At 28.3% G+C, this 72,089-nt stretch overlaps 7 protein-coding genes across 9 annotated transcripts; 4 read left to right on the top strand and 3 right to left on the bottom strand.

Moving 5' to 3' along the window:
- The first annotated feature begins 8,395 nt into the window (after positions 1-8,395).
- LOC101497980 (uncharacterized) lies at positions 8,396-12,124 on the top strand. The gene is made up of 9 exons (XM_004485914.4): positions 8,396-8,619; positions 8,708-8,788; positions 8,921-8,970; positions 9,683-9,760; positions 10,459-10,516; positions 10,599-10,648; positions 10,889-10,997; positions 11,089-11,150; positions 11,720-12,124. Exons 1-9 carry the CDS (start codon positions 8,536-8,538, stop codon positions 11,760-11,762), a joined length of 615 nt encoding a protein of 204 aa, XP_004485971.1. The 5' UTR covers positions 8,396-8,535; the 3' UTR covers positions 11,763-12,124.
- Positions 12,125-15,493: 3,369 nt separating this feature from the next.
- LOC101497644 (serine hydroxymethyltransferase 3, chloroplastic) lies at positions 15,494-19,017 on the top strand. Its single transcript, XM_004485912.4, has 11 exons — positions 15,494-15,818; positions 16,159-16,354; positions 16,456-16,630; positions 16,727-16,844; positions 16,945-17,057; positions 17,170-17,292; positions 17,454-17,558; positions 17,703-17,789; positions 17,877-17,984; positions 18,218-18,290; positions 18,654-19,017. Exons 1-11 carry the CDS (start codon positions 15,629-15,631, stop codon positions 18,926-18,928), a joined length of 1,563 nt encoding a protein of 520 aa, XP_004485969.1. The 5' UTR covers positions 15,494-15,628; the 3' UTR covers positions 18,929-19,017.
- A 1,866-nt stretch (positions 19,018-20,883) lies between these two features.
- On the top strand, positions 20,884-22,842 carry LOC101497323 (eukaryotic translation initiation factor 4E-1-like). Its single transcript, XM_004485911.4, has 5 exons — positions 20,884-21,254; positions 21,368-21,533; positions 21,641-21,766; positions 22,446-22,511; positions 22,603-22,842. The coding sequence occupies exons 1-5, from the start codon at positions 20,962-20,964 to the stop codon at positions 22,651-22,653; spliced, it is 702 nt and encodes a 233-aa protein (XP_004485968.1). The 5' UTR covers positions 20,884-20,961; the 3' UTR covers positions 22,654-22,842.
- A 1,350-nt stretch (positions 22,843-24,192) lies between these two features.
- LOC101496566 (transcription factor GTE12-like) lies at positions 24,193-28,360 on the bottom strand. Of its 3 annotated transcripts, XM_004485909.4 has the most exons (11): positions 28,221-28,356; positions 27,714-27,785; positions 26,723-27,572; positions 26,467-26,527; positions 26,082-26,134; positions 25,933-25,990; positions 25,760-25,843; positions 25,535-25,656; positions 25,360-25,426; positions 24,808-24,929; positions 24,193-24,726 (listed from the first exon to the last, which is right to left on the bottom strand). In XM_004485909.4, the coding sequence occupies exons 3-11, from the start codon at positions 27,443-27,445 to the stop codon at positions 24,475-24,477; spliced, it is 1,542 nt and encodes a 513-aa protein (XP_004485966.1). In that variant the 5' UTR covers positions 27,446-27,572; positions 27,714-27,785; positions 28,221-28,356; the 3' UTR covers positions 24,193-24,474. The 3 variants fall into 3 exon arrangements, with proteins under 3 accessions (XP_004485966.1, XP_004485965.1, XP_004485967.1); XM_004485908.4 differs by lacking the exon at positions 27,714-27,785 and having other exon boundaries at positions 28,221-28,360; XM_004485910.4 differs by lacking the exon at positions 27,714-27,785 and having other exon boundaries at positions 26,467-26,503; positions 28,221-28,360.
- Positions 28,361-42,430: 14,070 nt separating this feature from the next.
- LOC101496240 (protein S40-2-like) lies at positions 42,431-43,195 on the bottom strand. Its single transcript, XM_004485907.4, has one exon. The coding sequence runs from the start codon at positions 43,017-43,019 to the stop codon at positions 42,624-42,626; it is 396 nt and encodes a 131-aa protein (XP_004485964.1). The 5' UTR covers positions 43,020-43,195; the 3' UTR covers positions 42,431-42,623.
- Positions 43,196-54,300: 11,105 nt separating this feature from the next.
- Positions 54,301-61,370, bottom strand: LOC101490419 (subtilisin-like protease SBT5.6). The gene is made up of 9 exons (XM_004486226.4): positions 61,215-61,370; positions 60,925-61,120; positions 60,529-60,723; positions 59,802-59,913; positions 56,900-57,461; positions 56,504-56,601; positions 56,026-56,383; positions 55,242-55,458; positions 54,301-54,906 (listed from the first exon to the last, which is right to left on the bottom strand). Exons 1-9 carry the CDS (start codon positions 61,293-61,295, stop codon positions 54,365-54,367), a joined length of 2,361 nt encoding a protein of 786 aa, XP_004486283.1. The 5' UTR covers positions 61,296-61,370; the 3' UTR covers positions 54,301-54,364.
- Positions 61,371-66,604: 5,234 nt separating this feature from the next.
- LOC101495581 (uncharacterized) lies at positions 66,605-68,867 on the top strand. The gene is made up of 2 exons (XM_004485905.4): positions 66,605-67,208; positions 68,304-68,867. Exons 1-2 carry the CDS (start codon positions 66,738-66,740, stop codon positions 68,469-68,471), a joined length of 639 nt encoding a protein of 212 aa, XP_004485962.1. The 5' UTR covers positions 66,605-66,737; the 3' UTR covers positions 68,472-68,867.
- Positions 68,868-72,089: the final 3,222 nt, after the last annotated feature.

Genomic DNA, 72,089 nt, shown 5'->3' with positions numbered 1-72,089 from the left:
TGATCCTTTAAATTATTTGTATTTAACATGTTAGTTTTTTAATTATTTTTTAACAAATTAGTTCTTTAAGTCTATAAATGTTGATGTGATTAACTTTTTAATCATATTTTGTTAGAGAAAAACTTCTATGTAATCTCAATCATCTCAACTACAAACAAAAATGTTTGTTGTATCAAATACGTTAGAATATCTAAATCATCAATACTGTCAAAAATGCTAAATTGACTAATAAAATAGTATATTTAAACATGTTTATTTAAAATTTCAATAATGTTTGAGTTTTTTTTTTTTTTTATCAATCATAGAATAATTACATAAATGATTCATTTTGAATGTTTTGTTTTGGACCCATGAACAACACATCAACTTTTATTTTTGAGTTTCTATTTTTTTTGTTGTTGTGTGTGATCAATTATAGAATAATTATATAAATGATTCATTTTGAATGTTTTGTTTTGGATCTATAAACAGCACATCAACTTTTATGTAATGAAATGTGTTTAAAAGATTAACTGTGTGAACATTTGAACTATTTTCAATGATTGTGCAACAAAGAGTTCAACAGAGTGACATGAAAAACAAAGATTATTGATGATTGAAATAAAAAAAAAATTATTCACATCTTGCAAAGAAAGTATATTATTATAATGTTTTTATAAGAAAATAAAATAAAAGCTAAGGAATAATCAAGAGATGCAAATGCAATAAACATCTAATTTTAGTTTTAACATGGAGTTTCTGTTATTTGTTTTTAATAAACAACATCAAGACCACCAGTTAAATCAAACCCCATAATTATAAGCCTTGTAACAGTACCAGAGAAGAGAGAGGAAAAATATGGTATAGAGAGTGTACCATAACTTTTCGTGGAGTTTATTTTTTTTTTTTATATATATAATTTATTTAAGAGTTAAAAAAAGTATTGTATGGTGCAAGACTTATCCAATTGATGCACCATAGAAGGAGCATCGGTTGCAAAGTTTAGATTATTATCTATAATTTTTTGAAGACTTAAGAGAAAATATGCTTCTTTCATAGTAAAAAAATTAGATTAAAGTTGATGATGTGATTAAGATGGATGAATTAGAATTTTTTTTATTTTATTAATTTAAAATTAAAATAAACAATTGGTTGATTCATGAGAAATTAATGGTGTTTAAGTGGAGCATAAAAAGGAATGTAAAAGCACTTTTGAAAAAAGTAACTATAGACTTGTCTTGTTGAATGTAACTCTTAAATTTACTATGTTATTATTATAACCACATTTTTACTAATTTTAGACAATATAATTAGTGCAGCCACTAGACAAGATAATAAATTCAGCTACTAAAAATTGATTTTTGTTTATTGTGGTCTCTCTCCCACTTGTAGTCAGCCCAAACAATTATTTCTTATATATAAAGGGTGAATTGCATAATAAAAGATAAATGAATTTTGGCTGAATATATATAAACACATTGTGCTTCATTGAATTCACCTTCTAACGAATCAAATATCACATTAATTGAACATCTAGAGCTTTAGATAAAACAAAAACAAGATATATATGTTATCATTTACGAAAATAATATTTAAAATGAAAATTAATTTGGTTATTTTTATTCAATTAATTGAAGAAAATCTTATTGTAAACGACAAACATCTTAGGATCTCGTCACCTAACCTGTGTGGCTCAGATGATCCGTCATGATCCTAGTACTTGGAGTAACAACTTGTAGCCTAAACATGTATCCCTTTCGAGGTGACTCAAATTCTTCATATCTCACTCATTACATCAACCTAGAGAGACTAAAAGGTTTTGGGTCCTACTAAACAGAGCATTTTTACTATCCAAAATACTTACCACTATATCAAATCTTGGAAAGAAGTGGTCTTAACTCGAGTTTCTTCCAATTCTATGGACATGCTGACTTGGAATAAACTGTAGCATCTTATTTTTGTTCTGAAAAATGTTAGCATACTCTGAAAGTAGGGATGGGAATAGGTTAGGTCGTCCGTCAGGGGCCTATGGTCTGACCTGGCCTGGTCTATTTAATAAAAAGGTTAGACTCAAGCTATTTTTAAAGTCTATTTCTTTAAATAGGTCAGGCTAAGACTTATAAAAAAGTCTATTATGTCTGATAGGTCGACCTATATATTTTATTATTTATTAATGTTATTTTTATTATTATATTAATAATAATATTTCCTATTTTAAATTCTATCAATTAGACAATCACTCAGTAGACATCCCATATTCGATAGTCGTTCTATATTTGATAGTTGTTTCATATTCGGTAGTTATTCAATTAGTCAATCACTCAATAGTCGTTCCATATTTGTTTGAGAGGTAATAATGGTTGAGTTTGTTTCAGAAAAAAAAAAATCTATTCTTTGAAATCAAAAATTATTTTTTAGGGTTTAAAGAATGTTTGTTTCAGATTTTTTAAAATTTATTTTGTTAGAAAAATTATTTTTTGTTTAATATATATATAGATGTGTGCATTGATATTGGTATGTGGAGAGCATCATATGGTATGAGTAGAACATTTAAATGTTTTAATGTGAGTAAGATTTTTAAATAGGCTTCCAGGCCATGTAGTGCTTTTAAAAAGGTCAGGTCAAGCCGAAAAAAAAGTCTATGATAGACCGTAGGCCTAAAAAATTAATCGTAGGCTAGACTCAGACCTTTCAAAGCCTGACCTAGCCTTTTCTCACCCATATCTAAAAGATCCTTTAAAATATTTTAGTAGTAAAAAAATAACCTCCTTGAGATGGATGCCTTCATTAATTATATTTTCCCTATATGCAATTTAGAGGAAGAAGACATTGACCATGTGTTCTGTATATGTTCTTTTCCGCAGCAGATTGGGTTACATCCCTATTTGGGAGTGAGATTTGATTATTCTTTTCCCATTTTATTGATTAGATTAAATCCTGCATAAAATTTTTCCCCTCTCATATTACCGAACTAATCATTTTATTATTTATGAGATATGAATTTCTAGAAGTAAATTTTGCTTTGAAAGGAATAATACTCAGATTGTGGAACTATTCACAAAGCTTGGAAGATTATAAGTCATGTTGAGCAGCCACACCAAATGAGACAATAACATTCACGATGAATTACTTATCACGTGATCTCCTCCAATGAAAAAGGTTTACAAGATTAATGTAGATGTTGCAGGACTTTTTTTTTTTTTGAGACTCTATCATACTCAATCAATTGCTTACATACCAGCAAAGAATCATAGGACAAACCCTGTAACACCCCGTTTTTCAAAGCGAGAGTATATTTTTTTTTTCAAAAGAAATTAAAATAAAACAAAGTAAAACAAATGAGGAAATGCTTTTGGATAAATAATTGAGTCATTATAATTTACGCAGCGGAAAAGTTTCTCCAATTATAAATCCAAAACATTTACATAACATCAAATGGTACATGGAACCCATCCAAAGATGATATCCAACTGATAATATTTGTATAAGTACAGTTTTCCAAACTAAAAATACTCCAAACCAAAAAGAAGGACCCCTAGTCCCTATACATCATCCTAATCTGATCATCCTACCAAAAAGCTATACACCCTGAGTAATCTCCACGCGCCCCGTGAGTTCCCATCTCCATTCCTGTCCGTAGGGTACGAACCGGTAGGGCCGTCCTGACTCTCATCTGAGGGCAAAGCCCAGATTTCCACAATAGTGTAAAGGGTCACCAACCAGAAAATAACAGTTAACACATAGCAATTAAGTTTTTGAATGCTCAAAGCAACTTTTCAACTAAGCATGCACCTTAACAGGATTTTCAATATGCGAAAAGTTCATACAGTACATTGCCAATGAAAATGAAGGTAAAATGCAGTTCTCGATCTCCTAATTAACACATAATAAAACAAGACATGGATAGATTCATGAGCAATTAATCATACAACTAAAACTGAGGATTTTCACTGAGCCAATCGATTGGGCAATCGATTGGGGTGAAGATTTTTAATGAAAATAGAATCCTGGGCTGAATCAATCGATTTGGCAATCGATTGACAGGATAACGGAGCCCCTGACTTAATACCAATCGATTTCCAAATCGATTTCCTGAAGCACAACTTAACACTTAGCAATTCCTACGCGATTACTACGACACACGAAGGTTCGATAACCATCATACTCACACACAATACACAACACATAGCACTTAACACCTTCATCTCAGTTATCACGATAAATCAAAATTCGAATCACTCAATCATAAACTCAAATCAAACATGACTCGCGTGCCAGGCACCCTAATGCAATGCGTATATGCCAAAATGCATGGACTCGGAATTCCAAACCAAAACCCTCCTCGAAGGGCCGTAAATCATAATTGTACCGCCTATCGCAGGCCAAAGTACCAATTACCGAGGTGCCACCTATCACGGGTCAGCACGATTTACTAAAATGCGTAAATCATAAACGTACCACCTATCACGGGTCAGTACAGTTACCATGGTGTCACCTATCACGGGTCAACTCGATTTTCTAAATAGTAACTCGTAAACGTACCACCTATCACGGGTCAGTACAGTTTACCGAGGTGTCACCTATCACGGGTCAACACGATTTACTAAAAGAAAAAGCGGGAATCGTAAACGTACCGCCTATCACAGACCAGTACTGTTTACCTAGGTGCCACCTATCACGGGTCAGCACAATTCACCAAAAATGTAAATCGTAAATGTACCACCTATCACGGGTCAGTACAGTTACCATGGTGTCACCTATCACGGGTCAACACGATTTACTAAAAGAAAAAGCGGGAATCGTAAACGTACCGCCTATCACAGACCAGTACTGTTTACCTAGGTGCCACCTATCACGGGTCAGCACAATTCACCAAAAATGTAAATCGTAAATGTACCACCTATCACGGGTCAGTACAGTTACCATGGTGTCACCTATCACGGGTCAACACGATTTACTAAAATGTAAATCGCAAACGTACAACCTATCACGGGTCCGTACAGTTTACCAAGGTGTCACCTATCACGGGTCGACACAATTTACCAAATGAAATGCATGAGCATACACAGACTCCATTCACAACAATCGTTAAGCAAATGCAGATATTAAAAGATTCCCCATTTTTAATACCCATTTAACTTAAACGACTTTCAAACAACATTAATTAAATAAGTCATTAAGAGATTCCCCGTTCTTAATACCGATTTAACTTAATGATTTTCAAAACAAAACGTTAAGCAAACAGTCATATTAAGAGATTCCCCATTCTTAATACTCATTTACCGAAACGATTTTCAAAAACGATAGTTAAGTAACCGAGACATTAAGAGATTCCCCATTCTCAACGCCCAGTTAACTTAAACATTTTCCTCAAATACACATTAAGTAAACCGAGGTATTAAAAGATTCCCCATTTTTAATACTCGTTTAACTCTAATGGTTTTCAAATTCCACAGAAACAAATTCAAACATACTTTCACATTCAAACCATAATTCACAACAACCACACCAATTAACAAACATCAAGTACGAACACACCAAATACAACGAACACAAATCACGCAACATAACACCCAGATACATCAAATTTCATTTACCCATAATCATACACAATGACATTCAAATTCATTTACCACGAAACATTCATCACTATAAACAAAACCTAACTCTAAGGTTTTTACCCATAACGCACTAGTTTCGTTTTTCCCCAAATCGATACATTTAACCCTAACAAATTCCTTCCCACACAACTACAGATAAGTCCCTAATGCAAGCTAGAAGTTTGGAAGGAGCCCTTACCTCAACGTTAGCTTTAACGTGCGTTTCCGGTACCGCGAGTAATTCCGGTAAAATCTCCGCTCGCAACGCCGCTTCCAAATTAGTTCACTAGCACCGTAGCGTGGTGGTGAGCAACTTTCCCTTCTATCTCTTCGAGAAATGAGGTTTGGATCTAGAAGAAACGGAGGGGTTTGTGTTTGGATCTCAAAACCGTTTTTCTTCGTTTTCGAATCACAGAGGAAGAGTGGAGTTGCAAAAACCTTGATCTAACTCTCACCCAACCTTGGGTCACTAGCTTTGAAGAAAAGGAAGCAACGAAAACGAAAAATGGAGAAAGGATGGATTTTTGGTTTTCTTGCGTGAACCTGAGGAAGGAGATGGAAATTGGAAATTTCCTTCCTTTCTTTTTCTTTCCTTTGTTTTTCCTTTCTTCCTTTTTCCTTACTTCCTTTATATACTATTTTCTTTTCCTTTTCCTTCCTTCTAGTTTTCCTTTCTTTTTCCCTCCAAACAAACATATATAAATATAATAAATATAACTTAACAAATATCTCAAAATCTAGATATTTATTAAATCACCGTTTCACCCGAAACGCCTTAAATAACCGTAAAGTATTTACCGCAGTTAATTTCGATTTATTTATCGACGAGAAATTCTAATTGGCATCGAAATATCTTTTTGATTATAAAACCCCAAAATATTATTAACTTTGGCTTAAAAGCCCCCGAGCCAAAATCCAAAATACACCAAAAATACATAAATGGTACTTTAAAATTATGGGTCTTACAAACCCAGTCTTTTAAACTTCTAATTTTTACAGATCGCTTTTCTAAGATGACACATTTCATTCCTTGTCATAAAGTTGATGATGCAAGTCATATTACAAACTTGTTTTTCAAAGAGGTTGTAAAATTTCATGGTATACCTAAATCCATTGTTTCAGATAGGGATACTAAATTCTTGAATCACTTTTGGAAAACCTTGTGGGCTAAACTAGGTACCAAGTTGTTATTTTCCACTACTTCTCATCTTCAAATGGATGGATAAACCGAAGTGGTCAATAGAACTCGTGGCACCATGCTTAGAACATTTTTGCATGCAAATCCAAAGGCTTGGGAAGAGTGTTTGCCATTTATTGAATTTGCATATAATAGAGTTCCACATGGGACCACATCATTTTCTCCATTTGAGGTTGCATATGGTTTTAACCCACTAGCTCCACTTGATTTGCTTACTTTACCTCTTAGTGATGATGTTTTGCATAGGGATGCCGAAGAAAGACTCAAGTATGTCAATGACCTACATGCTAAAGTAAAGACCAATATTGAGACGAAAATGGAACACTGTGCAAAGAATGCCAACAAGACTCGAAAGATAATGATCTATGAACCCAGTGATTGGGTTTGGGTTCACTTAAGGAATTAGAGGTTTCCGTCCTTAAGGAAATCCAATCTTCAACCAAGGGGTGATGGCCCCTTCAAGGTGTTGGAGCGGATACATGATAATGCATACAAGATAGACATTTCCGGTGAGTATGAAGTTAGTGCTACATTTAATGTTAGTGACTTGTCTCCTTGTGGTGTAAGTGAAACAACTGATGAGGAGCTAAATTTGAGGACAAATTCTCTTCAAGAGGGAGGGAATGATGTGAACCAACCCTACATGAAGGCTAATGAGCGTCAAGAACTAGGAGCGGAAGGACCATTGACTGGAGGGAAGACTAGTAAGCTAAAAGAACAATCAGAGAAACAAGTTGTTAATTTTCTTAGTCTTAAGACCTATGAAAAGATTGATCCATATTATATTAATCTTTTGGTCATAGAAATATCTTAAGACTTAATTTTAATTTTGGGATGTAATAATCATACCTTATAATTAGGAGTTATGTTGACTTGTGTGTGCCTAAATATTTGGTAGCTTAGACACGATGTCATTAGTTGTGTGTAGCTTAGGTATCATGTTATTTTGTGTTAGGCTATATATGCCTTTTTATTGTAACACATAGGGAGACTTTTCTGAAAGAAGAAAACACTTAGTGTGAGATTAGAGAAATGCTCTATAGGGTTCTCATTTGAACCAAATTTGAATCTTATCAAGAGCTTCCTACTCTTGTGGTGATTCTACCTTGATCTTATCATTCTTTGTTGTGGAGTGTGGTGATTTCTACCATTTGATTCCTTCTCCATATTTTCTTCTTTGTGTTCTCCATTTTATTTAGTATTTTGTTTGAAAATATCACTTGGTTAGATCCTTCAAATCATATAGAAACACTCAAATTTATATCATTACCTAAGTTTGTTTTATACTCGTCTAAATCTATGTGGATCTAAGAATACAATTTTATATTTTGTTATCTATTTCAGCAAATTTAATTCCTAATACTTACTTCTATTTTGAATTCCAAATATTAAAATTAAAATTTATTTACTACATATTATAAAGAAAATAATATAATATTCAATAATTTAAAAATTATTTGTCAGAAATTCTATTAAAAAATCAGAAATTAATTTGTGTTTATCTATTCGAATCAATCCGTTATTAAATTTAATTTCATAAGAATTAACCAAAAGAGTCTCTAGTTACTTTGTCATTTGAAATCATTTCTAGATGATTCTAATACTATAATTTATTTTTATGAACAAGCGTAACTTGATTATTTATTTTAGAAAAACTATAACAAACGAATTCTTAAAAAGAAAAAAAACTGGCAAGGGAAAAGCATAGAAGAAAGAAAAGAATCGAGAAATTGAGTATTGGGTTGAGAAGTGAAGAAGATGGCGTGTTTGCATGACCACAGTTGTGAAGACCATGATTGTTCCTCTGATTGGTCTCTCTACAAACACATCGATCTCTCCAAGGTTCAATTCAATCAAAACCCCCTCTTTCATTATCAAACCATTTTTCTTTAATTTTATATTTTTATTGAAACAAAAAATTATGTTTCAGATATCTGCTTTGAATGAGGCAACTCCTGGCAGTGTTAAATCAGTTTTCAAAGCTTGGGAACACCGTTTGAATTCTTCTGGGGTACTATAATATATTAATACATTCACCACTTCATTCTTCTTCTTTTTTATTAATTTATTTTTAATCTTACTTTTATTACTATATGAATATTTCAGTTTCCTGTAATAATGTATCATGTTTTTGCTTCAACAGGAGCACTTGGAAAGCAATGAGGGTGATCCTGAGTTACTTGTATTCATTCCGTAAGTTGTTTTATTTCAAGTTTGTAATATTTTCAACATAACCTATCTATGTTGCTTTAATTTCACCCTGCCACTTAGTTATCATTATTTTCATCTTCTAATTACTGTCTCATTGCATCACAATTGTTACCCATTTCTTATGATGAAGTTGCCAAATCTTGTTGTAGGATTAAATTGCATAGTTTTAAAACACATGTATAAAATAGTTTTTCATCATACTTACATCAACGTTATCAAATCTAGATTGTGGAAAATATCAGTTTGTTCAAATTCTGTTAGGCTACAGCACTATAGCCGCTATTTGACAACACTTTGTACTAAATCATGTATTGCTGAAAAATAGTGTTTTGATCAAATTCCACTATTCTATAGCGATATAGCTGTTATTTGACAACATTGAGTAAAACAGTTAGTGTACCTCTAGTGTATATATTAAGTTAATTTTCACGTGAGACAGTTCAATGGATGTATATGTTTATTTAATTTAATAGGAAGAAATAAATGTGTGTGAGTGACTTTGTTTTTTAATACAGGTATCGAATACTTCTTCTTTTCGTTTTAAAGCTTTTTATTTATTCTGCCAAACTTGATATTTGTTTAGTTGGCATTCTGCTAAACACAGTGATCCCAATGATTGTCACATTTTCCATTTTTATTTAAAACATTGGTCTTACAAATTCTTATATGACTTTTATGCTTCTTTGTGGGATAGATTTACTTCAGATGTCAAGATTAAGAGCATATCAATAGTTGGTGGACCTGATGGAACAAGTCCTTCCAAGATGAGAGCGTAAGTTGTTATGGTTTTGAAGCAGCTTTATTGTATTTGGTGATCTTTTTCACGAGCTAATTTGGTACTAATTCCTGAATATAGTTCTGTTTTAAGTTCAGAGAAAGTACCAGCTTCTTCATAGTTTTTGGTTTATGCTTGGCTTTGACATCAACCAAGTTTAAAATGGATGTTGTTGCTTTATCAGTTCACTGTTTTGAATATCCCTTCTATGACATTTATCATTGATGATTGGCTCAAAACAGTGATCTATATTTTTTCCTAGAGTGCTGCCTGTGGAATTAATTTGAATTATTCATGTGACACAATTTCTTTTTAGATAACCACCTTCTTTGTTATCCTGTCCCACCATCTGCTGTTTAATGCTCATGGAAATTATATTGTATAATTGAGTTCTTAAATTCTTGGTTGGATACAGTGTTCTTAAATAGCGTAGCGGAATATGAACAAATTTTTTTGCTGTGCATTTTTTTACAAGTAAACCTTTGTTTTTCTGTTATTTTATAAATATCAAGAGTTAAGGTAATGCATTTAGTGCTTGGACCGACCAAGGCTTATTTAATCTATTTTCCTAGTATCTCCTATAGGCCTATACAGTCAGTAGATGCAAATGCAGTACTTGAATATTCGATTACAATAATTTATATTTATTTCAAATATTCTCTACACAAAAGGCTGATAACTTCGACATGAATTAGGTTCATCAATCGAGATGGCATCGACTTTTCAGATGCACAAAGCATGCAAGCCATTCAGGTATATTTTCTTTCCAATTTTTCAAGAATTAATTGACAAATCAACACCACAGCTTGTATAATACTGACTTTTATTTTTAAAGGAATGGGATTTGGCTGAGAATATGCAAGGAGTATTGGAATACCAGACAAGGTAATTCACTATCATTTACCAATTTCTCATTTTAGTTGTTCCATCTCGTTGGCCTTGTCTACTGACACCCTTCCGGAAAATATTGTGAAATATTCATTAAGGCAATATTTAACGTACGAAATTCAACTCCTGTGATATTAAGTTTGTACATTCACATACTATCACTAATAAGACTCTAAGAGGCACTAGTGCTTTGTGTCTGCCATCACATTTTTTTAATGCATCGACCCTTTTGATTAGATATTCTAAATTTCAAAGTGTGGGAAATATTACATTGCACTTTCCTGATAATTTTGGAGGTGACATTACAAAAATACACTACATTGGCCTTAAAGGCGAAGCTACTCAGGTACTTTATTTACTGCAACATTCAGTGTTGCTGGTTGCTTATGGTTTAGTCAGACTATTAACTTTATATTATTTATCACTTTATTGTATAGTTAAAAAGGGATGTTGTTGCCACTATTGTTTATGAGCTTATGCCAAATCCTTCTGATCACAAGTAAGTACTGAACTCTTGACTCCATCATAACGTCACTTTATTTTTAGATCCTTCCATGACATTCATCTATGCTTACACCACTGTTGAGTTCTCTAGGCATTTTTAATCTCACTCTTTCTTTTTTGTGATATGTCTTGTTCTATTAACAAATCATAAATAACTGTCCTCTAGAAATGTCTTCCATTGGCTCATTGATCTTAGTTTATATGTATAGCTTCTGCAATTAGTTTTTTAAGTCTTCTAAAAAATTCCAAATCCAATTGCTATGACCTGTAAAAGATTGTACATGGCTCATTTGGTCAGTTTAGAGATGCACCAATTTGATATTGAAATCCATTTCTTGGTTGCAAATTTGCAATGCTCATTGATAAATGTTGCACACATGATGCTTTCAATGTCCATATGAAGCATAGTTTTCTTGTGTTTGTGCATTGCACCAAGTCTTATTTTCTTCCCCTTTTTTTCCGTCTCTCTATAAGTTCCATGTTTTTTTACATTGCAATGGTTTCATGAGCTTCACTTTGTCATAATTGTTCTTCTTTCCTTACCCCTAACACATTCTTTTGTAGGACACGTGCCGAAAGCGGCGGGGGTCTTTCGCATGTCGGGTGAAACTGCATTTGATGGTTTTATTTTGTTACTTGATAACCATCACAATCCAACCTTCATGTCCTTGTTTCCTCCCACCTTTCTAGCAAAAAGGAATACATTTGGATAGCTAAAAAATTATTATGCAATGAAATAATTTGATCCTGGAGTCGATGTAAGTTACGTATGAAATTCCACTGCTAGTTTGATACTTGTTGATCTGAATGATGATGATGGATAACAATGCTGTCATGAGTATGACAATATAAATATCTTGTAGAACAAAGGAAACGCTAACATTATGAATTTGTTTGTCTATGCTATTCAAAGAATATGTCCTTTTGGCAAAAAGCAATGAAAAGGGTTAGATGCGTTTTTTGTTGGTATGTAATTGATGCAGCAGATTGTCATTGGTTAAGGTGCGATGACTTTTCTTAAAGAAACGAATCTGATTCAGTTCTAGCTGAGTAAACTTGTATATATGAGGTTAACCCGTTTGAAAAGGAAGAAAAATGCTGCGATTTAACTTTCTATTATTTGGCTGGCCAAAAAAGAAAAATTGGGTGGATAAATATTTGTCCTTTTGATTAGTCGAATAGTTTCTATTTAGATATGATAACAAATCATTTTTTGAGGTACACTAATTTGATATAGAAACTTATTTTACAATTCTGTACAAACAAATGGTAACTTTTGAAATATGATTTTGTACTAATTTTAGATATTTTTTTTTTATCATTCTAGTTTTGACTTAGTTAACAAAATAAAGAGTAACATTGTTTGTAGCAAAAGAAAAAGTAAAATTGAAACAAAAAAGTTAAACAAAATTTTATATTCGCTTTGTACATAGTACATATACTAAATAACTAGATAATTACATTCCTTTCTTCTTTGTCAATTTGTCCGTCGTTCAAAACTTCATTGTAATGTAAGGCCATGCTATAGATGATTTATAAAGAAAAGGATACTCATTCCAATCTTATCAAACAAATACATCAAATTATTGATTCTGACTAAAATAAATATAAATATATATATATTTATGTTAAGTTATATTTTCAATGTTAGCATTTAAGTTTCAAAACATGTCCGTTGTGATTGTTTTTTTAGAGTACTGTTAAAAGAAGGTTGTGATTGTTAAGATAATGATGAATCGTAATGGTATTGATATGACAAATTTAAATTATTATTTAATAAGAGGAAAACATAACTTGAAAGGAGGAATGTATTTTTACTTGAAAATTAAAATGGTCAATTTCTTCGTTTTTTTATCAACATATTCATCGATCCAAAATTAAGACAAAATCTTCGTCAACATCTTTATCTTTTTCAAACCCTAAATATCTCAACAACTTTATTTGTTTTATCCAATCTTCTTCTCTTCCATTACTGATTTCTCTACTACTCGTAAAAAAATTATGTGACTTCCTTCCCCAGCGTTCAGTGGAACGTGAGACACAGGTTGGATTCTCCAACTTTTATACATGAACCCCTTCTTCTTTTTTCCAAAATTAAAAATCCTATATTTCATTCCATTATCTACGATCCATTTCATTTGTTTCATTGAATCTTCTTCAAATAAAGTCCAAATATGAACCTCCGATTTTAACCATATTTGAATCACCTGGTAAAAAACCAAATTTGAATCTGTTATTTTATTTGTTACAGGGTGTTAAAGTTGTTGGAATTTTTGGAATTCAAAGAAGATTAAGTTGGCGTTTGAAGAAGATTAAAGTTGTGCGGGGTGGGGGTTGAGTTGAGATTTAAAGAAGACGAACTTTTTTCATTTTTTTAGGTTAATTTTTAATTGACGAAGAAGATAAAGAAATTAGCCATTTAAACTTATGATTTTAATTTTTAAGCAAAAATGCACAAGTGATCCTTTAAATTTAATTCAATTTTTCACTTAGACCCTTCAAGTACTAAGTAATGATTTGAATTTGCAAGCAACTTTGTGTGGGTTTTTCTTTAACGAGAATCCAAAAATAATATCAAAACTTACACTATTTGAGATTTAAAGCTAACATTGCCGAGAGTATTTTATCATGCACCTTCACACCTAAATGTGTCACTCTTCGGTCAATGTTAAAATACAATTTTATTTATTTAATCATTTATATTAAGTTTTAAAATTGATAGTTTCAGAAGTTTTAAATTTTTGAAACTTTCAGAAGTTTCAAATTTTCGAAATAAGAATTACATTTTAAAATTTTAAAAAGTTTCAAGAGTTTCAAAATTTTCTCTATTTTAAAAGTTTCATATTGCTCTAAACTTTTGAAAATCTGGAAATTTTCTATTTCGGATGTATGAAAAATTCGAGTGCCACTTACTTTTTTTTATTTCAAAAATTAAGAAATATTCAAAAATTATGGTAAATTATTTAAAGTTTTGAAAGAGGAGGTGAAAAATAAGTGGAAAAAAAAGTTGAAAGTTTTATAGAATACTAAAAGGGCAAAATTGTATTTTTACGTTGATTTGACGTGATAAGTTTAGGTCTGAGGATACAAGATAGAATACTCCATTGCAAATATAGGTGAGAATAGGCTAGGCCAAACTATGTTTTGCTATGTCTCAGCTCGACCTATGGTCTGTCTTAAGCTTATTTTTTAGGTTTCAGTCTCACTTTGATAGAAGTTTGGTATGACATGTTAGTCTAATATATTTCATTTTAATATTTTTGAATAAGTAATTAAAATTATCTTATAATAGATTAACGAGTTAATATGTCAATAAAATAAAGTTCTATTTTGATATTTAATATGTTATTTTGAATAATATAATTTTATACACATTATACTTCAATTTTATATTATATTAATACATTTAAATATGTCAAAAACTAAATAATTTTAATATACGTAAATTACTAAAAAAATGAATATCTAACAAAAATAATAAATTTTAATATAATAATTATAATAATAAAAAAATATATTATTTATATTTATTTAAATTAGTCGACCTAATAAACTTAAAAAATTTATTACGTATTCTGTATCATAATCTTTTTTATTAAATAAGTTTTTTTTTTAAAAGATTTGAGTTTGTCTATTTAAAAGAAAAATCTGACCTGATCAAGACATGACGTAGATTAGGTCGTAAGCTTTTGTCCATCTATTTGACATATTTTCACCTCTAATTATAATAAAATATAACATAAAGAACTAAATTAAAAAGAAAAAAATAAAACAAAAATTAATTTAAACTTAAATCATCAAAAGTATATTTTAGGCTTGATTCTATTATGTCGGGTGAGAAGGTGATTTGTAATAAACATTGAGCCTACATCTATTATCAATGAGACTATGGAGAAGAAATGAGAAGAAGATGGAGAATGAAGAGTAAAAGGAAAATGAATATTATAGTAAAACCGTAATTTAAAGAAGAGAGAAATTGAGATATGTAGAATAAATTCTACTCACTCATAGAAGAATAGCGCATTTTGTTGTTTGTTGTTAACTTTGAAAATGTTTATAGAGAAAAAAATGAAAATGTCGTCAGAAAAAGTTGGATAGAAAGTGTGAAAAAAAGAAATTTGATGGAAATGAAATATTTTCTATTTAAATATTCATATTCAAAAAAAAATAACATTTACTTTCCTTACCTTCTCTAGACTAATATATCTAACGACAAAATAATTGTATTCTGAAAAATGATAAAATAATTGTAAACAATTTATAAAATTGACAAAAATACCCCACGAATACCGAATACTCGAGCTTCACAATTCATGGTATTTAAGTCTCTGCAGTACACACCATACGTCTTCTTTCCGCGCCGCAGCAGCCAGTCTTTCCCAAAAACCCATTTCTTTCTCTCTTCTCTTCTCTTCACTTACCTTTTCCTCTTCTTCACTGTGTGTGGTGAGCGCAAAACCCTAATTTATCATCATGTCGTCGTGTACTGGAGTTGCAATGATGAGTTCTTTGCAACAACCTCTCTGGACTAAGTTGCATAATTTCACTTCTAATAAGGGGCATACCAGTCATTTCTTTTTACCCTGCAAAGCTTCTCATGTCGAAGCAAGTTTAGTCGCTGGAAACCCATCATCTTTGTCTTTCTCTGTCCCTCAAATTGGAGGTACTTTTTTTCAGAGAATAATTATCCTTTTTATTTATTGTAGACATCTTGTTACGTGGCAAATTGTTTTAATCATGTTTGGTAATTATTATGCTAGTAAGTTATTTAAGTATGATAATGTCAACAACAATGTATTTTTACTTAAAGTATAGCTTTGGATTATTTGTTTTAATCCGGTTTGATGTTTAGTATTATTATCAAGTTCAAGTTTTTGATACTGTTTTATATATATGTATCTGAATTCTGTATTTTGCATACTGATATGTAAATATATATGTCCAAAGGTGGTGATTTTTTTTTTGTTCATGAAATTGGAATCAAATGAAATTATAAATATCAGGTGATGGATGTAGCTTCTTGGACTATGGCTTGAATGAAGCTGATTCTGAAGTTCATACAATAATTAACAAGGAAAAGGACCGTCAATTTAGAAGCCTTGAACTTATTGCTTCTGAGAATTTTACATCTAGAGCAGTGATGGAAGCAGTTGGTTCATGCCTCACAAACAAGTACTCAGAAGGTTTGCCTGGTAAAAGGTAAATTCTTATTTACTTTTACTTTTCCTTTGGAAATTAGAATTTTACTGAAAGTTCCTCTTTTGTAATTTTGTTGATTGGAATCTTATTATACATGTAAGGTATTATGGTGGCAATGAGTTCATTGATGAGCTTGAAACCCTATGTCAAGAAAGGGCACTGGCTGCATTTCATGTTGATGGTAACAAGTGGGGTGTAAATGTTCAACCATTATCTGGTTCCCCAGCTAATTTTGCTGTGTACACTGCAGTTCTTAAGCCACATGATCGAATAATGGTAAACTATTTTTCTCTCACTTAAGTTTGGTTTTTCAAAATTCCGAAATTGAAGTTTGTTATGTTATTGTTCTAATGTGTAATGATATGTTACCAGGGTTTGGATTTGCCTCATGGAGGGCATTTATCTCATGGATTCATGACACCTAAAAGACGTGTATCAGGCACATCAATTTATTTTGAATCTATGCCTTATCGACTTGATGAATCCACAGGTGCTTCAATTTTTTCATTAGAATTGTTTCAGATGTATTGACTTATTTGTCGAATAACTTGGGATAACTTTTTTTTGCACACACTTTGGAATGAAAACAGGTCTTATTGATTACGATATGCTGGAGAAAACTGCCATTCTCTTCCGACCAAAACTCATAATTGCCGGTGCTAGTGCTTATCCTCGAGACATTGATTATCCTCGCATGAGAAAGGTAAGTTTTGTACATTGGCATTTTCAGGAACTAAAATCGTTTTACCTGCTTCTCTACATCGTGTTACTTTTTTCTTCATGAAAAGCTTATTACTTCTTATATGCAAGGATAGATTGCAGATCAAGTAGGTGCTTTTCTTATGATGGATATGGCTCACATAAGTGGGCTTGTTGCTGCATCTGTGCTAGCTGATCCCTTTGAGTTTTGTGATATTGTGACAACCACCACCCACAAGGTTTGATTTGAGATATTTGTGTTTGCTTTGTATTTTTTCACTCAAAATGAAAGAAACAACAATTTGTGCTTTTTGTGTAAAAACATAATTCTTTTTACTTGAAGCCTCACGTGAATACTTTTCTTTGTAACAATACTTACAACACCTATGTCTTCCTCCAGTCTTTGAGAGGTCCTAGAGGTGGTATGATATTCTTCAAGAAAGATGCTGTGCATGGGGTTGATCTTGAGTCTGCCATTAATAATGCTGTTTTTCCCGGTTTACAGGTAAATTTGAAATGTCCTCTAATTGTTCCTTTTTAACTATTCTGATTGAGAAATTGCATGAATCCTATGCACCTATGGAGTCAGATGGATTTATCTTCTTTACCTTCCTAGTTTGTGATTTTAATAAAGTATAGAATTATGCAGGGGGGTCCACATAACCACACAATTGGAGGACTAGCAGTTTGCTTGAAGTATGCCCAGTCTCCAGATTTTAAAAATTACCAAAACCAGGTATATTAATGTCCTCTTTCATCATTCATTTGAGTTGGGCATGAAGCACTTCCTAACAGTAACACTTATAAACCTACCATCCCGCAGGTGGTTGCTAACTGTAGAGCTCTTGCTAACCGATTAATTGAGCATGGATATAAGCTGGTTTCTGGTGGTAGTGATAATCACCTGGTTCTTGTTGATCTGAGGCCATCTGTAAGCTTCTTGCTCTTGTTTTTTTATGGCAATAAAATGATAATTCCCTCTTTTGTCTTCCCTCCCCAATCCGTTGGAGTAATAATGTAGGAGTGTGAAAATTTCTTGTTAATTTGCAGTGCTATGTAAATTGCTGACAAATGTTGTGATAAAATAGATGTGATTTTACTTATTGATGTATATTCTTTTTAGTACACAACTATATTTCATATTAATCAAATCACATTCTTTAGGGTATCGATGGTGCTCGGGTGGAGAAAATTCTTGACATGGCTTTTATAACCCTCAACAAAAATTCAGTGCCTGGTGAGTTCCTTGCAGCTTGTTGCATATCATTTAGGGAGTGTTTGGTATGTGGAGTCATTTTTCATTTGTAAAAATCATGTTTTCTAGGAATGTGTAAAATGTGTTTGGTATGCTTTAAGTTTTTCACCTTCATGGGAATTTTTTATTCTGATCCCATCTTGGGAATATTTTCCCGCGAAACCAAATTATAAAAATATTTGTAGGAATTTTAGTTTCTTGAGGTATTTTTAAAACATTCATACCAATCATATTTAGATTCCTAAATTGAGTTAAAAAGTCCCACTACCAAACACATCTTAGTTTGCATTTTTACTTATTCAGTTATTCTTTGTGACTATTACTGACATGTACTAATTACAAAAGGCGACAAGAGTGCCCTAGTTCCTGGAGGCATTCGCATTGGGTCACCTGCTATGACAACAAGAGGACTTGGTGAGAAAGAATTTGCACTAATTGCAGACTTAATTCATGAGGGTGTGCAGATAAGTCTTGAAGCCAAAAGTTTGGTCTCAGGAACTAAGGTTCAAGATTTCCTGAATTTCGTCTTATCTCCTGAATTTCCTCTGGGAAATAAGGTTTCAGATTTGCGTAGGAAAGTTGAAGCTCTTACTTCTCAGTATCCTATTCCTGGAGTCTAATCCTACTTGCTTAATGAGTGTCAAAGACTAGGACAAAACTTTTATAAATTTTGATACGATAATAAGTACATGTTTCATTTTTGTGTTGATGTTAATATTGTTTGTTTCATTTCCTGGTAAAATGTGTCTGCTGATGCTCTAATTACATCCTTGAAATACTTCTTAGTTCTCCGTTTGTCTAAAAGCAAAGATTTTGAAGGCATTACTGTTGCATTTTGTGCAGATAATGGAGTATTGAATGATGAAAAGATTGTTACCGATAAGCCATTAGTTTAAGGTTTGAAAGTCATTTTAGTTGTACAAAAGCGGTAGTAAATGTCATTACATTTGTTCTTATAGATAATAAATAAAGTGATTATATGAAAGGATGAATTTGATAATGATTTAAAAGAATGGGCAAGACCATTCTTTAGCTCTTTATAGATAAATAAAGTGATCAGGTGAAAGAATGAATATATTCCAAATGTGCAAGAAGTGGTGAAAAATACGATGTTGGACTTTGATCAGGGGTTTGTATGGGAATGACAAGAATTGAGAAGAGGATTAGAAGTAAGCGAATCAAATGTTGTATTATTGACGTGTGAAGGAGAATTTGTGGTTTAAGGGAAGTTGGAAAACTTGGTATTTGAAAGGCATACCACAACAAAGAAATTGTTAATGTTGAAGATAACCAATTTAAATCAATATATGAAATCCATAATTCAGTAAAAATAACATCTTTAGAAACTTTATTTTCCCATCGGTAGAAATATAGTTGTAACCCTAATGAGCATTTAAGTAACCTAGAAAACACTCTTTGAAATATATGAAAGGCATTTAAGTAAAAAGTTTTTTTCTAAAATGATTTTTTTATAAAATAATAATAACAGGAAAAGTAGCTCTAATTTTGACAATTGTCGGAGAAGTGTTATCAGTAGTCTACAATAGTGATATTTGAAATTCGTTCGAAATTTTGATGCGGATTGATGTCACCACCTTTTAGTTGAAGTTCAAGGAATTTCGTATTCTTAGGATTGAAACAATGATATTATTGGTCGTGTTATTATAAAACAAGAAGAAAAAAAAAGTTAAATTGCAATATTCTAATATTCTTTTTCTTATTGTGAAGTTGATCTAATGTCTCAATTGTGAGAATGAATAATACCATATGTTTCTATTTACAAGAATGATATTGATTGTTGTTAAAATTTTAAATTATTTTTAAGTTTTGATTTACAATACACAACGTAAACACTTCCACACCTAAAAAGTGATTTTGCAAACCCTAATTAACACAACATTGACTGCTTATACCATATCTAGGGGTGACAATTACAATTGAAATCAGAGCTTATAGGCACATGCAAAAAATACCCTCAATTGGTAGGATAAAAAGCCACACTATGATATGGATATAAACTCAGATGATTATCCATAAAGTAGAGTGGATATAGACACAGATACTGATATTTTAGTGTCATCCCATCTTACACTCATATATAAATATATTTATTTATATAATCAATTTTATGATTTTTTAATATACAAAGATTTTTTTCAAACGCGAGTATGGAGACGAACACAATAATATTCAGCTCTAAGGGTGTCCATCATCCCTAAGTGTATAATATAATTGCTTAGTAAAAAATCAGAATATTTTTATAAAAGTTATAAACTGTTTTCATAAGCTATCATAAACAACTTATAAAACTATACTAAAAACAACTTATAAACATTTGATAAGTTGTTTCTATAAACTTTACTAAATAATTTTAAATAATCTCACAAACGTTTATTCAAGTAATAAACTAAAATAAGTTAAATTATTGTTTGTAATTTTTTTTTAACTAAAGGGTGATAGCATAGTTAGAATGTTAGATTACATGTAATATGGACCTTGAAACCCAAAAATTGTGAGCAAACCGAGCCCATGAATACTCTCTCAATGAAGACCTTTTTGTTTATTTATTAAGATTCAGATTAAAAACACCAAGTGAGTAAATCCACTGCCTATTAGTAATTCGGAAAGAGAAAAGAAAAACTCGAGAGCAAAAATGGTTGTTGAAGACGTTCCAAAATCAACCATCACCGACGATCAAATCCCTAATAGGGTTATTGAAGACGATAACAACAACATCAACGACCTTGAAGAAGGTGAGATCCTCGACGAAGACGATTCTTCCGCCACTTCCAAATCCCACACCACCGCCATCGTTCATCAACCTCACCCCCTCGAGAATTCTTGGACCTTTTGGTTCGATAACCCTTCCGCCAAATCCAAACAAGCCGCTTGGGGTAGTTCTATTCGACCTATCTACACTTTCGCCACTGTTGAAGAGTTTTGGAGGTAAAGTTTCAATCTTTTTATTTTAGGGTTCCATTAAAAAAAATCAAGTTTTTTCTTTATTGTTTCTTGAATATTTCTTGTTTGTGAAACTTATTCTTTTTTAATTTTCTCAGCATTTACAATAACATTCACCATCCTAGTAAGTTGGCTGTTGGAGCTGATTTTCATTGTTTCAAATATAAAATTGAACCTAAATGGGAGGACCCCATTTGTTCTAATGGTGGAAAATGGACTATGACTTTTCAGAAGGGAAAGTCTGATACTAGTTGGTTGTATACGGTATGGTTTTGAATCTGTTATGAGGGTTATTGATTTTGATTATTCTTCTTGTTATAAATAAAAAAGGAAATTGATTTTGTGTTTGTGTGTGTTCTTGATGCATTAAGCTGTTGGCAATGATCGGAGAACAATTTGATCACGGAGATGAAATCTGTGGAGCAGTTGTGAATGTTAGGAATAGGCAAGAGAAAATTTCTATTTGGACTAAGAATGCTTCGAATGAAGCTGCTCAGGTAATTTCTTGTTTTTATTATTTCTGTTGATTGAATTGGAACTAGAAGCTTGTATTGATGTTAAACAGTAATGGTATTGTGATTTTTCAAACTAAAGATTTGTATTTGTTATGTGAATGACACCTCAAAGAAAGAACTAGATGGTTCTTGTGGGAAAACTATTGAGGTGCATCTAATTGTAAATGGGACATATGTTCATAGTTACTGAGCAATTACAATGACCAGTTTTACCATTTTCGTTGCATCAATGCTTGTGTTTCTTGTTTTCCGTCCATCCTGTATAGTTTTGAGTGAACCATCAATATAGTCTTTGAAGTTATAAATGTTTTTGCAATTCGTTCCTGCTAGTTCACAAAATTTCATAATGATCTATGATATTGAAAATCCTCAACCACATTGGTCTTTTTGTGCCGATCAATTCAGTCCTTTAAATCATCATGAAGGAACTAATGTGACCGAGAATTTAAAATTCAAGTATCACTTAGGAATTTCATTGATTTCAAAGACATTGTTTGACTCTAACAATTTTAAGAATTAAATTGGTGATTCACTCTATAGTTGTCAGTAGGAGGGAGTTTAAACTCTTAGGTGTTGTCAGAAACGTGGAGGCTGAATATGTGATTATACCATATATTTGGCAACTTGAGGAACATATAAACTTAATTTTGTTATATTTCAGGTGAGCATCGGAAAACAGTGGAAGGAGTTTCTTGATTATAATGAAACCATTGGCTTTATATTTCATGTAAGTAGAACTACCCGCATGGCTTCATATTTCTGTCACACTTTATCTTAATACAACCTAACTGTTGTTTTGCACCATTCCATTTATGCAGGAGGATGCAAAGAAGCTTGACAGAAATGCTAAAAATAAATACGTCGTATGAAGTATGAATTGTATAGCGTTCTTACTTGGTTGCAAGTGCGTGAGAGATGTCCTCCAACATCCAACATGTAGCTTATATGCATTCTATGCCTTTTAAATCTCTCATCATCAGTAGTATTTTCAGATTTTTGTACGGATTATCTTTGTGACTGTAGACAGTATTTCATGAATAATAGAGTGATTTAGTTAATTGCTTCTTGATTGAATGTGGAAAAATTCCTGCATTTTGTGGGGAAACAAGTTTTGGTTGAAATTATTGCATTTTGTTTTGATGGCAAGCTCGCCACTGAAGATTTGAATAAAATTAGTAGTTGATTTGTAAGTCACTTAACCATGGTTTTTAAATAGAGATTCGAATGGTGAATGGGAATTATATTTTTTGAATTATGAATGGATTCACAAGATACGTTATCAATCAATAAACAAAAATGCCATATTTCATATATGAACCTCAATAATTTACTATTCAAGTCAAATATCAAATAACAAGAAAACTAGGAAAGTGGTCAGTTTAGGTTATAAAAAAAATTGTTGGCTACATAAATTTAGATAGTATTCATTATATTTATGCTCAACTTACAAGAAAGCTCTCCAATTCAGAAAGCTCTACACCACCACGCATCATATTTGGAGCCTTAAACTCTAGGATTATGTGCTAAGAACCAAATAATTGGTATTTGATTTCACATCATTGTTTCAATTAATTTGCAAAAACAGTTTTGTTCATATATAGAATTTTAGAAATGGAAGAAATAGAGAGGATCATAATTTATAATGGGTCGATTTGTTTAAAAATAAATTAAAATTGATTTTTTGTAGCAATCTATCTTTTTGTTATAACATTTTAAAAAAAAAATTAAAATAAAATTTCACATAAAAAATTGATTTAAATTGTTTATCTTAAAATATAATTTTCATCTATTTTCTACAACTTTTTTTGAATAATAAAATTTCAAATAATTATTAAAAGAAAAATAATTCTGAGAAGCTCTTCATAAAAATTACTTTTTTTAAAATTATTATAAAAAAAAGTTAATTTTTATCATGTTTAAATTTTTAATATTGAACATCTAAGTTATTGAATGTTCAAATTATTTTTTAAAATAAATTTCTACTATTTTAAAATAAATTTTTAAAATATAAAGTAAAACCATCTTTTTTTAAATCTTAAACAAATGGACTCAGTAATAGGTTGGGACTTGTTTTACATTTAATGCTATGTCTAGAAGTGCTTTTCAAAATCCTTATTCTCTCTGACGGTGAAGTTGTCTGATAATGTTTTATTTGGAAAGTTGGTGCAAAAGAGGAAGAGGTTGTAAGAGTTTAAGAAATAGAATGACGTTAGACTGGTTCTTTAATGTGTTCGGCACTCTTCAATAGTAGGAGAAGTGGGAGCAAAACAAGACGAGGGATAAAATGCATCCTCTATACTAAAAGGAAGAGAGAAAGAAAACATATTGAATTGCATATATCATGTGTTTCAGCATAAATAAAATGAAGTGTTGTTCACTTGGCGTATCCGTGCTTATCAAAAACTCAATGCAACAACAACCAATCAATATTTCCCGGATTTTAGCATAATCTCAACATTTTTATATGACAATACACCAAAGTCTATCAGTGCTTGCTTTCAAGTTTGCGGGAGAATTCCTCCATATAGATCCCCAACAGGGCTTTTTTAGATAAAAAATCCAAACAGGAATATATCATCAGCTTATAGGGCACAAAGACCTAATTCTACAGCAAATATGCATATACAAATTATTGTAATGTTTCCTGTCTGAAGGATATAAACAATCAATACTGGCAGAACAAAGGTTTATCAAAAAATTTCCCCTTCCTCCCAGACTCCTCCGTTCAGAACCTCATCATCATCATCTGCGATGTAATCATCCTTGATAAATAAACCAAGTCGCTCCAATGGGTTCTCAAACTGAAGTTTATCCAATTTCTCCATTGCAGTTCTGTAGTCGTTTCTACCACCCAGGGCCTTATAAGACAGTGTACACCCACTCAAACTCTCCAGTTCTTTCACAACCTCCAAATTATGTTCAATGTCAACAGATCTCTTCATCTACAAAAAAACACCGAAGTGAATATTCATTTTGCTAATTATACAGAATTTGGGTTTACAATATATAGACAACAACAAAACCTTTTCTATTGCAACTCGGGCAGCTTCTCTTTCCTTTTCTCTTTGTTGCCGCAATTCTTCCTCAGCCCTCATTCTTGCAGCAGCTTCAGCAGTTTTAATTTGGGCTTCAATCCTTGCTTGCTCTGTTATGCAGCATACCATGAAGGGTGGTAATCATAAATGAATTAAATTACAGTTCTCATCGTTCCAATAGAAAAAGTCAATTCAAAGAATCTATCGCTCTCGCATACTTCAAAGAAAAGTTAACACTATCCTATTGCCTACCAGTCCACAATCATATACTATACTTGACATATATCTAAAATCTAATTACAAAAACCCCAATTTATTCAGAAACTCCAGGAAAGCCAATGTGGTTTAAACAAAAGAATGGCACCTCATAACACGCCTGACATAAATGAAGTGCATGAAGCACGTTCTTTTTTGAGAGATTACGAAAATTGGAAAAATGGAACAAAGGCAAATAATGTTAATGATGAGCAGTCAGTTCACGAGAGGTGAACAGATATGCTACCAATTTAAATAGTTTACCAAGTAAGAGATAATACTGACCTTCACGCTGTAGCCTTTCCAATCTCTCCTTTTCAAGCTGCATTTTCATAGGATCGCTTTTATCACCCTAAACAGTGCAATGGAAAAATAAATTAGTAAATCACACTACATTACAATATGCCTTTCTCGCCTTCATGTATCTTTGTTAAGGGAAGAGCAGGAAAGAAAACCTCACATGTTCAAGTAGTGTCTTTTGTTGTGCTTTCAATATTGTATCAGCAAAGCGGCTTTTGAGCATAGCAGCACGAAGAGCCTTTTTAGGAGACAGCGGAACAGGAAGAACAGGGGTGCTCCATACTAAAGCATAAATGAAATTAATAAACAACAATCTCTATCATACCAATTCTCACCACAAAGAAAAATTACTCATTAAAGAAGCTTAGAAGATAGAGACACTAACCTTCACCAGAAGAGGCATCAGTAGCAAGAGTTGCATGCTGAGAACTAGGACATGTGTGTTCACTATCTAAAGAACTTACAGCCCCTTTACATAATATCAACAGCAAGTATACCATATCAGCAGTAAAGTAAGCGGGTAGTACATAATATTTCACAAATCATAATTCTTCTCACCATCAGAACCGGGATCAGATTTCCTCTGCAAAGGTGACGTACATTTAGTCTGGCAGTCCTGGTATTAGATACAACGTTTTCTTAGATTTCAAAGTAACAGGATTTTCTTAAAGCTACAGCTAACTTCGCAAATGATATATTATTAAAACCTGTTTCAAAGCAACAGCACTGCACACAGTTGACTGCTCCCTTTGTTCAGATCCTTCAAAATATGCATCCAAGTCAAACCACAAATATAAGTCAATCAGGCAACCAACAACACACAGAACACGTAAGCAACCACCACAAGATTGACTAATTAGCTGATGGAACTAGAGTCAAATTGCTAGATATGACACAACAGCATGTTATCATAACCAGTTACCAAACCAAAACCACACTTGCATGTGGAAAGAGACTCAATGAAAGACAGAATTCCTTTACAGAGCCAGCACCAGAAAGTTGTTCCTAACATGGTTACATTTCTGCCTCTAGAATACACAGTTATTAACTCTTCTACAGAACCATAAATGCAGTATTCTTAATGCATCATACCTTTGATCAAGTCCTTCTCAACTGGTTTGCAAGGAATCTGCAATAATTTAGGTACCTCCACCTATGAGCAAAACATTGCCAATATAATGACATCTATCAAGAATACATAAAAAGAAACAAAAGATTCATTTTACAAAAACGTGGCTATGGAGAATAAAGTTGGAAGAAGCATTAATTTTATATCAATTACAGTAAATATACTGTATAGTTGCATATTACAATAGGGCTTTTCTCCCTCAAAGAATACAACACTTACTTTAGCATCTCTTGTTGCCAATGAATTAATCTTGTGAATTCCTTTATGTTCAGATGCTCGTGACTTTTTGGTCAAGGAATCCTTATGTCGGGAATGTGTCACATTACAACTTCTACTCACAGTTTCCTTAATTATTCTATTAACGCTTTCCTCGTGCTCATCTTCAGAAGTCCATTTTTTATCCATGTCTTTCCATTTTCTGTCAAATTCTTGGTTGAGTTCTTTTGCCATCAAATGAACATCATTACTTGGAGGATTATAAGTCATGGCATTTGAAAAGGTCAGTCTGACATCGGCTGCAAACTCCTCTTTGCTATAATAAACATTCTTCTCCAACTTTGTTTTAATCGTGCTAAAATCCATGGGATGAGTAATGATTGTAAAATAATCTGGAATGTTCAATGCTACAGGATCCACTGGCTCTTTAAACACCCAGCTATAGTGATGAGATACCAAGCTTTTGAGGACTCTAGCACACTGCTGTGAACCTTTTCGATCAAGCTTCTGCCTTTTATTCATTTGGCCCTCAATATTCCCTGATGCTTCCCTTTTATTGGAATTTAGAAGAGATGACTTTTTTATAGGATTACAGGGTCCTTTTTTATCAAGTTGAGGCACTTTCTCTCCAAAATCACATTTTGGCCCAGAAACAACTTCTATCCTTTTGGTAGAGAACTTGATCTTCAACTTTGTAGTTGGTGCAATAGTTTCTGTGGCAATCATGGTGATATAAACCAGCGAGTGTGGGCACTTTTTATATCTCCAAGTTCTCAAAAGCCAAAAGACTCTAACTCCTTTGAGGCAAAGGCATCAAATATCATTCCATGTGAAGACAGATCACCTGGACAGCCTGAGTAAACACATCAAAAAGACAACAACCACCATTAGTTTCAGCACAAAAAAAACATATGCAAGGTAAGAACAGGATGGCACTACTTTTCTAATAAACTAAACATGTTTGCTCCACTCAAACTCTCCAACAAAAACTTACCTACTAATAGTTTTTTTTCACAGGACCTTCCAATATTTGAGTAAACAGTTGCAACTAATGAATTCAATTTTCCTAAAACAATAAATCATCAATAAAAATAGAATATTAATGTATTATATTGAAATTGGAAACCAACAAATCATTCACGACAATTAAAATCTTGTCCAAATGATGAATTCAACAAAACCAAGAAACAAATAGCTATACATCAACAATTTGAGGCAACACAAGAATTATCAAAACATCATGATTGACAAATCTCACAAGATCAAGTAAAACAGTACTTCAATTTGATACCCCCCCCCCCCCAAATAAACCATATTTCACCATGTTCCTCGTTTAAATCGAACATGACAAAGAGAAAAGCATAACCAAAATAAATACCAAAAGATTGAAATCGCGTAGGTTAAACTACGAACCCCAAAGAACAAAACAATCAGCGAGAATAGAAAATAAATCACATAAATTCGAGAGCTGGAGAAGAATTAGGGTTCGAAAAGAACGTACCTTAACTGAACCAGAGTGAAAGGGCTACGAAGCCCTAATCGAAGATCGAAGAAAGGAGAAGAAGCGAAAGCAGCGGCAGTGTGAGTAAGCGATTTAGGGTTTTGAGTTGTAATTATTATCTACGCGTAAATGAGCTTCACTTTTTTGTCCTTTTATTATTTTTTCGGGACTGATATTTTTAGTTTTAGTTTTTTTTTTTTTTTTTTTGTTACTTGCGACTTTACTATTTTGTATTATTAGTACTTTTTAGTATCCGACTCGTAGTATTCTTAGAAATATCGAAATAAATAAGAAAGTTTTGTTTGGATTTATTTTTTATATATAAAAATTTGGTTAGAATTGGTTGTTTTTTTTTTAAAACAATTTAGTTGGTTTTAAACGATGTATTCTGTTTATTAATTATAATAAGTTATTTTATTAATTTTCTGTTTAAAAAAAATCACTATTATATATTTGTAATTTTGTTAACAAAATTATATATGATATTTAAAAAATATGTCGTGAGCTTTTATAATTTCATCTCAAAAATTAAAATAATTGTGAAGTTTTAATTTATTCCATGTAAGAAATTGAGAGTCAATTTAATTTTGAAAAGAAATAGAAGTACTTTTTAATTGAGAAAAAAGTAAATGATAATTTAATCTCTATCTAAATTAAAGTGACAAAACATATCAAGTATGTCAGTCAATTCATTCTACGCGTCATTTTAGACGGATTGAATTATAGATTTGAACTTGTGTGTTTAAGTTAAATATGGTATGTCTCGTGTAGCCTGCATTTGACTCTTCAATCTATGTTGGTCCACCTCCCCTTTCTTTTTGGGACTAAACAAACATGATAGCACTATTAGTCATCTCTAATCTAAACCATCATTAGAAAGGACAATTTGATTCTTTCACTGTAATTAACGTGGCAATTTAATTTCTCTATTATAAGTCATTCTTCTTAATTTTCTATTTCTTTTATCCGGCGAAGAGATTTGAAGTGTCTATATTGCTCGAAACCCCACTAACATTGTTTTAAATGTCATTTTATTCAAAAAAAAATATTGTTTCCTCATATATCTTATTTTTCTTGTATGTATAATCAAGATTTTGTTGTCTTAAAACAACATTATTTTGTTCATCTTCATAGGTGCGACGTTGTTTGTTTTTTGACTTGTTGTGATGTTTGTGTTATTCCATTTAACAAATTCATTAGAGATTCAATAAATAACTTGGTTGTCAATGTCACATATTCGAAGTCATGTGTATTGTAATCACTTTGATTTTATCACATTTAAAAACATTTTGTTATTTTATACTATTAACTTATTAACTTGGTGTTGTCAGTTTTGTCATACATTTATCCCTTTTAATTTGAATGATATAAAATTTATGTTATTTATGATATATCCTATTAATTTAAATTAGTGAATATTTTATTCAATAAAAAATAATATAAAACTTCTTCAATTAGTCGCTTACCTTTTTAGCTAAGAATTCTAAAGTAGATGTATATCACTCACTTGATTAAGAAACATAAAGTACTTGACAATCATAGTAATCGATTATAGAATAAAATTATTCACCCATAAAAGATAGTCTCAACATGCAAATAAAGAACTAAGATTTGATTTAATAAAATCAAGTACGTAAACTAAAACAATGTGTATGAATAAATAACTTCATATTAATTAATTAGAAAATGACATCAAGTTAGTTTTATGACAATGTAATCTATTGTTTTTTTAGAAAAAAAATTAAATTTCGCATATATCATTCATTAATAATTGCTCAAGCAATATAGAAATATCATAAAAAAAAAAATGGAGACTAACATAAAAAAATAGAAACTCTTGTTAAATGATCAACCACTGTGTTGGTTTGTCTCATTACAAAAATTAATTTAAAGTTTTGGTAAAAAAATAAAATATATTTACATCAAGAGATATTAACACCAATCTTAAATAGAAATTGATTATCTCACTTTCATGAATAAGTAGCAAGTACGAGAACAAAGAAGACCTAACTATATATAAGACATCGTATTCGTCTTGAATGATTGACACAAAACTCGTTTGTTGTTGTTAATCAAAAAATGTTGAATCAAGATTGCATTTTAAACTAATTGTGCATAATTTTCTGTAATATGTATTAATACTCACTTATTTATGCAACCCACAAACATTGACTAACGCATACTAAAATATGTAAATTTTTATTGTTTTAATAGGTGTTTTGTCTGTGTTTAATTAATGTCAAAAGTTTTACTACCTTTTATAAAATTAATTTTAGTTGTAAATAGTAATATCAAACATCTTTTAAATGAAAAAGGATACAGCAGAAAAACAAATCTATTCAAACTTGTTTTGTGGATAAAATCTATAAATGGAAATAAAAACAAAACAAATTTATAATATCTTTTCCTGCAAAATCTATAAGTGGAATTTAAAAGAATCTATAAACTTGTGTGTCAATGATGATCAAATCTATAAGAATCTAGTTTCAAAACGATAATCTACAAATATATACTAGAAAAGTAATATATCTCACACTCCTACTATTATACCGTTACCTTAATAGCTTAACAAAATTATCCATTTTATTTTATTTTTTATTTAAAAAAAAACGAAAAAAGTTTAATTACCAGAAAACTGTGAAGAATTAAGAACTGTTATAGAATAGTAAACCAATTTAATTGTTTCCTTAAAAACTCCAAAAAAAAAAAGTATTGAAATCAAAAAAAAAATTAATCAATAAATTTAATTTAAATTTTCTAGAACACATATAATTTAAAAAATTTAAAGTTTAAGTTTTTCATAAAAATTTTTATTTTTGAAAAACTCAATCTTTATATTTTCTGAAATTTGTTTGGAATCTCGGGTAGAAAATTTTTTTAATACAAAAATCAGAATTAATTTAGAATTTTGAAGGATTTGTAAAGGTAGGAGTATAAAAGAAGGGGTAGGGGGTAAATTTTATATACACTAATACTAATTTGGGCTAGATGGCCCATTACAAAATCTTGCAAGTCCGTATGAGAATTGGAAAATAAATCAGATGTGGGCTAATATTTCTATGTTTGGGTCATTTGACAAATCAATCTATGAATATAGGAAATATCCTTCCCACCTGGACTATCCCAATAAAATATAGCAAAATTATCACCTTCCCTAAATTAATTTTAATTGTCAATTAGTCAAATGCATTTTACCCTCTAACTTATAGTTGCTCTTTTTATCATAAAATAATAATTTATTACATCTAGTACTTTAAACCCCTAACTTAATATTATTGTTTGCAACTTCCCCTTTTATTGTAATTTAACTCTAAAATAAATATTGTTCTATTAGGAAAGAAAAGACAAAAATTATACACTTATAGTTTATACATTATCACATTTAACCATAGAATATCATTTGTTGCAAAAAAATTGGTCCTAATGATTCAAGGAAAAAAATAGATGGACACGCCGATAGTTTTGTCCTCCAAATATATCAATATATCATAAATATGGAAGAATGCAATTTTGTTGAGAAAATATATGCTCAAATGTTAAAGGCATAAATGCATTAGTTAAATGTGAATAGTTACCTCTTTTCCTTGATAGTATTGGATAAGTATTTAATGTTCATTGTATTTAAGTCATGTTTCAATCTATAGTTGCCAACATTGTTAGGTTGGACATGAAGTATTATGTTTGAATTTAGAATTTTGAAGTTATGTGAATTAATTATGATAGTATTATCATCTCTTCTAAAAAAAATTCAATATTAAATCTAAGAGGTAAATTTTATCAAAAGGAGGAAGTTGAGAAATATAATATTCTTGTTTATCAAAAAAATTGAATTAGGGGTAGTGTTTTATTTTTAAAATTACGGTGGGAAGTGAATCAAGATTAGAGGTAAAATGCATTTCATGATCCTATTTTTCAATATCTAAACATACACAAATGCTAAGTTTTTTTAAGTAATTCTACAACAAACTCTTTTAAATAAATCATAGTATTCTCTCATCTTTTTCTTCTGATAGAAATAGGTCATTCAATATCAATTGTTACCTCAAAATAATTTTTTAAATTGTATTTTATATTATTTTATCTAAGTGATTTTTATATATATTTAGTTTTTTTATACGATTTAATTATTTAAGTGTGATATTATTTTATTTTTTATTTTAATGCGATAATATTTGTTTGATTTTCGCTTTTAGTTTCTATTGTTTATTATCAATATCTGAAATGACACGAGTTCATAAAAAGCATAGTGGATATATCTGAAAATGTCAAAAGACTGAAAGCGAAATTCTTGTTGTTAAAAGTCTAATGAATTTATCTGTGTCACAATCACTTCCTCAAATTTCTAAAATGACTTGTACACTGCTCTCCAATCTTATCTCCAAAAAGTGGTGTCAAATACCCCCAAGCTATTCATTTGTATACTTTCGCCCACACGAAACTTCCTCTATAACTATATGTGTACTACTATATATTGGTCAATATTTTTGTTATGAAATGCAAAGGATAATGCCAGAGAATTATTCCTCTGATTTTTTGGCATTCATTGATGTCTTTTTCTTCACTTTTATTATCATAGATTCAAAAATTAAACGAAAGACATATGGAAAATGTTGAACTTCTATTCACTATTCACCAGATAACGAAGATTTGGATTACATGCGGTTAAAATTGTATGACATTGTGCTTTTGATTCATTTTCTACTATGCAATTAAAACAAAGTAGATATCCAACCAAACATGTCCATAATATTTATAAATAAAAAATTCTAAAGTATTAGAAAGTGTATAGATTGCTTAATAAAGTCATTAAGTCCTTACTTCACGAGATATATATCTATTTCCGGCAAATGTTATAAGAAATTATCTTTATAGGTAGGTAGTCAACCATAAACTACTATTTAAAATCATTTAAAAATTACCGACACTCATCGAATATATAGTTAAGTTAATTATTTTGTTTCTATTCCTTACACTTAAAACACTAACTCAATTGCTATAAATTGAAAAGACAAATTTATTATTAAATATATAATTTAAAATTCAAACTATTAAACCAACAACAGTTAAGTCATAATCCAAATCATAAAAACTAAAAAAGTAAATAAATAGTAACTTATACTTTTGATTGGCCTTAAAATTTCAAATAACTTTTAAAATCAAGTTAAATAATCCACTGTTAGCTAACTATTAGCTAATCAATTTTGCAATCTTAAATGAGAAACCTCCAAATTAACCAGCCGAAATTTTGTACATAACTTAATAGTACAATAAAGTGCGTGTTATGGAAGCAATCATGCATACTTTTCTTTTCACCACAAGGCTTTGATGCACTACCACGTCATCATATTATTGCTTGATCTGGTCTTTGGGTTTAGGTTAATTAATCATATACAATACACGTGTCATTGACATCATGGTGGTTCTATTATTCACTGCACGTGGCCTCGTTGTCATTATCATCTAACTAAGTTGGATTTGGGAATCACACCGCAAAATAACATTTATAAAAATATATTATTTCGTAAATATAACTTATTTATAATTACAAAAATTTGATAAATTAAAAGTTAAAATAAAAAACATTTTTGCAATTACCATGAGTTACTTTATGAAATAATATATTTGTAACAAGTATAATTTTTAGTATGAGTTTCGTTCTTAAATTGTAATTAAAAAAGAAAATAAATTTAAACGACAATGCTTTTATTTAAGAACAAGTTGTGGGTTACTTGAGAGAGTTGAGAGAGATAATAGGGGTGGTTTGTCCTTGGGTTTATTATAAGGCATATAAAAATGAAGTTATAAATTACAAGTTTCTTCTAAGTTTGGAAGGAATGTCAATAATATGCTTTAGCTTCCTTGTTTGCCGGTTTGTTGCTTGTCAGGAAATATCGGTATAGTTGTATAATAATTAAATACTTATTTAAAAAAAAAGTGCTTTATTATAAATATATTTACTTGCACTTATTTCATAAATTATATTATTTTGAATGGTTGTGAGAAACTCCATGCCCCACTTACTCAATCATGAAATGCACGTGAGATTCTAGCTTTTCATATCTCAATTACAAATTTTATCGTTTTGTGGAAAAAATTCCGTAAAAATATATAGTTGATGATAATTATATAGAAAAACGTTATTATTAATTACATATGACCATATAATCATATATCATGAACTATAATTATTTATGTGATATTATTATTTTAAAAAATTATATGATTTTTTTTTTTTAATTTTAACATGTTTATATATAGTCAAAATTTAACTCTATCATACTCTAATTGTAAAATTTATTTCATTTAAAAATATCAAATGACACTTAAAAGTTATAATTATAAAAGATGTGTGTCATATACATCCATGTATGTATATAAAAAATGATTTTTTATTGGTATAACTTTTAATTAATAATTTTTTATATATAAAAATAACGGATAAATTATCATTTTATTCTCTAAAAATATATGATGTTGTAATTTTGATTTCTAATTCAACAAACGGTCCAAATTAGTTATCAAAATATCAAATAATTTAGTATGTAATGTTATAATGATCATGAATTATTTTGACAATAAAGTATATCTTTTAAGAACTATTATGATAATAAATTATATCTAATAAAGACTATTTGATATTTTGATGATTAATTTGAATTTTTTACTTAGTTATTGACCAAAGAAACAACACCCTACACCTTCAAATATTAGAATTACAATTTATCCTATAAATAACTTTGTCCTTGTAAAAAAATTAACAGTAAAAACAAATATAGAAACTATATAAATGTATAATATTAAAACAAGTGGTGGAGTTAAAAAAAAATGGGTACCAAATTTTTCATATTTTATTTATAAATCAAATATATAATATTATGTTGTAAGTTTTAAATGTTATTTTTTGTCTTCGTATATATACAATTTTTTATTTTTAGTTTATATATTTATTTTTAGTAATACAAAAAGTTGAATATTTATAAGGATTAAACAAAACAACATTTAGAGACTAAAAAAACTATAATATTTTAAAGGTTTAAAAATATATTTAAACCTATAAAAGAAAAATCTAGAAATTGTTTTTTAATAGAATTAATTATATCTTTCATTATTAATGTTAATTTGAAGATAAAATTTTAGTCAAAATTTTTTTGAAGTCATAGTTTGTAGTTTTTATTTCTAAAATCTATTTTTCGTTTAAAATTTATTATTGAATTTATTTTTATATAAATGTATGTAAAAATAAATCACTTTACATTTAATTTATTTTATTTAAAATCAATTTTATCGTATTATAACCAAATACACATTTATACAACACATTTTGTGGGATCAAATTGCACACAAACAAGTTGGTCAAGAAGAAAATTAGTTTTTCTTATAAAAGCCAAATAATATTGGACATATTATACTGAATTATTCAATTATTGTGAGTACTTCAATAATCCATGCATCTTTAATTTGCCATATACGTTTTTTTATTTTCATTTTAATTCTAAAAAAATAAAACTCTAATAATTTAAAATTCTACCCAAAATTTTAAAATTTAAATATTAATCCTTCTAAACAAATTTTCTTTTTAATTGAAACACCTCGGTAACCATATTATTATGTTTCTACATCTTTGCTATTGCCTCTTTTATCATTTGCTTTAATAATTTGGTTACTATATACTAGTACTAGTTGTTGTTTTCCCTCCTCTTCCTCCACCTGCAAAAGAATATAACAGACCTTTAAAAATAATATGGTAATAAATACACATTTTTTTCTGCATTCTTTGTATCATCAAATATGTCAAATGGGTCCACTAATACTGTTCAAACATAATCATACATTCAATGATGAAGTACTGACAAAGTCCAGCATAATCTGGCACAAATCAACAATAACTATAATAAACATGTACTTTTGTTCTGTTAACTAAAAATCAAGTTCTTTTCACATGTAACACAAAAATTGAAAATCAAGTTTTTTGGTGCCACTGCAAAAATATTTGCACAATAAACAACAAATACGTGTAAGAAATATTCTCTAACATAGATTTTTTAATACATTTTATTTGATAATTAATTGTTCACTTAAAAATTGTGAGTTGTATCAAAACTATTGAGAGTTTAGATTTATCAATCAATTTAGTTCTAACAATCATATCTCTATAGTTGAGAATGAAAAGTATGAACTCCCTATATTTGAGAATGAAAAGTATGAGACGAGGATGGAAGCGCGAAGAACCTTCATTGGAGATGTAGACTCAATTTAAGAAATAAATATATTTAAAGCAAAATTTATTATTATAATTATTAGATACTATAATAATATTTTAGTAAAATTACTAAATTTTTTTATTTAAAATTATTGTTTAGACATTTTAAAATGAAAATCATTTATTAAATTAATATAAAAGATTTTATATAGCATTTCTTTATTTATTTATTTATTTATTTATTTATTCATTAAGTCAATTAATTTAATATTTGTTGAGACAATATTAGTTTTAGATAATATTTTATTAATTTAAGTTTTAGAAATATGAGAATATGATGCTTTTTTAATACATAACTTTATTGGAAGTCTTTTTATGAAGTAAAATTTTAATATGTTAATTTTAGATTTAGAAATATGAGAATATGATATTTTTTATTAAACACATTACTTTTTTGGAAGTATTTTAATTAAGTAAAATTTTAAATATTTTTTAAGGTCTAAGTGGTTGCTTTAATAGCCTTACTTTTGGGTCGGCCCTGCAAAGATTCATATATAAAGCTCTCGATCGGTATTGAGAAGATGCGTCAAGTGGTATGACGTCGTTGTGAAACATTTTCACTCTCGTGAGACTACCAATACAATAACAACAATGTATATCCATAATTTTTATACATTCATACCATACCTGGTTTTATTGCTATCTCTCTTCCTATCACACCATTCTCTTATATCTCTTTATCTCTTAAAATATATACATCCCATGAGATGTCCAACAAACATCTTCCATATGCGATAACAAATACAACAATTAAGGGGAAATATGTGGATGAAGTTGGATGGATTCTTTGAAGGTGAAGGACTTTGGAGTAGAAGGGATGAAGACTGCTAGGTTCTTTGAAGATTGTTGGGTTGAGATGAATTTTTCTTGTTTTTATAATTAATTTTTTTAGGGTTTTGGGTCTAGTAGATGATGAGTCGACGCATAAACATAAAAACATAAATGAGTTGGATGGCAAGTCACTAAAAAAATTTCTACATTAGTATTTTCAAACAAAGAAAAAATCCATCAAAATCAATATTGATGGTTTGGAAAATTGTAGACAAAGAATTAAAAAAAAATCACATGGATTAAAATCAATAGTATATTTAATATAAACCTCTAAATTAAAAGGGTTAAAGGCGATCTTACATTTTTATAGTAAATTTTAATTAATCAAAATTATGATTTATGATCTACCTTTGGACTATTTTTTAGGTGAATATGAGAAGCACCAATAAATAAAAATTTGATCGGAGAAAATAGGGATTAGATAGAGAAGTTGGTGAAAGAGACTGGGGAGAGTGAGATAGTAAGAGAGTTTCACATGCTTTGGTAAGAGAAAAATGTGAGATGAAGATTAAAAAGGGGTATGGTCCAACAAAAACTCTTTCTCCTCATGAGAAGATGGTTAATTGGAAACATATTACTTTTTGTTTTATTTTTTATTTTTGTTTGTTTTTAAAAAATTGAGTGAATTTGGAGGATAACATTTGTGCCTATTCAAAAACACAATATTTCTCTCTTCTTTATAATTCTTCTCATATTCTTTTACACCCAACATACCTCTATTTTGACATCTTTCTTTTTTCTCATAATTCGTTTCTTTTAATTTTCTTCTTAACCAATCACAGCTTAAGAGTATGTTTACATTGGTAGTATAAGTCGTATTAGAGTTGAATGGAATAAACTGACATAATATGCACTTTTAAAATCCAACTAGCTTATTTAATTGCATTCCACTTTATTTCAACCCAATATCATCAATTCAAGTATACCCAAGAAGATATCTAATAAGCTTCAAACAAGCTTATCCTTTTAAAATAAATCAAAATTTTCTTATACAACAATGAATTTCGACACAAATCAATATTAGTTTAGGAATAAGAGAGTAAAAAAAAACTAATTAATTGATTTGAAAAACCCAATATAGAGGAAAAATTTAGAAAACAGACAACATGCACATTATGCAAAATATATCAAGAGGAACCAAAGTAACATTGATTATTTGTGTTATCTCAACTAATATATATACAACCTAAAAATTGATTGAAGAGGTACAACAAATTGATGTAGCAAAGGATTAAGGTAGAATGAAAAATAAATGGATACGATGAACACTAATCCGAGAAGTAGGGGTATGCAAAAATATGGTTAATTGGATCATATTGATAAATTGAATTGCAGTGCAATACAAAAAATCAAACTATTTAAATGGTTCATGAATTGAACCACCTATTTAAAACAATTCAGTTAACCAAACTTAATTCAAAAACCAATTTAACAATTTTAAATTTTTTTAACCTCAATTAAGATTTTTTTCTTATAAAATTTTCTAAATTTATTTTTCTTGCAAAAAAAAATATAGGAAATAGCAAAACGTTTTTTTTTTTGAAAAACATAAAATTCTTTTTTCTTGAAAAATTTTAGAAAAAAAAAATCGAAAACATTTTTTTTCCTAAAAAATCAAAACATTTTTATTGAATTTTTTTATCGATAATTTTTTTATATCTATTTTTCTCAAAAAAATTGAAGAAATTTTTCTTGATAAAAATAAATAAAAAATTGCCAAATAAATTTTGAAATTAGTTTTTTTAAAAAAGTTGATATTTTTTATCAAAATAATTTTAAAATTCTTTTTTGGAATAACTAATTTGAAATTAATTTTACCTAAAAATTTGTTTAAAATATTACATTAGTTTTCAACCGATTCAGAACTATATTAAACTTGATTTAAAAGTGATTTTCAATAACTGAATTAAATCATTAACGTAGTTCAATGCAATGTTGACAAGACATTGGTGACAAGAGTAAAACTAGAAATGCTGTGAAGTTGTGACAACGACGTGAAAGAGTAGTATGGTGTGAACACAAATGACATTGGCAACAAGAAGAACAAATGTCCAACTACATTTACAAGATAGCTAGGGTTCAATATTGGAAAATAATATATATGTATTGTGGATATTATAAATATTTGAAACCTTTTTAAATCGACTTTATACATAATCCATGTAAAAAATACTTTTGCATTAATTCATGACTTAATTGATGAAAAAAACATAATTATTTAATACTTTCTTAAATGGTTAAGAGTTACTAGCTCAACTGATTTAAAGAGTATCTTTTTAATTTGATTTTGTATTTATTGATGTAAAAAAGCTATCGTTAATTACAAAAATGTCACTACATTGTTTACATCAAAGGTGTGTTGAAACGAATTCAAACAATTTTTTTTGCAGTAGTGTGTCTAATTGATGTCTCTACCATGGTACCTTACTCTAGATGTTACCCAATCATGGATGAAATATTATAAATTCAACTCCTTTAAAGTAAATAGTTTTAGTGGGAACCACCGCCAAAAAGGGGAAGCAAAATAAATGCAAAACAAAATAGGAGTGGTATATAAGCACACCATAAAACTTAATGAAGTTTAAAGCTTAGTGATGCAATTTCTATTAATTTTTTTGTATGAAGGTAGTTGGGGTAATGTATGAGCTATTTTGAGAGGATTTGAGCTTGTGTTAAGTGGATTTTAAAAAAAAAACATCATCTTTGGGGTTAATCTTCAAGACAATTTTGTAAGGACAACGTGAAATTTTCTATCTTGTTCTATTGGCATAATTTCCTTTAACTTTTTAGGGATTTCAATTGGTGCAAATCCAAGGAGATATAGCACATGCAAGTCAATTTTGGAAAATACGATAAAAAGATTGTCAAGTTGGAAAGGAAAAATAATTTTTTGGTGAAAGAATAACTTTGATTAATTTGTTTCTTTCAAAGCTATCTATGTATTTCTTGTCATTCTTCAAGATGCCTAAAAAGGTAGAGTAATATATAATTACAATTGAAAGAAATTTTCTTCCAATGTAGATGAAGAGAGAAGGGAATTTTATTGGGTTAGTTGGAGTAAAGTTTGGCAATCTAAAGAGGATGAAGGCAAGATTTGACAAAAAGAACATTGAATTGTTTAACAAAGCTTTAATGCTGAATTGATAGTGGTAATGTTTAATTGAGAAGGAGGGCTAGGAGGCATTATGGCATGTGTTATTGACACACTAATATGATAATTTAACTAACTTTTTTTTTTTTTTTTTTTTTTTTTTTTTTTTTTTTTTTTTTTTTTTTTTTTTTTTTTTTTTTTTTTTTTTTTTTTTTTTTTTTTTTTTTTTTTTTTTTATCTTAGTGCAAGTTTTGATAGTAATAATTATCATTCTTCGTTATAGTGGTGTGACTTTGTCTCTTTATTAGTTCTTGATACTAATGGTTATTTATCTTTTAGAGAATTAGTTTGTTTAAAATTTGGCAATGAATCATTAAATGCACGGTTTTTATGTTTCTTAAACTTATCAAAAAGAATATAGATGGTCTAATATCTTATTTGGGACAATTATCGGATGTTAGTTGGGAATGAAAGTAGAATTGGAGAACTTTATTTTAATTGGAAAGGGAACAATTACAAAAAAATTAAAGAGATGATAGAAAATGTGATACATGTTTTGGATAAGCAAGACTTTTGGGTAGGTGGTTATTCAGTATGAAAATGATATTTTTGTCAATTACAATCTTTTAAAGGTCATAATAATAACATGAACATTTAAAAATTGTTTAAATCACTATGCAATGCTAACTATGTCAAATGTCACAACTTGTGTTTGACAATTACTACTTGGTCGATTACCAACAAGAGATCTTCTTGCAGCTTATTAAATTATTCCTTAATTCCTCATATGCTATGTATTGTGCCTTTTGTTTCACCAATTATGAAAATTGTAGCCACACTTTCTTCTATTGTTCTTTTTTCTTAGAGGTTGGGCTGCAATATATAATTGGTTAGGATTTAACATAGTTTTACACTGAAAGAAACTTGAGAATTTTTGACTACACGAAGGTAAAAAGTTAAAAAGATTCAAATATAATTTTTAGTATACAGTCATTTGGTGTTTATGGTTAGAGTATACGATAGAATTATTTTTTAGGGTAATAGGTAGATTATACTAATGTTATTGCTCTAAATAAAGATAACTTCTTAGAATTGATTGTTGGTAAAATGGATAGTAATCATTATCTTAAATTCGCATATTAGTTTGTAGATCATGCAATGTATTTATATCAGATGTCACTTTTCTTCTTTGTAATGTATTTGGAATAACCCTTTTACTTTATTTAATATATTTTAATTATCAACCAATTTAATTAATTTACATATAATTGATTGAAATATACCTCATGATTTAATACTTAATTAAGCGGATACTAGATAAACCGATTTTAAGAATATCTTTTTAATTTCATTGCGTATTTATTGATCTAAAAAATCCATGTGCGGTTTATTACAAAAATGTCACTGCCTTTTATATGTGTTGAAACAAATTAAAAGTAAATCTTTTTTTGTTCACTAGTGTGTCTAAGTGAATGTCTATCACACTACCTCAATCTAGATACTACCCAATTTTTTCATCCAAAGGGTAAGCTAAAGAAATGCAAAACAAAGTAGAAGAAGAACATAACCACACTATAGCAGTTGAACAAGTTTAAGTTTTTTCTCTATCTCTATCTATAATATGAGGATATAAGAAAACAAAAATTAACTCCAATAATTTGATTTAGTATTAAAAAGACATATATTAAATTCAAAAAAGTTTTATCACTTAGATTTCAATGATTTAGTCTAATATTAAAAAGGCAGATATTAAATTCAACAAATTATAACATAAATCTTTACAATTAAATTTGAATACCATCTCTTCACTTTAAATTTTTTATATAAAAAAAAAAAAAAAGAGATTAGAAAAAAAAAGACTATAATTATTGGCTTGTGTGAAAAAGCAGCACAGACATAGTCACAGCTGGGTGTGCATTTGCGCAGACAGTGCGTAAGCAAGCAAATCAATCAAACAAACCCAATATTTGCCTCCAACAAACAATGTTAGACAATTAATCCCAACAATGAAATTAAAAAAACATGAAATTCAATAACTAAATTCACTTTCATTATTTCTAATATTCTTCTATAATTTGTGTTCCCTCTAACAATGGATGAGAGTCCCAAAAAAGTTCGATCTCAGAAATTAAAAAATTATTCATCAATGAAGGAAAACGAATAAAATGGATATATTTTAGAATTTGTCCTCCACCAAAATCGAAAGATGATTATATGAATGTCAGACTTCAATAAAACCAGTCAACCTAAGAATTGAATTCCTAACCCTGCTCAAATCTCTTCCCTTCAAAGTCCTTCCGTTTCCGGTACACATCGAAAACGTCATTTTACCGGCGATCCTCCGCGCCATAATTACGTGCGGCGGCACCATCTCCTCCTCATCCTCCGCCTCCTCGAATCCAATACCCCACCTTTGGAACATCCCATCAGGTATGCTCACCGGCATCGATCTCGTCACCGTCTTCATTTCAACTCCACCAACAGAATTCTTCTTCTTCTTCTTCTCATTCTCACCGCGTGATGCCTTCAACAACTCCTTGCTTTCTGTTACACACGGAGGAGGAGGATTAAGGCTGTCGGAGAAAACAACCTCGGATTCAGAAAACTCCTCAGCCATTTGGGTTAAGCTGTAGTAGAAGCAAATTGTTATTATTGTTGTTGTTGGTGGTGTTGGTGTTTAAGGTTTGGGGGTGAATAAAACAGTGGAGGTTTGGGGAGGTTTAATTTATAAAGAACAGAAAAGGGAGAGAGATTGATTGAAAATGAAAATAAAAATAAAAATAAATAAAATAAAAAAGAGAAACGTAGTGAGTAAAGATGTGTGTGATTGGTTTGTTTGTGTTGTAAGATGGCGTCATCAGAATGCGTTGAGTGCGGTCCCTCCCTTTTTCTCGTTTACTGTGCAATGATGTCCATTCCTAAGCTGCGTGACTCTCATTTTTTTAGTCGGCTCCTTCTTATCAAAAACAATTACCACCCAGCTCCTTCTTTTTTTCTTCCTCCTCCTGGGCCCCACTACAAATCCGTTTTATTCATTTCACAAGAATAATAATGTATTACTAATCATTAACAAAAACTGTCCATACTCTCCAATTCATTATGTTAGGTGAAATGTTAAGTCTATTTTGTTCAAAGTTTGTTTTAGATGCATTGTTTTTATTTTATTATTTTTCTTAATTTTGAAGAGAGTATCAAGAGTTTTGTTCAATGAGTTTAAATATTTTTTATTGATAGATTAAAATAGTTTTACATTATTATTTTTTCATAAGTATTATATTGTGTCACTTTTAAATTAAAAATAGTTATACATTTAGTTGTTATCCTGCTAAGTTGTTATTGATTGTTATTGTATAATAATTTTATATCAATAGTGTATTTGCTTTTTTTTTTTTTAATCTTAGTAACATTGTTTAGTTATATACTATTATATCATTTTTCTAATATTTGATTTTAAATTATTTTTGTTTAAAAAAAAAAACTCAATAGTATTTTAAGAAATTTATCAATGAAAAAGTATTTTAAAATTAAAATTTTAATATAATATTATTTATATTATTTTGTTCATCATGAGTCAACAAAATATTTTTTTTCACCATCTTCAAATTATTATATTTTATTTTATAATTTTGATAGCTAACAAAAAATCTGAGACAATAATGTCCTCTCTATGCACCTTATCTATTATATCTCATTTCATATATATTTTATTGTGTAATATCTATTCAATCTGAAATAAAATAATAAATAAAAATAGGTTAAAAACTAGTGAATTTAGTTTTAATATTAAAATAAATATGTAAATATTTTTTATTTTATATTTTATTTTAAATAATTATTTTATTTTAAATAATTATTTTATTTTAAATAATTAATTTTATTTGAAGTGTTTGTTTAAGTTTTATAATATTTTGTATTTATCTAAATTTCAGTTTAAATATTCACGATATATGTTTTTAAATTTGAAATTGAAAATATTGTATTGTTATGGAGTTCTCTTAATTAAGTTTAAATTTAAAAATACTGAATTATTAAAGATAAATTTATTCAAAAAAAATATCCAATCAATGTTAAAAATTGTTTTATGGTTAAGGATAACAATTAGATGAGTATCCGTAAAAAAGACCCACAATATATAGAATATAAATATGGATAATAGATATAAATATGAGAACGACTGATTTTCTATAAAATTGAATGGATACGAGTGCATATACGGGTACTATAGTATATCCACCCAACACCATCACTTATATAAATTATTATTATTATTATTATTATTATTATTATTATTATTATTATTATTATTATTATTATTATTATATTTTATGCTCCATATGGCAAGTATGAAATTTGTCCCTGAATAAAATATGTCTACTTATATGAATTTTATATTTTCAGTAATTAACATATTATTATTTGTTTTAATGTATTTAATTTTTAGTTTTTTCATTATTACTTTAAAATAAAATAAAAAACTTCATAAAATATTATTATGGATGTTTGGATGTTTATTGTAGCAATGTAGCATCATTTAGTCTGTTTTTGATGTTTTAAGTTAGAAAATATTTTGATTTGTAATACTTTATGATTTTGATCTAAGATATTTGAAAAAAAATTAAGTTTAATCAAGCGATTATTTTGTTGATCTATTATTGTTGAAGTGCAGATAATAAAGGTATGGATACTAAAGTACTCAAATGATAAGAGTACAAATATTAAAATTGATACTTGCATTAGTACGAATATAAGAATAAATATTTTTTTTAAATCGAAGATATGATGACATATACTATAATACTTTCCTCAAACTCTAATTTTTAACTATATACATAATTTTTTTGAGGGAGTATGTTATATAATTTTTTTTTTAATTAACTTACAATTCGTTTCTTTGACTAATCACGTTGTTTAAGGAGCTATTGGATTGAGATTTTAAAATATTGTTTAAATTAAAATTTTATAAATAAAATTTTAATGAATTTATTATACATTTTTTAAAAAATTTTGAAATATTTTATAATTTTATAATATCAAAAGATAAAATATAATAAATAAATTATAAAGTTCAAGTAACTAAAAACAAAACAACCATAATTAAATATCTCAAAAATTATTTTTATTATATTAACATATTGATTGGATGTCTCAACAAATTTCTATTACAAAAAAAATCTTTTAAATCCTAATTTAATACATCCATAAATTGACAATTCTCGCGAATTTCGTGTTTCAGTGTTTTCCATCTTTCTTACCATTCTCTTTTTTGTACTTATCCCAAATCTAATCATCTCTTTCACATTATGGATTAATATGATGTGTTATGGCAATTGACACGTTATCTATTTGTCTAAGCATTGAAGTTTGTGTCAAAAATAAAATAAATTAGTCAAATATTTTTTGTCTAAGCATTGAAATTAAGTTCAAATGTAAGTATTTTATATTCATCATCATGTACGTTGTAGTTATCAAATTAACCTTCACGATCCACGTGATTGCTTTTCATTTTTTTATGTTAAATAATATTTTTTTAATGATTGTATATGAGTGTGAATTTATTTATGTCTTTATTTTTTTAGCATTCGTTACTTTTCAAAGATAATAGTTTTTTATTTTATTTTGTGGATGTTCTGAACATCTCTTTCTCGTTGCACATTGCTTGTTTATGCTTTTAAGTTGATAAATTAAAAAAATATATTTTTCAACTAAAAGTATGTTTAAAAAATTCATAATAATTTCTTGACTATAGTGGTTATGTGTCATCATAAGAGATTTACTTTTTGATCCCCTGACTATGGATATGTTTGTTATAGTTTTTTTCATTAAATAATAATTAGTTTTTTAGAAAAAATTACTTTTAAAAGTTTGTATTTGCTTCTTACAATTTTTAACAAAAATCAATATATAAAAAATGATTAAAAGAAAAGTTATTTTTAATAGTTTCTAAAAAAAAAATGTGATTTTCATTATAAAAGACAGACACAACAGTTTCAGTTTTTCTTAAAAATTTATACATTATTGAATTACAAAATAACTTTTTTTAAGAATTTCTTTTATTGAATTGCAGTTAAAATAATTTTGTTTTGGTCTTTAAAACCTCACTGTTTATTTTTACTCAATTATTCTCAAAAATAGCTTTCTTACCAAATATATATATACAATGAATATATCATATGAGATAAATTTTACAATGAGAAAATAAAATGATTAAATGTTGACTATAGAACCATACATGAATAATTATAATTAAAAATTATTTTAACGACACATAATTACTTAAAAAAATCATTTGATTTTTTTTAATATTGACTATCTATGTATATATCTTGCAATGATTGCATATTTAGACAACTGCAAAAATAATATTTTTAAATTATTTTACCTATTTATTTTTTAACACTAAATAAATAGATTATTAAATATTTTCAAAATTTTAATATATTAGCTAAGTTAATAAATATTTTTATTTATTTAATTAAAAAAGTTTTATTAATTGGTTACTTTTACATAATAAAGAGGTTTTTAAATATTTTAAATAATTCAGAATAATATATTATATAAGTAGTTTTTATTTATTTAAATAATTATCAAATTTCATTAAATATTAGTTCAAGCAAAAAAAAAAATTTCAAAAAATAATACAGTATTATCACAAGAGAAAAATGTATTGCACGCTTTTTTTTCAATATGTTCAATTTATATTTTTAATTAGATAATTATTTCACATTATTTTTAAGCATATTGAAGATAGATAATGTATTATTTTATCTTCAATCATATAAATATTTTTCAACCACTTTATATTTATTTTGATAATTTAATAATTTAAAATATTTAGTTTTGATATTTCTAAAAAAATGCACTTGTCTCAAAAAAAGCTTAATTATGAAAATAGACACACATAATGAAATGTTTTAATCTGAGTGGTAGATACCATTGTTGCTAAGATATTTGAAGAAAAAAAGTAGCCAATACTTGGATATTTTAATTATTTCATATGAGGTTTAATTATTTCATATGAGGTTTGATTGTGTATAGAAAAATATATGTTGGACAGTTACATTAACAGATTTGAATTACTTTGATAAATTAGTCGTTGTTGTTGTATGTGACATTAATTTGATTTTAGAAAATAATGTTTTAATTGAATTTTTTCAAAAACAAATTATACCTTCTTTTTAAATAAAATAAATTTGACATTGTTTTAAATTATGGTGGGTACAAATAATTAAAAGTTCATGGAAATTCTGCTAGGAAAAAAGGTCACGGAAATTATTATAAAAAAGGTCATAAAGATTTTTATTTTTTTCTTATACCAAAAGCTATGCATGCACGATTACTTATAATTAATTTACTCATTTTGTCTCAAAATAATCGAGTAATTTGATTATTTTATATATATTAAAAAAATACAAAAATAAAAAAGAGAATATCACTTTTACCAAATTATCATCGGTGTATTATCAATATCATATTTATATAGTAAAAGATATTTCAATTTGAAATGATGCAAGGAGTATTGAGGCTTAATGCAATTTTGATTATTTTATTTTTATTAAATTCGAGAAATTGGTCTTGCTATTTTAAAATGAAACGATTTTAGACTCTCTTGAATTTTTAATTTAAAAAATTATAATCTAATATATTTTAACAAATTGTAACATATAATAGAATGATATTGAATGATTAATACCATGAAATTGCAATAAAAATATCTTAAAACTTAAATTTCAACTTCTCAAATAATTTATTTTTGTAATTTAATTATAACATAGAAATAATTAATGTATCTAAATAATTTTACATTATAAGATTGTATGTTAAATAATAATAATTATTTTTTTAATTTTAAAAATCTGAAAGATAAAGAAAAACCGTCGAATTTTAAAATAAGAAAAACTTTTTGATGAATTAGTGAAAGAAAAAGAACTAAAATTAAATTTAATATTAATTAGATGATACAATTATAATTTAGTGTATTACAAAATTTTAAAAATCAATTATATTAGGACAGCAAGAATAACCGAAAAAGTAAAACTGAAATATGTAGCGACAGCATTGTTGGCACTAAAAAATCAGCAAGGGCTTATCTAGAAGAGAATTATTTTTTTTTGAAAGTTTTGCTTTAATTAATTAACTTGCTTGGGAAGAGGATTTCTCTGTTGTGAGAATATTTGTTTGGAACCGGATTCTTTAGAAACAATTAATTTTAGTCACTCAAATTCTAAACTTTTACGTTCTGAAACACCTAGGAATATATTTTTGCTCAAACAAAATGCAAAACAAATAGTATATATGTTGTTAATTATTCATGATAGACTCAACTATAACAGGATCAAATTTTGAATGCAGCGTATAACACGATATTTTAATTATGTTGATATTATAAGTTAATTATTTATTGTTGAATCAAAAAAAAAAAAACTAAAGGAAGTACTAATATATTAAAATATTTATCAGAAAAAACTCATATGGATAAAATAAGGATGAAGAAAAAAAGAATACAATAAAAACATCAACAAAGTGTATACTTAAGAATACCAATCTTATTTTTATTAAAAATATCAAAAATATTAGAGGAGAAAAATATCTTACACAAATAAAAATATAAAATTTTAAATTTAACAATTCTAAAAAAAAAATCCTAAAAAAAATATAAAATATAATAAAACTAATTCATTTAATCATTTGAATATAATTATGTGATATATTTCTAGTAGACCAAACAACAAAATTATTATTAAAAACTAAATTTATTAATTGTAAATCAGATTAAATTCATAGAAATTACGACATTATACTGTATAGTTATAATTTCTAAATTGACAAGAAAAAAACACAAAGAAACAGCAATGGTGGCACGTAGTATACCTCTATTAGCAGGAGCAAGACACTGATGCAACATTAAAATAGTAACAATTAATATACGAAGATGTCGACCCCTTGGTTGTATACTCGCCGCTGCCTGGAAGAACAAACTTAAGTTTGCTTCTAGGAATCATGATGTGGAGTGGATTGAACAAATACCCACATGTCTAGGCCAAATTTTGTAATCAGAACATGCCTTTTTTTTTTTTTTTTACTTTTTAGATATTATTGGAAAAACAAAATATTTTTTTGTAAAATGTTTATTGTACACAAAATCTCTTAAACAATACATTTCATATTCTTTTATCTCAAGTGTATGTTTTAAGATATCAAATCTATAAATTATATTTTAAAATTTTAGATTCAGTTATTTGAAATTTAATTTAATTTTTTTAATAAAAAATTATATTTTAAAATTTTTAACAAGTGTTAGTAAGATTTTATTTTTTAATATACATAGTTTATTATGTTTTAAATAATATTAAAAGATAAAATTTAGTGTCGTGTAAATTGTAAAAAAATAAAGAAATTTTTCATATAATAAATAAATATCACATTCTAATAATATTTAAATAATAAATATATGATTTATGAAATTTGAGTGAAAAATACTAAATTTTACCAAGGAAAAATAACATATTCAAATCAATCAGACACATCCAACTCGATCTGAGCTAAGTGGTATATGTGATTGAAAATTATATTCTAAAATAGTTTTTTAAAATTTAAAAACAACCATTTTCATTTATAAAAATTCATATCGAATAAAATACTCCGTTGTGAATTGTGAAAAGAATGGAGCCGAGGAGTATTGGTTTGGAGATTAAGCTCGCTGGATCTAAGTCGCGCCGTGTCATGGAGCCACTAATTAAGCTTTTGGAGAATCACGGTAATGATTGATTTTGGCTAAAAAGCGTAGTTATAAAGGTATCTGTCTGTGTTTTGCTGCAGCTCGGCGTTTCTTGCGGCTACACTTCCCGATGGAATAATCACGCGGGTCCCACACTATCATCCAATATCTGTCACCCTACGTACCATGATTTCCAACGTCACCAGCCACTAATCAGGTGACACGTTTCTGCTGCTCGTGATCTCATATTTTTCTACTTTTACCAAATTCATTTCAACTTAATCAAGGTTTCGATTCTATATTTTTTTTTTATCAATATATAATTGATATCTGATATAGAGTCACTTGATCTTTTTCTTTTAAATTTAAAAAGAAATATATGTTATGAATATTTTAGAAGACATGATATAATTATTAAAATAATGAAAAATTTCTAAAATTTTTAATGGAGTTTTGGATATATATTAATATTCATCTTATTTTTTAAATTATCAAATTATTTATGTAAGTACTTTTTTTTACCAATTTCTTTTATTTAATTTAATAATTAATCTATATAGATAATTTTGTATCATCAAATTATATATTAAATTATTTTAAATATATAATATCATCTTTTCTATATCTGAAACAGATAAGAATTGATGAAATTAAAATTGATGGATTTTTTGAAATTAAGAGATAAAAATTGATAAATAAATAAAAATAAATTGTCAAAATTAAAATTAATTAATTTTTTTAATTTCACCTCCACTATTTCATACTCGAGTTTTTATGAAAAAAAATAAAAGAAAAAATAGCAGAATGCAATGACATACAAAAATTCGGAGGCAAGAATGTTGTAAAATAAAATAATGCATTTGAAAAAATAAATAATTTTTTTATACTTAAAACTGTAAATGATGTGGGTCGGTGTTTTTCTTTATTTACACAGATGCACACGTGGCCTCTGAGTGGCGAGGTCTGTGATGATTAGATTTAGCTAAGTTTGGGAGCTACGTTCTAACGCCGTTGCCGTGCAAGTCTCTACTATTTTGACTATTTTCTTAAGTTCTTTAATTTAGTATCTTTCTTTCCAATCTTTGTTTTGAATTTTTATGTTTTGGAATCAATATACTAGTTATAATACGTAATGACTTGTCGGGCAATGTTCGCTTCCTTAACAAGAGTTTAAAGTTTAACATCATAATATATATAATTAGAATATATAATTAGATTGTAGTATGTAGATCGATAATTTATAGTTTAGTTTAAGATAAGGTATAAACAATATATTTAAATTAATTAAAATATAAATCATATTTTAAATTCGTTTTTTTTTTTAATAAATTTATTTGATTAAAAATGCAAGACTTTAAAGTCTTTTTTATAATAAGATTTTAAAACCTTTTAAGTAAAACATGTCGACCAATAAAATAAGTATTATACTATATATTATAATATGTTAAAATTTATATCTTTATTGAGATACTAGTACAAAAGGGGCGGTTGCATGTTAGCTAGGCTGTTTATGGTTGATTTTATGTTTTTTTTTTTTTTTATAAAATTAAATAATATTTATTTTAAAACTATTATATAAATTAAGAATTATAATTAAATTTATTTTTAGTTTAAAATCGGTTATAAAACCGATTGTAAAACTAGTTATAGTTAAATAGTCGATTTTTAGTTATGCAATCGATTTCGACACATCTAATTTAAAAACTGATTTTTTTCTTTTAAAATCGGTTAAAATTCAGTTAAAAAAATTAATTTACATCCTTTTTATTAATTTGAAAATTTGCCATTATATACAAAAAATTTGATATAACTTGTTCAAGAATTTGATGCATTATGAAACTATGATGACAAAACTACGAGCAAGCTTGAAGATATTTTTCTTTTCATTACCTTAAACAGATCTTCACCATATAATCCAATCAATAATGAATATATGTAAATTACAAGTTAGAGAAAGGAATCAGGATTTCAAAAAAGTTTTTAGGGTTCAAATCCAAAAATAAAATATGAGTGTATAATAATCAAATAAAATCCAAATAAATAAAAATATGAGTGGATATCCAACCGGTTAATAAATGAGTTGGATTATAACCATATTATTTTAACTGGATATCTAAAATGGATTTGAATTTGGTTATGAATTGGGGCCTCATAACCTGATTTTTTGCACAACCCTAGTTAGCATGAGATCAAAATGAATTTGAGGCACACGGTTCATATGGACATTCACAAAAATCATACCCGAGACTGATAGCACTACTAATGAATCAATTGCAATAACCTTCAAGCTTTACAACTCGAGCTGGATGTCAGTAGAGGCCAAAGTGATATAGAGTCGCTGAAGGTACAGTGGTGAGCGACGACACGAGCTCGTCTTAGCATGGATGGTGACGTGGAAGACTCAAGTTAGTGTCTAAATGAGAAAATTGAGAGATAATGACGATTGTATATGCATTAAAAGATGGGCTAAATGAGTTAGATACAAGAGGTATAACCCATACATTTGAGTGAAAATATGGTGTTAAAATCTCTTAGTAATCATCATTATCGTGAGATTATTCCTTATGCTCATTCAATATCTCTAATTAGTGATATCATAGTCGTGTTTAACTTAAGTGAGGGATTGTGAAGAATCTAGGTATCTAATAAATTGTATATAGTGAAATGGAAGACTTACATTGAGTGGGATAGATCGTTGGAATTCTAGTGAGTGTTTAGTCACACATTGACTATGATTGAGTTAAACAAATGATTTGTAAAAGAGGTAACTTTATAGATTTTAGGTAAAGATGCAGTGTCAAAATCTTTTAACAGTCTTAATTTTTAATAAACTTGTTGCTCTGGTAATTCCTCACAAGAGAATTTTCACTAGCTAATGGTATATATATATATATATATACTAAAATAATGATATTCATTCATTAAAATTGATAGAAATTACATCGATCGAGAACAATACAATTCAAAATTTCTAAAATAAAAAATGATAAATCTACAAACAAACTCGTAACATATATGTAAATACTCTCCCATTAATGAAATATAGGCAAAAATGATAGTTTAAAGGTTGATGTATTTGGTAAGAATTTATTCTAAATATATCAAATTTTTAACTTTCATTTTTGCTTATATTTCATTGTGGAGGAACTAACATAAAACAACAAAATATCTATAACTGTGACAAAATCTACAATATAATAAAATTAAAGTATTCAGAATGCATATGCCTCTAGTGCTAATAATGTTTTGGAGTTAGATTTTTTGAGAGTTTTTTAAAGATTACATTTATATATATAGGGCTGGCCTAAGGCCTAAACAAGTCACCAGGCCTCTCTACACAATTATAACTTTTTCTTAAATTTTTTGACCTTAAATTTTTCAAAATCTTCATGTACACTGAACAAAATACCTTACAAATATAAAAAAATACACCAATTGATATAATAATCAAAATATTAGTATTTCAAAACACAAAAACTGTGAAATTTAAATAGAAATGAAATATTAACATTTGAAATACCTCTATTTTTTCTTATCAAAACATTGGTTTAGAACATTAATAAAAATGGGTAAGGTTCAACATTACTCATAATTCGTAAAAATTATAAAAGTGGGTAAAATTAGTAAAATGCGGAGGTAGGATAAGGGTGGTGGTTATGAAATAAAATTGATCTATTTTTTGGGTTAATGTACTCCAGATTATGGACATCTGTTCGGGCTTAATCTAGAATATTTGGGCCTATTATTTGGTTCCGAATAAATCCATTTGTGTACTAAATAAAATAATTTAGATTAATGCCAAATATAACTATAAAATTGGTAATGAAATCTAAAAAATTCTATTAATTATTTTTTAATTAGTTTAACTATTTTAACATTAGTTAGTTTATCTAATTTAAAATTTTAACTTGCCTAATTTTTTGAGAAAATATCTCTCTTCTACATAGCACCACCAATATCTTAATCTAAAATAGAGAAGATCTTAAAATTCACTGGACACTTACGAAAAAATTTACATTTGTGCACCTCTAATAGTATTTGCGAGTACATAAAGCGGAGAGACTTGGATTATTCATTATAATTGATGCATAAAACTTTAGTACCACAGTTTAGAATTTGCCTTTCTTGTAAAAGAAAATCTTTCTGCATTGTTGATTTTGAGTTTCGTTATGTATTAGCAAGCTAGAGTAATAAATAAATTTATTAAGATAAGAAATTGAGTACAAGAATAATGTGACAATATTTTTCTATTGAAAAGACACTGCCACTGGACTTTTTACAACATGACGTCTGTCAGTCCAAGTATACCATCCAAAATAGTACTTCTCAGAATCACTTTTGGTTCGTATATGATCTTTATTTTCTGTCACTGTGATGGTAAATTCCCTTTTCTGCCCCAAATGTGTAAATTTCAATTTGCTTGGAAAAGCTATAATGTTGAATTCCTTAGGTGGCTTAGCAATAAACTTGTAAACACTTTCGTTCCTACCAACATTGGTCACTGTTCTTTGTATAGTTTTAGTGTAATTGAGTTTATGAATTTGTATTGATGGATAGTTGAGATCAAATGGTTCAGGAAGTGGATTTGGACAGTTATATGAAAGGTTTAAGTTTTGAGTTGTTTTGAGATTACAAAGGTAAAGAAGATAGTCCGTGTAGGAAGCATCATAAACAAGTCCAGGATTTGTTGCTCTTTTGGGGTGGAAATGGCCAGAACCCATTGCAAAAGGTGTTGTTGGTTTTCCTGTTTCATCAGTAATTGGTTTTCCTGTGTTGTCATTTGCCCTTGCTGCAAGAATTAAAAAAAAAATGATTTAGATTAATGAGGTTGTTTTGTATGTTTTATATTATCATGGTTAAACTAAAAGTAAGGAATTAATTTGTTTTACTTATCAACAAATAATTAGGTATGTTTTACTTATCATGATTTAGATTAATGAAGTCATTATGTATGTACAATCAAGATCAAACTCTTTTGCAGTCAAGAGTTTTCCGCATTCACGTAATTGAGACACTAGTGATTGTTCGTACAATTAGGTCTAGTGAATGCGGAATTCTTTGACTGCGAGGAATCTGAATTTGTGCAATCAGGTATAGTGGGGAGGATATTGATCTTGAAATTACCTGAAGTCATGATGGCAGATCTTATAGCAGCAGGACTCCAAGTAGGGTACATGGCTTTGAGAAGAACAGCAGCTGCAGAAACATGAGGGCAAGCCATTGAAGTTCCTGAAAAGATATTGTACTTAACAACTCGTTTATCATTGAATGTCATTCTTGTAGGACCATCTTTAGCTGTCCATGCTGCCAATATGTCTACTCCAGGAGCTGTTATGTCAGGCTGAATAATGTCCAAAATTCATTTGAGAAATTTTTAAAACTATAATATATTTGTTTACTATTTTAATATGTATACTAGAGACATAATTTAATTGGCTGATGACATAGAAAGAGTAACATCAAAGATCTAGGACTAACTATCTATCTTCAAAAATCAATAATCACTTGAATATTGAGAGTGTGTTTTATGGATCTACAGATTGTCTGCAATCACAACTACACACATTCAGCCACATATTCTTGTGAGATAGTTCAAATTTCAAATTTAGTAATTTAAATTTTTTAAAATAATCAAAATATATATTGAAATTTGGATCGTTCTATCTTGATCAGACATTCTAAATGTGACTGACCGTGTACAGTCACACCAGATACAATCTAGATTCATGTTTTATATACATTACAATCATCAGAACAACGCACGATAAATTCTTAAGTCGTAAGTTGTCTTCTATATTGTTTGGTGAACAATAAAATAAAAACAAAACAATGTGAAATTTACTGATAAGTAATATATTTAATATAGGAAAAAAATTAATATTGTGATAGAATCTGCAATGGGAATCACCTTTAGAATATTAGGGTCAATTATATTAGGACCTCTGCTAGTGAAGACAGCCATAGAGGGTGCTGGTTTGGAATCTAACACTGTTGTTCCAGGTAAAAGTTGTGCCATTGGATTAGGGGAAGAATGAATATATTGAATAAGTTTCAAGGTATTGTCATAGTTCACTCCAGTGGCTGAAATGAAATGAGGATCAGAAGGTAGGTCATTTCCATATAATTTATTGTTCCCAAGGATCAAACCAACACCACCAGCCCTTTGAACTTCCAACCCTTTTTTCATTCTAGTACCTTGCCCTCTCATGCATAGCACTATCTTCCCCTTTACCTTGCTTGGGTCAAGGGTATTGTCAAGGCAATAACTGCATCATCAAATTAAATAATACAAATTAACCTTTTAGATTTATTATTAGTTCAATAATCTAAATATATTGACAAAACTTTTTTTTTTTAGATAGACAAATATTAGTAGTTAGTAGTACCTAGAATTTGCACTTGGTACACTTGGATTTTCAACATCACTTGCAAAGACTAATGGACGGAAACTATTTTCTATGAGGAGTGGTGTAATTGATCGACCCTAAAATTAATTAACAAAGTAATTTAAGTTCAAACAATCCAATATCTAACTATACATTAATGCTGTAAAAAAGTGTTATACTTGCGAAATCATATTATTTGGTCATAGTGCCAAACATTTAAAGTATTTAACCAATATAATTTAATTTCTGTTATATAGATAATAAATTTGATTAAAATCACGAAGTTTTAATTCGATAGTAAGAATTTAGTTTTGTAACAAATTTTAAATCTTTTCGAGAATAGTTTGTAAAATTCTATTAAAATCTTTAATTTTTTCTTGTGAACTTTAAATTTACCTCAATGATTGTACCATTGGTGAGCTTAACTGGAGCAAGAAATGTGCGATCAACAGTACTAGCACCAACAGTGATGATCCAAGGAGCAGGGTTTGACAAAGTATGAGGAAAAGGACCAGCATTTCCAGCACTACAAACAACAACAATGTTGTTCTTTATAGCTTGTAATGAACCTTTGGCAATAACATCTTCATCATATGTCAATGGCTCATGAAACCCAATGGAAAGACTTAAAACATCAACACCATCATTAATAGCATCATCTATAGCTTTAAGCAAATCAATATCTGTACAAATATTTCCATCGCTTTTCGATTTTCCTTTAAATGGCCAACATGCTTTGTATATTGCAAGGCGAGCTAAAGGGGCTCCGCCAGAAGCTGTGCCACTGGCGAAGCCTCCAAGTGCAGATGCATTTGCAACAGCTCGCCCTGCAACTATTGAAGATGTGTGTGTTCCGTGGCCGTCTTTGTCGCGAGCAGATTTGTAATCCTCCTCTTCATCTAGAGGTCCATATATACTTTCATAACCTTGCAAATAGTACCTAGCTCCAATTATCTTTCTGCATCAAAAATATGTTACTTTAAGTTACATGATATATGAAGTTGGAAAATGTTAAATCTTCTTGATGACCATGCCACAATTTGTAATTAATAATTTGATAATAGAATATATTAGTATCTACTAGAAAAAAGTTGAATTCAAAATATAAACATAAATTTTATCACAGTGTAGCCATACCACAATTTGAACTCATTTTCATTTTTTTTTATTATATAATTTTACTTTTTCTAGTAGTTTTTCGTTAATATTTTTTCATTCTTCATAATGCAATGGCTACCATATTACATAACTCGTCTTCAAACAAAATGTTACTATGATATAAATTATGTTTATAAAATTTTCTTAATATAAAATTATTAAGTACATATTTTAGAATGAATTATAAGAAGAAAAAAAAGTATATATAAAATTGATGTATTGTAGAGAATATTATTACGATATCTCAATATTAAGATCATTTAATGAAAGTAGATAAGATGTTAGAATCAATTTATCTCAATTAATTAACTAATGATTTTTTTTAGTTCGTAAATGAGATTGTGAACATTATTAGGAATTCAAACATGCAAATGCAAAGTTTTATATTCAAATATAAGATATAATATCTACCATAACAATATCAATATTTGTTAGTTAAACTATGACTTAAAAACATTAACAAATGAGGTTAGATTAAATGTGCATTAATTTTGTATATACTATAATGAAACACAATTACACAACATCACGAGGAAGCAAACCAAACCATGGCTTGTCCTGATTTATACTGACAAAATACATTGTCCTGTAGTTTTAGATGACTCTCTCTTTTCTCTATCGTGCATATGTTTGGATGTTTTGTGATGCGTTGACTGTTTTGTTTTCAGTATAGACTATAAAGTTATTCAATAATTGGACAATATTATTTCCTTTTCTTTCACAATTCAATCATCTCTATATAGACTAATGGATGAATATGCAGAGCATAACAAAAGGCACTGACATAACTAAAAAGAAAGAAAATTTAGAAGAGGGGGGCTCACGAGATGAAAAACAGAACAAGCCAAAAAACTATTAAATCAAAAAGACAAAAGCTATTGAAATCATACAAATTTAGAAAATAACTCCAAATACTATGAAAACTTTATCAGAAAATGTCTTCTTTGACCTTATCATTGTGTCTAACTCGAATTCGAATTCTCTGCAGTCACATGATTCGAAATTCACAGTCGAGATTTTTTTGATCTCATTTGAAAAAAATGATGATTTTAATTTTTTTTTTATAATAAAATAAATATCAAGTTTAATTTTAAATTGTTCAATCTAACAATAGAACAATCATATTATCCGACTATGTGAATGCAGAAAATTATAATGTAGGAATTCTCATAATATGTGACATGTCAGCATCTATATATATATAAATATGTCCCCTTGAATCTAGTTGTTTAATTCTGTTTCTTATACTTTGTCTGTTCTTTACTTCTTTCTTATGGAAATCTTCTAACATGTTCTTAATTTATTCTGCTTTTTTGATTAAAAAAATTACATGTGAGTAACTTTTAATGATGTCTACAATTTTTTTAAAATATGGCCTTCTTGGCATGTAGGGATAATGAATAGTGTTCTTTACACATTTTCCTAAGTATATGAATATTTATTTATAGACCATGAATATGACATGCTAATAATTTATGCAACAGATAGTGAAAGGAGCTTTGGCTTTTGTAATGTTCAAGCCAACAGTGTTAATATTCCGTACAAGATTATATAATGTAGACAAAGAAACTACTAATTATACTGGTTAACTTAGAAAGGAACCTATTCAAAGGTTCCAAAGTATAGAACTTTCATTTCAAAAGGCAATTGTCTTGTCTTCTTTTTATCTAACAAGTAAAAATGAATTCAAAGAAATATCTAGATTGAGCTGGATTAATTCAGATATATCACAAGTGTAACAGTAACTATCTATTTGGAACAGTGCTAGCAGTACCCTTCAAGAAAAGAAATAAAATGATGAAAATTTAGTGTAAGTTAATTTTCTGAAAATATTTTTTATTTAAAAAAATTGCATTATAACCAACATATCATCTTTTCTTTATCACAATAATTCACTTTAAAGTCTTGCATCTTCTTATTAACAAATTAAAATATGTTTTTTCAGAAAATAAAAACAAAAATATTTAGCTTTTTTATGTAAAGAGAAACTGAGCTTAATTATGTAGACCCATCAAGCAAATTCCCTCATTAGTATAGTTGCAGTAAAATAAGTCAATCTATTCATGTAAATATAATTTGATATAGGAAAAAAAGTGTAGCATAGAAGTTCAAATGGTACTAAAAAAAAGCATTTAGTTACCTATTGCATTTAGATGAACTAAAATGAGTTCCACTTTGGCACACCCCTTTCCATTTCTGTGGAACAGGACCCATCCCTTCATCACTGAAGCTCTTTGAGTCTGGCCACACACCTACAACACACAAACACATTGCTCTTTGTATTGATAATCACATAGAATAGAACTACTGTTGTTAACTGCAGATATATAACAGAAAATTGTACTTTGTTCCAAATCCGCTACACAATTTTACTATGCCACAATAACAACTATTTAACCACACTTTCTATTAAATTGCTTATTACAGAACAACTGATAATTTTTCAACTCTCACAAAACTTAGAACATTAGAAAATTGATAGGACCCTGAACTTTGGGCCTTAGCCCAATTAAGATATTGTTTAGAAAATAAAAATTAGTTATTATATTCCCTAATTATATAAGATCCATTTATGTTATAATAGGGAGAATGGTAGTTAGAAAGTCATTCAAAAATATTGTTAGAAATAGGTAGAATAATATTTCTCTGGATTCGAAATTCTTACAACTTTGGTTTAGTTCCTTGTCAACATTTTCATATTTCCAGCATTGTAAGAGCTTCAAAGCTCATCAATTTGAGTCAATAGAATTCTGGTTACTATCAAAAGTAGAGCCAAATTAATGAGAACATTTTACATTTAATTATATATAAGCAGAGTAAAAACACAGACATGATTAAAAAACAAGATATATATGCACATAACTTACCACTATCAACCATTCCTACTATAATATCTTCTCCATGTTTTGCTTTGGCTAAAATGTCTCTATTTGTCTCATTGGATTTTTCATCAAAAAAAGGATCTAATGGTCCATCTAACCCCACAAACTTCCAAGACCTTGTTGTATGCATTGAGTAGATCCTTCTCTGGCTCTTATGCACAGAGACCACTCCTTCCATTCCTGTTTCATTTTCATTTTTTTTGCTATAAATGTCACTAACAAGAGTAAGGTGCTATTAGAAAAAGTTGAACTATACCGACAAAATTAAGGACGAAAAAATTAAAAAATTTAGTCCTCAACTTATAGTTTGTTCGTCGCTAATTCAACTTTTTCTAATAGTAAAGTGTGAAATCGTTGAGAAATTATATAGTTTTATTTTACCTGAGAGATTATTGGCTTCATTTGGTGTAAGCAATGCTGCAAAGCCATTGAAAGTGTGTTTGTAACTATAAAGAAGTGAAGCTCTGGCTTCTTCCTCAGTTTCTTTCACCAAATGCAAATAAGAGTGATGTGTATTCTCTATTTCATGCAATGTTTTATCTTCATTTGTGTTCTCTTTAAACTCAACTAGATAAATCTGTAAAAAAAAAATAAAAAATTCACATGAGATTCCACATAAAAATTAATCTAAAAGATTAATTGTGAGAAGAATTAGTAGAAAAATAAAATACCTGTTTGTTTTTGGTGCAAGAGATTAATGGAAGAAGGAGGAGGAATAGACATGTTATGGAAATGATGTTTTTGATTGCCATTTTTTGGACAAAATGAAATTTGATAATGTGATATTTATAAAGGTTAAACGAATTTGTAACCAATGGTTACCCTCATCTCTAGACCATATTTTTGTTATTATGTGATTAAACGACAAGATTTTATAGGCATGCTATTGTATGGTCTTTCTGTATTATATTGGACATAGCTCCTTTTTGGAAGTATCTTTTATGAAAACTGTCTATATACGTTTTTTTGTAGTGCATTCACTATTTTTTATTTGGCATTAAATTATATAACTAATACATCTAACTTAATTCTAGATTTATCAAATATACTATATCAAATATTATAAATAATGTAAATTTTGATTTGTTAAATTAAATCCTTTTTGAGGAAATTTTTAATTTGTAACTCATATAATATCAATAGAATTAAATATTAAAAAAATATCTTTACTAGATTAATTAATTACTCTCAATTATCTTGAAGTAATTGAATTAACTGATATCGATCAATACAAAACAAACTCTATCTAGGGACTCATTAAATGATTGATTTAAATATAAAAATAGTCAAACCAATTAATTAATTTCTTTTTCAAATGAGTCATTAAATCATTTACAATCTCATTAAGGATTTTCCAAAGCCATTTGCTATATAGTCATTAATATATATTAACGGCCATTAAATTGGACCCTAAATAGAAGTAATTTTTTAATAGAAGTTAGTATTTAGTTGTGAATTGAGATTAAATAGATACATTAACCTAAATTGGTATTTAAAAATATGTTTGCAAAATTATTCCTCGGTTCTATAATAATTGTGGAATATTTTTTTATAAAAATTATCTCAAAATAATTTTTGTTTTTTATTTTTAATATAACTTTAATTTTTATCCTTTAATTAGTAGAATAAACATATTTCTAATTTATTATCTCCGCTTCGTATTTATGATAATTAGAATTAACCAATAGTTTAAAAGGATAGTTTGATAAAATTATTGTTCTCTCTCTTTCATCTATCATAATTTCTTAATTTGAGTGAGATGGTCAAATGCGTTAATTATTTTGAAACGGAAAGAGTAATTACTCTTAATTTTTTATTTATTTAAGAATTGTATTAATTAATACTATAATATTTTTCGTGCTATGGGCAGGTTTAATTTAAATATTTTTTTAAGGTGATATACTTAAATTTATTAATATTTTTGTAAATAGTTGAGATAAAAGAAATTGTAGAATTTATAATTAAAAAAAAATATTTTTACTTTTAAAATAATATGATAAAAACAATATTTTGCAAAAGTTTAATCATAAAATATAAACAAATTATTATTAATCAACGTGAAGTTAATCACTATTTTATGACCGTTTTGAGTTGGATTTAAACTCTTTATACTATATCAAAATTTTACTATTTAACGGATATTTCATGGATATAAAATATTTACCAAAATTTAAGTAAAATTTGATATAGTTGATAATGACAAACTCTATTTTTATCAAAGTATATAAATTATCTGAGTAATATTTTTTGTTGTTAGATTTAATTAATCATATAATTATGAAATTAAGTTGTGGTGATTATGTTTTAATTATATACCGGTCATTTAAGATGGTTGTTACATTTTAATTATTAAAATATTATGATGTATTTATATATAATGTTTTCTATTGTTAATTTTTTTAATCATTATGCAAAGTTATGATATAATAAAGATAGTGATTATTGTTTATAGTACTTTAATTTTGTTCGATTAATTAAAAATAATTCAAATAATAATAATAATAATAATAATAATAATAATAATAATAATAATAATAATGATAATAATAATAATAATATATTTAGAAACAGAACAAAGAGGGATAAAAACATGTTTAGAAGGGAAATAGCAACCTTACATTCTTTCTCCCCACATTCATCCATATACCATAACAAATATTTCAATCTCAAATAACTTTCTACTACTTCAATAAAACAAAAACATAGTACATGTGAAAGTAAGGGATTTTTCTACCAATAGAAAAAGAAAAGAGAAGAAACAAAAAATATAGAAATGATTGATGAAATATATAGAGAACAAGAAAACTTTGCAAACCTATGTGAAGATAATTTATGCTAAAACCTCCATCTCCAACCGACCACAAAGAATTTGACGACTCCCACCTCCGACGTGCTCAATGCGAGCATTTGTCGCAGATTCTCTAGTGAGTCGCGTACCACCATCTCCATCCTCTTTTGCCGTAAAATGCTCAAAGCATTCTTAGCCACCACCTAAAGACAATTATGTACCCTCTCTCTCCTTCATTTCCTTTATATTTATTTTGTTTTCTCTCAAATCCATTTCACTAAAGAGGCTGCGCTTCTCACTTAATAGAGAAGACCTATATTCTTTCAATTTTCTGAGTCTATTATTATATTAGTCTGATTTTTCTGTGACATCTTATTAATAATAGATATATATGATTAATTGAGATATGACCTCTTATTAGTTTTAATTTAAGACGTATAAGTTGTTACAATTTTGCAATGTTAAACTTTCTCAAACAAATAACCAAACAAATTTATCAAAATCAATTTCTTGGAATCAATGTCTTTTTCCTTCATCAAATTAACAATCTCGTTTTTTTACCACATTAAATTTTCGAAACACAAACACACTTCTTTAAAAGCAATCAACACAAACACATTTCTTTAAAAACAATTAACACATCCGTATTTTCTACCATAGAACTATCTAACTTTGATTTATCCATCGTATCGGGAGGTACATAAGAGCAAGATCACACTCTTGTCTAGTACAATAATAAAAATATCTTTTTTCCTTTATTTTTTTAGTACATTTGTATTTCAAATTCACATTCATAAAAAATAATTTATACTCACATTTTAATAATAAGGATAAATAAATTTATTTAAATTTTTTAACGGATGTCGTAAGGTTCTAATATATTCTTTACGCATAATTGACTCTCGTACTTAAAATTTGATTTCAAATACCATTTTTCTATTTTTAAGGATTTTCCAATATTTTCTATATTTTAAAATAATCTTTGATTGTGACTCCATTGAATTTAAGAAAACTCAAAATTTTAGGTCGCGACAAACAGCAACTCCACTTGTGATCCTAAGAGACTATAATTAATTTAAACATTCATTTATATACACACTTAGTAGCGAAACTTCTTGAGAGCGGGTAGGGGTCACGACATCCCCTATATTTTTTAAAATTATTATTATTATTTATATAGGTTATCTAAATAATAGTAATAAATTATCTAATATAATAAATTTATACAATAATCTCTATATATAGATAAAATATCTAATAACGAATAGACAAATTCTAACACTTTAGTTAACAACTCAACTACTAACTATTAATAAATTTTTACATGTTTACAATCGATATATGATATAGTGATATACTAATTTTTAATTGTGATTTTTTTTATAATTAATTTTTGTATTTATTTAGAAGTGACACGGTGTTTAAACATAAGAAAATTGATGCATTTTTCAAGAAAAAATATTCGACAAAGACGAAAATCGTAAAATAGATATATTTTATTTGATTAAATTGTGTGAAATTCTAAAAACTTGTGTGAATTATGTGATTCAAAATGGTAAAATTTGTAAGAATTGAAATTCTAACTTTTTCAACTTATCGATTATGTATGAATTGTGTGAAACTCTAACAAAAATTATATAACTTTTAAGAATTTCGATTATAATATTTTAGTTAATACTTATCGTTCACTGGCTCCCCCCGATATCTTGTACAAAATCCGCCACTGCACACACTTATGAGTGAGACTCTATACCAGAGCTTGATTAAAGCTTAAATTTAGTTAGAGAGGTTTAATGGTAACCATTTTATATGTACATTAATTCTATTTAGTTATTGCAAAAAACTTATTGTTTAGAGTGACTCTATCATGAATATCCGCATTTTGAAAGTATTTTCTATTTGTGGTATTATTTTAATATGAATATCTAACTCTAAAGACTAACAACTTCTAAGATGGTATAACTCATCCAAGAGAATGTATACTAATAGACCATTATATTTGAAAGTCTCTCTAATTGTGAAATTGGTGTAAGGCACAAAGAAGTATTTTTTTTCTTTCCATATATTCATACATACAAAAAAAGAGTATCTTCTAAAAGCATTAATCACGTTTTCTTTCACAGGGGAATAACAATCTTCATATTTGGCCTGCATCTTTTTATTTTTTATTTTTTTACTTCATTTCATATAATAGAGTAAATAAAATAGTTATGTACCTTGTTACATAATCAAAATAAAAATTATTCTCTTGGCATTCAATATTCATTTATCTAGTTATTACTTTTACATTTTGCATCATCAAAACACACAAGTGTGGTATAAAAAGATTGGAGCATGTGGCACTCTCCAAGCTAAAATGTGGGGAATTTACTTGGGATTGCAGTTGGTTTGGAGAGCTTGTGTTTCACATATGGAGAGTGATATGGTTACATACAATTGTATGTTTAATAGGAATGTCTCCGTCTTGGTGCAGTGCATTAAGTGCATCCGTAAGTTTTTGAATCATGATTGTCAAGTTTATGTTTTTCATATTTAGAGGGAGGAAATCAGATTGCATACTCACTCGCTTTCTTTAATTTTTTTTTGGGACTTGTCTACTTGTTTTTATTGTAGAGAACCCTCTAGTGATCTTTGCAAAATAATTTTTGAAGGTATATATGATACTCGTATGCATATGAATGTTTTCATAATTCTTTTTCTTCTTATTGGTCCTTCACCCTCTCTTTGTACCAAAAAAAAGAAGTTAATAATGTCGTTTATTACTATGTAGATATATTCTTACTATGTTTTAGTTTCGTTCTCAAGTTTTCAACCATTTTACTAATTTTTTTTTCCGTTTTTTTTTTTAATTTTTAAATTTCTTTTAATAGATACTCTACGGTAATCATATTCAAGACATATTTATCGTACACTAAATATAGATATATTTTCTAACAAAAATTTGAACCTATATTTACACATTGTGAGTATCTAATTCATTTTTATATTCTACAAATTGTATATGCTTCTTATCGAAAGTGAAATAAAATTCACTATTATATTTCTCATCAAAAAATTAAAAATTAAAACATGAATTCAATTTATTTTAATAGTTTGGTTTAATGAAGTTGAGAGTTTGTCCCTATTAATATCAATAAAGAGACACAAATATAAATATTTGAGTTTAATGTTTGTACTCTATAAGTCTACAATTCGCTAAATTATGTAAATAGTTTTAATAAATAAATTATAAATAAAAATTAAATATTTAATAACTATTTTCTATTTTGGATTGAAACTCTTTCGTGCATAAAAAAATCCGACATAACTTAAAGGAACACGAAAATATTTTGGGCGGTGGGAATTTGGTATAACCCGAACCCAACCGAATACTTCACAACAGTTGTTTTCACAATTTCCAGATCAAATGACAACCGTACGATCAATTTCAACCCTCCTCTTCTTCGTCGCAATTCTCCTCATCACACCATCCAAATCACAATCGTTCTCATTCTCTTCCTATTACGATTTCCGAAATCTCTTCTCACTCGCACAATCCATTTTTACCGGCGTCGCCAACCTACGTACCAACCGCGGTGACGTCGCCGGCGCTAACAGAGCCAGGTCCATCGCAAACAGTTTGGAAAATGTCACCGGCTTTGGGTTTTGGAAGCTTGTGTGGTCTGCTTGGTCATGGAAATGGTTGTGGAAGGGCATTCCCTTCACGGAGCTCTACGGCGCTGTTTCCGACATCAACGAGTTTCTTAGGGGCTTGAATGAGTTGACTCGGATGGAATCGGCCGCCGAAAGGACTGTTTGGCTCTCTCAAAATTACCAAAATCTCCTTATTGTCACTAAATCGCTTTCTCGCAAACTCCTCAAAGCGTTTGGTCAATCGGTACGTATGACGACGTCGTTTGGTTTATTTTTATTTTTAGTTTTGCTTATTTTAATTTTATACTTTTGGTAGTTACATTTTTTTTTCTAGTTACAGCCAGATAGATTATTTGCTTAAAAGTAAGTTACGGTACTTTAACTAAATTAAGTTTACTTAGAATGTAAATTGAGTTCACATTTTGAAATGATTAAAAGTATTCTAGTATAATATTTGTTATTGTCCGATAATTGATTTTAATTTAAAGTTTCGATGTTAAGCTTTTTCTCAAATTTAAGCTCATAGAGGCTAGACTAGTTTATTATATTGAGTTTTTTTTTTTAACTATTCAATTAGAGATTTATAAGAGCATCTAATTATAATGGTAGATGCTTCACCTATTTAGCACTAAATTAAATTGGCACTCTATTGTTGATCGAAAATTTTAGGTGTTTAGTGAGAAATGTGATTATGGAAGCATTTTCTTTCTTTTCATTTTTTATCTCTTTTACATTTTGTAGATCTTACACATTAAATTGTAGAAATTTAATGATATAAGTTATTGGTGTAACTCATTTAGTAATTAAATGATATTAGGTACTTATTAAACACTATTATTAAAAAAATTATAAAATGAGTGATGTATAATGCCGGAACTGCTTAAGTACCTAGATAAGGGAATTCTATTGTGGATGTCACACCTTTAGAGGTTGATGTCCACATAGGCAATTGACTCGATGGTAGCCTGTTTAGTGCTGCACTTTAATCCAACCTATAAGTAGCTTTTTATGTAGCCCAACTCTAAATAATAGCAATTGTTATAACTTAAACCTCACGAACGTTGTCCAACCCAAAAAATCAGTTCATGAGGTGAGAGACACACATGACTTAAAGTACTACATAGAGCTTTCTTATCTAATTTGTGGAACTCATAACATAAAGTTATTGTTTAAATCACCGTTTACATAAATGCAATCAAATATAAATATAAATGACTTTATATCTAAGTTACTTTAATCTAAATTTAGTCCATTTAAGTCAACTTTTGTCATTTGCAAGCTTACACACACTAATCTACTCGAAATATGTAAGTACTAACTTTGGAATATGGATTGACAGGAAGTGATGAGGGAAATAGTGGAAACGTTGCGAATAGAGGTGGTGGAAGGTGGGTTAATCAGAGACTGCCTATTATTGGGTGGCAATGATTTGAAGGATCTGATTCATACTGCCAAGGATCTGTTGTTACAATTCTTTCCCGTGACTGATAAAGACCCTGAACTATAACTCGTATAGTTTCTTTTTGCTCGGTTTAGAGCTATAATACAATGGTGGCATCATTACTATCTCCAAGCACTTACTTTATAAGTGACCAAATTTTGTTTATTTTTGTTTGCTTTTGGTTTCTTAGAATACAAACTAGAGAAGTACCTGTGCATTCACACAAATTCTGCTCTGCCAGAATCAGTTCTCTTTTTAATTTAGGATTTAAGTGCTTAATAATACTTTTAACGGTGGAATGAAAAAAATTGTAAATGTTAAGGTTGGTTATAAAGTTTGTTTGAGAGAAGATAAGTTGTTTATTTAATTTTATCTGCATAGGGGACAAGTTTTATACTGCATGTACAAGAAAAGATTAGTTGTTTAATTATTTTGTAATGTGAAGAAGCCCTTTCTCTTCCATATTTTAAGCAATCTTCTATTATCTTGGTTAGAAAATATCTAACCAGTGGTGCTGAATCCAAATACTAGGAAGCATTTTAAAGGTACATCCAGGTGAAGAAACTTTTTTCTGCTGGCTAGCAATTTTATGCCGTGAGCGTCAACTCATGACTTAGTTGAAAGAAAATGATTATTATGGAATCAAATATAATTTGATACATATGAGCAATTCAGCTACATGTTGTTTCTCATAGCAATATCATACCTTTCTGCAACAACTAGAGTTTGGCTCTTCAACACCTAAGTCAATGATTGTTACTATCAAAATAGAGGTAGATCACAAGATATAGAACAAATCAATTTAACAAAATGTGCGTACATGTTCTTCAACACCTAAGTCAATGATTGTTCCAATTAACTTGCCTTGATGGGCAAGTAGGCCATATATTAGTTATATGCATGAACCAAAAAATAATTCTAAGAGTGATGTTGAACATCACTACAACAAGAGAATAAATATGTGCATCTTGTTAAGAGTGCATTATGTTGGTAGGTGATGAAAGAAAGATATACAAAGAAAATGTTTACAAATATAAATGCTAAAAAAAATTAGCATTCTTTTTGCTCCACTTAGTTCCATGGTCGTTGAACCTGATATAGAGAGCTTTTCAACATTATCTTATTGATGTAGATGTAGATCTGTATACCTTTATAACTTTTTCAATGCTATAAAGAACGTCTCAAGTTGACACTCATAGTTCAAGCTTTAATCAAAACAATGAAGTGAATATGGAGAATCATATTATTGTTTGAAATCCTTGTTGGCTTACGCATTGAGTGAAAGTCTCACAAATCAAATATGTTTTTTTTAACGAAAAATAAATTAAATATAATTTTTTAACAGAAAAAATTCAAGAAATAAAATAATAGAATTTTAAATTTAAAAATTAAATTGTGTATTTTTTTTTTGAAGAGGCTTTTATAATAACTCAAAATGTATCTACAAAGTTTAATAACATTTTAATAGTCTTAATTTATTTTGATTTTATAAAAAGTAAAATTGATAATGGAAATTATTATAGACACTACATGTCGAAAAAAGTCTATAGAAATTAAAAATGAAATTCTAAAATTTAAAAAAACTAAAAAGTATTTAGCCTTATATTAGATGAATGTTGATCAAATTATATGTACCAGGTATTCTAGCGGTATTTGTACCATATGGGTGTTTTTAAGATGGTAAAGTATATGCACAAAATTTGACATTTTTTTTAATCTAATTATATGTCTATTTGATTTTTTTGTTGAGATCGACAAAATCCTCTGAAATATAAGTATTTTTAAAATGGTAAAATATATGTATCAGATATTTTACCGGTTTTTTTTTCTTTCATTATTTTATTATGAGTAAAATTGATAATTTTTTTTAATTAATATATAATATTATTTTTATATTTAAATTTATTTTTTGTTGTAATTGTTAAATTTTTTATTATAGTTTTGTATTGTAAATTGAATAATTTAATTCTTTTAGTTAAATTATATATATAAAAAATATATATTTTTCATTTACCATAATTTTTCTTAAAGTATCTTATCTTATACCGTATCAGTATCCAATATTGTACCCGCACTTATACATTGATAAAATCACGTTTGCGTATATTTTCATTTTTTGTGTGCATGAAACTATTTTTGCACAAATAAGAAATAATGAATGAGAGATATAAATTCGAAACTTTAAATAAAGTAATTTTAAGAGACAAATACGCTATATAACAGCTTTGAGTGGATCGATTGGCCAAACCAACTATAGATTAGTTTGAGTTGGATTTACACAATTTTGAGACAAAATCCAAACCGATACACAACATATTGGTTTGGGCCGGATTGATTGGGGTAGCATAAATGTGTTGAGTCTCATAATTTAAAAAATTTATCCTATATTCCTATATTTGTACTTATACCTTTACAAATTTTAAAAAATATTAAATATATTTTTAATTTTTGTTTTGTTTTTTTTTTATTATTTTATCAACTCAAATTCATTTTTTTTTACCATTCAAAGATTTCTGGACCAAACAAAAAAAGTTTTTTAGAAGTTATCGGAAAATAATTTAGAAGATTTCTGGTATATAAAAGTTTACCGAATTTTTTTTTTAAAATTTTCCGGTACAGAAGTTTAAAAATGTATACAATCTGAAAACTTGTAAAAAGTTTTTCGGTACACACTATTTTTTTTTAAAATAACTTCTTTACCAGAAAATTTAAAAAAAGTTTTCCGAAATATATGTTGTGTACCGGAAAATTTTAAAAAAATTTCTGATAAAATTGGAAAAAAGTTATTCACTTTTTACCGAAAATGTCAAATGATGAATTAGTGAAAAATTACAAATTTTAAGATTTATATGAGAGCAAAAATGTCATTTCTTTATATTTGTAGAGATAAAGATTAAATGTGAGGAGTATATCGTAAAATTTTCTCATAATTTCGCTACAAATTTCACTGGGCTGTTTGAAATATACTAATTTTTTAAAAAATTTAGCTCTTCAATGAGATTTGAGAGTGTATCATAAATGTATTTGTAATTCATATTTAATATGCCTAAAAAACTCATATTTAGTAGTCATGTATGCATTTTTTTGAGTCGATAGTCATGTATACACACATATATAAACTAAAACACATGTATAAAATTAATAGCAGTGTTTATCTGTAAAAAAAAAAATTAGTGTTCAAAATGTCTTTCTGTAGTACGAAATAATATTCATGTAATGGCTGATGTAACCAAATCTCAAATAAGCAAAATTAAAATTAATAAAGTGTGATTAAATTTATTATCGGACATACAAGCTTATAGTTCTATATTACAAATATGTTGTTCAAACCGAACTTATTCAGATTTCAACGAATTAATTTTCAAGCTTATTCAGATATAGGTAAGAGAAAAATGATATTGGCTGTAAAGTGCAAAACATTTCTCAATCAGGACCCCATTTTATGTTGACTTGTATGATTCATCATGTGCTGCATTAATCCATATTCATCACCGACACAAATGTCAACCACAAATTGCTCAAAGTTTCTTTATGGGGAGGCAATGAGCTGACCTTAGAACTGTAGACTTTTTACTCCATATATATAGTTGATTCAATATATATAGTTGATTTAGTGGTTAAAGTAAGATAGTTAAAAAATAGAATAATATATATAAAGAAGAAAGATAGTTGAACCTCAATTCC

The sequence above is a fragment of the Cicer arietinum genome, chromosome 1, assembly GCF_000331145.2.
Source record: "Cicer arietinum cultivar CDC Frontier isolate Library 1 chromosome 1, Cicar.CDCFrontier_v2.0, whole genome shotgun sequence".
Lineage (NCBI taxonomy): Eukaryota > Viridiplantae > Streptophyta > Magnoliopsida > Fabales > Fabaceae > Cicer > Cicer arietinum.
The sequence above is the reverse complement of the archived record's forward strand: the minus strand, read 5'-3'. Positions and strand labels throughout refer to the sequence as shown.

Bases quoted from the DNA above. Each gene is read 5' to 3' on its own strand.
- LOC101497980 (XM_004485914.4), top strand. From the start codon at position 8,536: ATGGCGTGTTTGCATGACCACAGTTGTGAAGACCATGATTGTTCCTCT. The intron at 9,761-10,458 runs GTAAGTTGTTAT...GACATGAATTAG, and splicing joins AGTCCTTCCAAGATGAGAGC to GTTCATCAATCGAGATGGCA. The intron at 11,151-11,719 runs GTAAGTACTGAA...ATTCTTTTGTAG, and splicing joins CCAAATCCTTCTGATCACAA to GACACGTGCCGAAAGCGGCG.
- LOC101497644 (XM_004485912.4), top strand. From the start codon at position 15,629: ATGTCGTCGTGTACTGGAGTTGCAATGATGAGTTCTTTGCAACAACCT. The intron at 16,355-16,455 runs GTAAATTCTTAT...TATACATGTAAG, and splicing joins GAAGGTTTGCCTGGTAAAAG to GTATTATGGTGGCAATGAGT. The intron at 17,293-17,453 runs GTTTGATTTGAG...GTCTTCCTCCAG, and splicing joins TGACAACCACCACCCACAAG to TCTTTGAGAGGTCCTAGAGG.
- LOC101497323 (XM_004485911.4), top strand. From the start codon at position 20,962: ATGGTTGTTGAAGACGTTCCAAAATCAACCATCACCGACGATCAAATC. The intron at 21,255-21,367 runs GTAAAGTTTCAA...TAATTTTCTCAG, and splicing joins ACTGTTGAAGAGTTTTGGAG to CATTTACAATAACATTCACC. The intron at 21,767-22,445 runs GTAATTTCTTGT...GTTATATTTCAG, and splicing joins CTTCGAATGAAGCTGCTCAG to GTGAGCATCGGAAAACAGTG.
- LOC101496566 (XM_004485908.4), bottom strand. From the start codon at position 27,445: ATGATTGCCACAGAAACTATTGCACCAACTACAAAGTTGAAGATCAAG. The intron at 26,528-26,722 runs GTAAGTGTTGTA...TTTTGCTCATAG, and splicing joins TGGCAACAAGAGATGCTAAA to GTGGAGGTACCTAAATTATT. The intron at 25,844-25,932 runs GTGAGAAGAATT...TATTATGTAAAG, and splicing joins ATCTGATCCCGGTTCTGATG to GGGCTGTAAGTTCTTTAGAT.
- LOC101496240 (XM_004485907.4), bottom strand. From the start codon at position 43,019: ATGGCTGAGGAGTTTTCTGAATCCGAGGTTGTTTTCTCCGACAGCCTT.
- LOC101490419 (XM_004486226.4), bottom strand. From the start codon at position 61,295: ATGGCAATCAAAAACATCATTTCCATAACATGTCTATTCCTCCTCCTT. The intron at 56,602-56,899 runs GTAAATTTAAAG...AATTAATTTTAG, and splicing joins CCAATGGTACAATCATTGAG to GGTCGATCAATTACACCACT. The intron at 56,384-56,503 runs GTACTACTAACT...TTGATGATGCAG, and splicing joins GTACCAAGTGCAAATTCTAG to TTATTGCCTTGACAATACCC.
- LOC101495581 (XM_004485905.4), top strand. From the start codon at position 66,738: ATGACAACCGTACGATCAATTTCAACCCTCCTCTTCTTCGTCGCAATT. The intron at 67,209-68,303 runs GTACGTATGACG...ATGGATTGACAG, and splicing joins TCAAAGCGTTTGGTCAATCG to GAAGTGATGAGGGAAATAGT.